Raw genomic sequence first — 72,089 nt, 5'->3', positions numbered from 1 at the left:
CAACAGTACGACAATTGGTTTGCTAATGGAGCTATGGTAAGCTACATGTAAATGCAGTAGGGCAAAATGTGTAAAGGCCTTTGATATTATAAATCTGAAAACTTCATGTCGGACCCACTCCAACACGGAGATTCGGGGAACCCCTTTCACACTAGCAAGAATCCAACACGGCTTCTACACGGGTCCGGCACTCTACAGGGGTAACATCCAACCCTGGTCAGGACCACCGATGAGAGGTTCTACTCAGGTAGAAATATGTCAGATCTACAGCCGATCCAAGTACACAGCATACATGTAGTAAGGGTGAATGGTACGCCTTGTCTACCTGAGTTACGGTGGACCTGTGATGATTTCAACACGGTTGGGGGAAATAATATCCAAAGCCCTGTGACTAACAGTGTATAAAAGATGGATTTTAAGTGTACATGGTATACGCTGCCTTTCAATGTACCGGGTACGTGTATACATGTACATCTACATTTTAAATTTTACTTTCACAAAAACAAAACTCCTATTATTTTGGGCATCTGCAACCTTCTGAAAAAAAATGTTTTATTTTAGGGTTGCTTTTCAGCACAGGGAGATCTACCCTGCAATATGATTGTCCTTGATCTCTACATACTGATAGGGGGGGGGGGGGGAACCAGACTACATGTATTTTCATCTATCCTGTTGTGTAGAGTCTATACTGCAAGCTCCCTACACAGCACATGATCCGAGGCCAGTAACAAGGCACTCATCTCTCTCTCAACACCTGGCTTCCATAATTTAACACAGCTACAGTATGTACATGTATGTATGTTCATCAAAGCAAACAACCAAAGAAAATTCACAATGTACACACAATCATTTGTTTCTGCTTTTTATTCTATGTATTTCATTTCATTCAATTTTGTAATTGTAATTTGTATCCATTGACGACAAATCTTGGCCAAATGTCACAGGTCACATCTTTTAAACGCTGTACAGAAAACATTACATCTACATTGTAGTCCAGGACTTTGTGTCAAGGTTGGTTGCTAATACCCGGGCATACATGAGAAAGCATGTAAAAGTATTTGTTGTCTATGCTACAGATAAAACCATTACCTGAACTGCATGTCAATACAAATATGGTCAACAAAAGTATACATTTATATGGCACACAGCAGACATTCTTCAAAAATAATTGTTTTTGCTCCTTATCACAAATCTCTTTAAGATGACGCTTTCATTGAAACGTCACAGATATTTGTGATAAACATCGCAAATATCTGTGAGGTTTCAACAAAAATGCAAAAGTTTGTGATATTTGCAATGACGTAAAAAAAAAAACGCGTGATCATTGTGATGTCCTTACAGGGTTATCATTTAGTGCCATTATTTTAAGTCTTAAAAACTGCACTGCATTGTACATGTAAGTCTGCAGGTTTTGCTCAAATATTAACTTTGAATTATTCATTTCCTTTTGTTTTGCTTCATCAAACATGTAACTTATTTCAGTTTATTAATTGAATTTAACCTAGCATAATTCTACTTCTTTCATTATTCCCCAGGGGGTATTGAGGATAATATATAAATGCATAGAGTGTGCCACAGCATCTTAATATGTACACTCAGCTTGCTAAAACCCGCTTGCCCATATAGTTAACATCCATGATGACACACTACTGGCAATAACCTATTTGCTAATAAATGCCAAATTGTGCGGCCAGTGTGAAACGGGAGCAACCGATTAGTGACAAATTGACATCCCCCAGTTGAGCCAGAAGAAACAGAACTGCACAAACCTGCCCGGGGCAAATCAAGAGGGCAAATATTGGGCTGTGATGATGGCTCAAGATACAGCGCGGAGGTTGCATACATACATGTAGTATGCGAATAATAACAGCATCAATGCACGGCTAAATTGATACTCTACCTACATGTACATCCTTATGATGACTCATAATGTAAGCTGTATGCATGGCCATACAATGTACTCTCTGCATATCATGTTACATGAACGGTGCAGTCTTTTTAAGTGTAGTAATCCTAAACCTGACTTTTTTTCGTGAAGCTTTTATTGAACAAACTTCACAGAAAAGAAGAAAAAGGGCCTTTTAACTTGTTTCAAAATGGTTCACATGGGTGGTTTTAAATGGTTGATAAAACACCGACTGGCTTTAAACACTTTTTTCCCGGCACCGCTGTATTCTGCACAACATCGCCATATAAGGAGATTTTTAGTACTACTTGTGCGAGGCTCATACATGTACCATTAACACAGCTAGAGGGGTGGTTCACAAAACATGAGGTAGAATTGTTGAACAAAATCATTCGAAATTTATAATTGTTTGACTTGTTTTGACTTTTAGACCGAAAGGTATTGGAATGTGCTTGGCCGGTATTAAACAAGTATGTTTAAACCTGGCAAGGGGCCTGGTCGCCGATAATGAATAAACGTACAATTGTTTAAAACCGGCAAAGCACATTATTATTCCCTTATAAAACAGCATCTTTGTACCAGTATAAAGACCATTGATAGAATTACACTGAATATTGTGAATACTGTTTTCTAATGATAACAGCAAGATTTTGATTGATTATTCTCAACTTCTCGAGTTACATTTGCATTGTGAATGAATAAAAGAACAGAGATCCCATGGAGACTTCGAGACATCTTGTAGTTCTTTACCAACAGCGCACTTTGTGTCTGAACATGAAACATGATGCCATTTATCTGGCCAACTGTCTGCCTTTGAGGCAAGCTTTGAGGGGTTACACAAATATGAGCAGATCTGTGGTTCAAAGGTTGCTAGCTCGAACCATTTACAGAGATGTGTGGCCTGGTTTTTAAAACAAAATGAGTGTTTCACACGATGAACAAAAAGTGAGGGCCCTGTGAAGTACATGGGCAACTCCAAGCAAACAGGGACATGGCCCCTTTTCATTTCATAAGTTATTGCTAATAGATGTAAGGACCTGGATATAAACCTTTTTAGTCAAATCTCCATCATTTTCTATGAAATATGTCACGTTTCTTCCTGGTGATGTTTGGCTTTTAAAAGGTACTACTTTATGTGCATTTTCATTTGTTTGCATATTTTTCTTGGAAAAAGCATTAGTCACAAACTTATTATGCAATTTAGTAAATAGTAGTATGACTTTATACCTTAAAAACAATATAAAAAAAAATCTGCCCATGACTTTTCTATAGACATGTACAGGTGCAAAGCTGTGGACGCTTAGCCATATGAAATGCGAGTGACGAAAAGACCTTATTATTATTATTATTATTTTAAACTAGTTAGTGATCATATTGCTGATAATTGATAATTTACTTCTCCCACCAATACCAAGTATAAAAGCATGGGCCTTTAAAACCAAAAACCCAGCACATTATAATAGAGAGCCCTTGAAATTTGAAATGCGAGTGACAAATGAAATGCGAGTGACAAATGAAATGCGACTGACGATATCACTTTAAGAATGCAGACAGAGAAGCTTTTAGATGGTAATATTGAGGGAAGTGCATAGTACATGCACTAAGCATGCATATATAAGGCAGGCATTATTTATGGTACCCATGATGCATTGTATCTCCATAGGAACAGTTCCAAGTTATATTTCTAAATGAATAGTCTGACCCTACAAGAATAAAACTTGTAAGTTAACTGTTGAAAGTCAATTTTGGTGAAATAATTCATGCTCCTGCTGCTAATGTAATTTACAACCAAATGATTCTCAGACTTAACTTCCGTTTTGAAAAAAATGAACTACAGTGGCTATATACGTGTAGCTAAGCAGTTGACCATTGTCAACCGAATGTTTCTCAGACTTTACTTTTCCTTTAGAAGGAAAAGTAAATTAAATCTTAAAAAAGAAAAGGAAATACACGTATGGATAACATCATAATAGCTGGGGTAAAAATACACTAAAAGAATGAATAATTAGCCTAAGCTATGGATAATGCCATGGGGGAAAAACACAGCAAGCAGTGTTACTGAGTATGAATGGCCATGTTGGCAGGTAACCACATGCGCAATATATGTATATTATATCGCTCAGCGTAAAAAAGCATTCATGGATATCAAACTTGTTTGAATACAGTTCCTATTAAAAGCGATTTTAGATTACTCAAAAAAATTGTGTGTTTCAAAAGATATTTTAGTCTCCTATTTAAGTTTCAGTTTTTACCCAATGACCGCCACAAAATTATTTCATAAATTTTCATCTTTGTACGAGTGCTACAAGTTCCACAATGTATTTTAGATTTTCGGAAGATTGTCGCTCAGCAGGCTTGCGAGTTGCGATGCGACTGCTGTTTCTTGTACAATTTCTCGACCAATAGTAGGCTATAATATAGCGTGCAGCCATACAGTATGGGCAATCAATTGTACAAGAAACAGCCATCGCATTGCAACTCGCGCACCTGAGCGACAAGATCGATTTGCATAAACGTGACGTCACAGCTTTGGGGTCATCGCTTTTTACATTCAAAATGGCTGCCATGAACAGGTGATTTTCGTGTGCATATGGGCTCCAGAAAGATGCCTAAATTTCTCCCCCAAAAATGGATATTAGGACACCTAAGCACTTCAGAGAAGAACAGCCGAGACATCATGGAATACAACTTTATGTAAGAAAATTTGCGCATTTATTGACAAACTCCTCAGTAGTGGGGTCACTGGGGAGAACCAGGCGTGTGGCCAGAGGTACAGTGCAGCAATATCGCGGCCACACTAGTGGGGCTAGCCTATTCGGTGGAGGGTTCGGAAAGTTCCAGCGCTCCACTCAGTAGAGCTAGGCCATACCTAGTCCGAGTAACTTGGACCCAACTTATTGCCTTTTTAACAATCGGACATAGTCTGGCGATAGTAGGGTCCAAGCTAATCCCTATATGCCGAGCAACACAATTAATAGGGAGTCGGGAACTAGGACAGATTTTATGGACGGAAACCAGTACAAGCTAGTTCCTGACTCCCATTTATTGTTTAAAATGCACTTGTACAAACGTAATCCAGTCTACTCATGACCATAATCGATGCATCACGGGCGCTCTGTAACGGAATCGCACTCGGGATACGGGGACCATCGAATGAACGCTTGGCATGAAGACCACATCGCAATTCATGTATACGAATCGAAATTCAACGTGCTCACGATCGCGAGGGGAGCTCTCGGAATTGAACAGGAAATTTCACTTTTCATCCGGATCGTAAGTAAACTTCAGTACAACCTTCTTATTTATCAATGTCTACTTGTACCTCAGGTGGCGTATCTAGTAATTTGTAGGCCATTTTGAGGGTGACATCTGATGTTTTTGTTGGGCAATGTTGGGTTTTTGGGTCAATGACAGAATTGTGTTGCTCGGCATATGAGGATTAGCTTGGACCTAGCTCTAGCTCTACTGAGTGGAGCGTTGAATTACGGGTACCCCTCCATACCAACGCTCCACCGATTCGCCATACTTTGGTAGAACCATCACAGTAGCATAGTCACAAACCCACGCGAGGACAAAAAGACCCCAAAAAAACGGTAAAGAGATTACAAATGAGAGAGACAGTTATCCTGGATTGATCTATACATTCTTGACATTCCATGAGACCCCTTATATTGTTCCCAAACATTTATCTACGACTGTTTTGTGTAATAATACGTGCTCCTTGGGTGTGTTCAAAGCCCATACTGTCGAATGTCGTTGATAAAGCGCGACTTGTTTTTCTTCGCGATCGAGCAACGACGGTGACGTCACGTCAGGCGCCCTCATTGACAAGCTAATTCAAGAACTGAGCCTCCATGCAAACACATTGAACTGTAAGTTTTCAGACTATTTTGCTGTTTTTTTCCAAAATGTTCGCTGTTTGGGAACAATATAAGGGGTCTCATGAAATGTCAAGAATGTATAGATCAATCCAGGATAACTGTCTCTCTCATTTGTAATCTCTTTACCGGTTTTTTGGGGTCTTTTTGTCCTCGCGTGGGTTTGTGACTATGCTACTGTGATGGTGCTACCAAAGTATGGCGAATCGGTGGAGCGTTGGTATGGAGGGGTACCCGTAATTCAACGCTCCACTCAGTAGAGCTAGCTTGGACCCTACTATCGCCAGACCATGTCCGAATGTTAAAAAGGCGATAAGTTGGGTCCAACTCCAAGTTACTCGGACTAGTTCTAGTATAGACCCGTGAACGTGGCTATATACATAGCCACGCTTCAGTCTATAGTAAAAACACTCTATTGTGATCCGCGGTTATTAAGATGGAGTGACCGTTCTAGCCGAATTTTGGCTACATTTGACAGAATATTTGCATACAAAAATGAGTTGTACAGAAAATCAGCAGAATATTTTTTTCGGCAGAATTATGAAGATGAAGGAAAATGAAAAAGATTAGAGAAATATGGCACATTTGGTTTGAAAAACACAATGGAACAGCAATACCGGTATATACTGGATGATTTGGCAGACTTTCAAAGTGGATTTAGCAGAATTTTATATGGTATTATTATTATTTACGGTCATCTTGCCATGTAAGACAGTTAGTCGGGTACCCACTGGTGATACTCCTGCCGTTTTGCGCATGCGGAACTCAGGGTACCAGAGTGTCAAAACTGTGTCATGCCTGTCTTTGATTTTCTGATCATTTTGAAAACATTCGTTGTGACAAAGTTGTGCCGTACTTTACATCAAATTTCTTGGCAATGACAGATCCAACACTCGCGGAAATTCACAGGAGGCCCAACAAGTAAGTCACAGTGATTGGCTATGGGCAAAATTATACATGGTTATATGTAGCGGATCAAAAGATAGAATGCGTTCACTTGTATTTACCCGAGGGAAGCGCGTGGCGTTGTATACAACGCCACGTTCACGGGTCTAGTTCTAGTACAGCCTACACATGCTACAGACAGGTAACGTTTCCTGAAATTGCAGAGTTTGGGGTAGCTCTACTGAGTGGAGCGTTGAATTACGGGTACCCCTCCATACAAACGCTCCACCGATTTGCCATACTTTGGTAGCACCTTTCCTACATGGTAGCACCATCACAGTAGCATAGTCACAAACCCACGCGAGGACAAAAAGACCCCAAAAAACCGGTAAAGAGAATACAAATGAGAGAGACAGTTTTCCTGGATTGATCTATACATTCTTGACATTCCATGAGACCCCTTATATTGTTCCCAAACAGCGAACATTTTGGAAAAAAACAGCAAAATAGTCTGAAAACTTACAGTTCAATGTGTTTGCATGGAGGCTCAGTTCTTGAATTAGCTTGTCAATGAGGGCGTCTGACGTGACGTCACCGTCGTTGCTCGATCGCGAAGAAAAACAAGTCGCGCTTTATCAACGACTGTTTCGTGTAATGATACGTGCTCCGATCCGCGCCGTACGACAGTATGGGCTTTGAACACACCCAGGGTGGAGACGTCATTAATTTGTTTAGAACGTGTACGTTTCAGCCGTCTCCACCTTGGGTGTGTTCAAAGCCCATACTGTCGTACGGCGCGGATCGGAGCACGTTCTTTCCTCTCTCACCGCACCGCACGCGGTCGCACGTGCGCCCGCGTGTGTGTGCACACACGTACTGTACACGAGATGAGCCGAGCAGCCAATCGTCTGCGGGGTTTTTTTTTTCGGGGTTGCGACATGAAACAGCCGTCAATCTGTCCAAGCGACTCAGACGCGTCCGGGGTTATTTTGTCAGGGTCAGGTTAAAATCTAATTTCTACACGTTCGTATGGGTCTTTACTGATGGGCAAATTTCGTCGAAATTACACAGCCTAAACAATCGGACGGGCAAATTTAGATTTCTAGGTGAGTACTCAACACCCATACGGAATTATGTATGTCGGATCGATTTCGCCAGGTTCGAAATGAAACAAGAACGTGGCGTTGTATACAACGCCACGTTCGATCACGGGTCTATATGGAGGGGTACCCGTAATTCAACGCTCCACTCAGTACTAGAGCTAAGTTTGGGGTAGCGACAAAACTTCTTTTTAAATAACAAAAAAAACGGATGTGTCCTCAACTACACAACCCCGAAGTTCCAGCGCTCGCGCCAGTAGAGCTAGGCAGGCTAGACCAACATCATTTTTGTACTTACGTTGCCATTGGTTTCTGCATCATTTTTCTTCGGATGGGTGGTGCAGACTTGTCCCTCGTCCCTTCGATTTTAGGCGGTCCTTTAGTTAGACTGTCCTGTTCTTTAAGATCAGTTTTATTTTTTACTTTGCTGTCCTCACTGATGAGTCTTTGAGTTTGAGGGTCCGGCAACGGCGAATCAGCTGACTGTGTCATCAGCTGTTCGCCTGCCGTGGATGCGGCTTCCATGACGGTACAACTACAAAATCAACAGCAGCACACGATTACTTCAGTGGAACAGGTCACAGGAAACTCGTCAACAGAGAAGAAAACAAAGACGCAAGATTTCCGTCAAATATTGTGTAGATGAGAGGTCCATGTATTTAGATTTACATTTAGTTAGTCTTCATACTTTCAATGCAAAGAATTACAGGAATTTTACTGTCACTACACGATTACGATTTAGCCCGACGTGTAAAAATAAAAACCAGCCGCCGGTTTGCGGCAGGGTGACCGTAAGGTCATGACTAAATTCTGCTAAATGCACTTCAAAAATCTGTCAGATGGATCAAAAATCTGCCAAATTCCCCAGAATTACTCGAAATACACTATAAACACTTTAAATCACAAGTAGATATTGTAATATTGCCTTAATGAATATTCATATTGCATTATAGACAATCTATAGCCACATAAAGATTATAGGAATTTACGTAAATGTCAGGCAAAACGCGGTTGTGTCAAGACGAAATCCAGTTCCCAGTGAACCTCAGCACCTACATCAGGCAACCTGTCCTATTTTGCAAGGGTTTGTTTGAAAAGATTGAAGGTTTTGTAAAACAAATGTACCATTTATTTGCAAATTTGCTGTTTTCCTGTCAAATAACCTTCTTGCAGAATTCTGCCAGAAATCTGCCAAAAAAATCCATTCTGTCAAATTTTCTGTCAAACTCGTTTTTTAACCAAATAAATCTGTCAAAGTTAGCCGAAAATCGGCTAAAACGGTCACCATGGTTTGCGGCAAAATTCCACTGGTTTCGAACCACTTGCAAGGATACCAGTGAATTTACATGATCGGAAACTCGGTGAGTCAAATGAGGGCGCTGTTTCATGTTACCTTCAACCCACGTGAGATCCGTGGTTCCACCATCTAGAGCTGTATAATTATACAGCCTGAGCAAAAAAAAAGCGGAAACCAACTCCGCAAAAATATATTTCATATTTAAAGAAAATATGTAGCACCAAACATAACAATGACTGGAAAGTCAATTTCATAAGCTACTTTTAGAAGAAAAATTACTGAAATTGCTTAATCCGTTCAAAGAATCACCATTTAAACGCAATGACCCTAAAACCTTGTTCGTCCAAAAAAAGCAGTTAATATTGTGTATTCTGACTGTTTGGAACAACAAAGACAATGACACAATAAACTTGTTTCAACAACTGTCAACAACTGTAGTACACAATATCTTCATTAATAACCCCGGTTAGGCAAACAATATGACTTATCAAATCCACTTTTGTTTTTAAAGACGGGCCTTCAAAATGACTTTATTGAATATTTTTAACTTTTAAACTGAGGTTTTATCTCCGGTGATGTTTGAAGACAATGTGACGACGATACTTGAAATCTCACTTTTGGACGTAACAGGTTTTAGGGTCATTGCGTTTAAATGGTGATATTCTTCGAAACGGATTGAGCACTTTCAGTATTTTTTTCATCTAAGTAGCTTATAAAATTGGCTTTCAAGTCAATATTAGGTTTAGTGCTACATATTTTTTTTAAATATGAAATATAATTGTTGGGGTTTGGGTTTCGCTTTTTTTTACTCACCCTGTACATCTCCATGGGTTCCACTAAAACAACGCAAAATCGGACTAAAAAAAACGCCGTCTTGTGACGCTCAGGAGTAAGGTGGCAATGTTTTTTTTCTTCAATTTTCTGTACAATTTAACCAGAGCTAGCTACGTCAATTTTTTTTATATTCCCCATCCCAAAACCTCCCCTAAAACGGTCGCCAATCTCTGGGCCCAGGTCTAAATGTAACCCCCCCCCCCCGCATCTATGCCAAATAGACCTACAAGGTTTTTTTTTTTCAAACAAAATCGTCCGAGTTTGAAGCCACAAGTCACAAATGCTTAACCATTTCTACAATCCCAATTATAGGCCGCAAGGACCTTTTACGCGCACCCGTGTACGCGCACCCTTATTTATGGTTAAATTTCCAATTATAAATGTCTTTTTTTTACAAAGTAGTTAACTGTTAACATTTTACAACGTTTTTCGGATTTTCATTTGTGTTTCCTTCATTGAATTATAATTTCGTTGGAATGTGAACCAGACGATGCCTCTGCTGTCCCCCGTCATTGCCTGCTCATAGTCCTGGTAAGGACCGTTCAGATGACTCAAGATGCAGGCGGAATGATACCACCAACCTCCTTGGTAGTCTAGCGCGCAGGACCCACTGTAGCCATCGTTGTCTTGGTCCAGTGTGGAGAATTTGCTTCCATTGTGATGAGACAAGGAGTCTCCTGGAGGAAAACAATCGTGTGGAGCGATAATATTATTGTGATGGAAGAAAATAGATGACGAAAAAAGGGTTCAAAATGAAGAGGCATTGTAATTGAGTAAAGAATATGATTGCGATGAAAACGTGTCAAAGCAGAAGACCATTCGGTGATTCAAATCCACCTTCCTGCCGCACCCTCTCCCGGATTGACCCCCCCCCCCCCCCATTGGTTATTCCCGACAACAGGCAATGACCATCGTGCACACTGCAATGCTTGATAGAAATAATGCCAGTTATAATGCTCTTGTCTTGTGACAGTGAGAACCATAACGCTCATTAATGTCACCAGTAAATTGGTAGGTATTATAAATTCAGAAATGTTGATGGTTCTCGGTCCATGTCTCGATTGGACTCTCATCAGCCTGTCTCTGGCAAGTACGGTCAAGTACATGTAAGCTAATGCACGTGCGTGCGGTGTGGGCAAAAACATTTTCGAGGGAACAAGGGAAGGGGAGTGAGATTTCCGTTTTGTCTTTTGCCCCCCCCCCCCCCATATTGTACAAATAATTACACGGCAAACAAAAGTTTCTGAATACCTTTTTGCAAAAGTTTTCTTTACACCACCAACAGTGGTTATAGAATCAGGAATGCATGGATAACATTCGAAATAGGTGTCAGGCCTAGAGGTTTCTTTGGATCATTGACTAGAGATGGATTTTGAATGTTTTCCACAATAATTCCGATTATGCATCCCAGACTAGTGTACACTTCTATAGGAGTCAGGCCCTCACGGTGGGAAGGACAGAAGGAGCATGAGAAGGAGTTGAGAGAGACTGATGACTGGATAGGAACCATCCAGTCATTCCTAACAAAGTCATTGCCGTCTAAGATGGCTTCTACGAATAAGGGCTGCAGCCCTTATTCGTAGAAGCCATCTTAGACGGCAATGACTTTGTTAAGCTGGGATAGCATGAGTCAATCTATTGTGCATTCATTGTTACTGAAGTAAAAAAAAACCACACACACACAAAGATACCCTCTAATTAAGATGGCCACTAGGCCTATACGTAGTAAGTCTATTGTCTGTCTATGGCATCTTCCTTTTTAAAAAGAGAATGTGTGGCTAGCCTTACTCGTAGATTCAAATTCTAGCCAGACTACAACATTGGTCTTCCTCTAGACTTTACATTCACCATGACTGAAGTTGCCAGATGCTGACCAGGCATACAACCACTCCAATTATCTTCCCCCTCCAATATCTATTACCTTTTCCCTTCCCATGATGCATGCATTCTACGCGTCCTTGACTTGAAAAACACCCCTCCAACCCCGAGCCCTATTTCAAGTTGCTTAACCTGGCCAGACTGACCCACCAGCGTAGCGCGGGGCGTGAGGAGGTGGGCGTTGGGGCGTGGAGGCTCCCGACATTTTCTTGTAACTTGTTTCAAAATGGTTCAATATGTTTTATATCTTTAATCTTAATGTTTCATTCACTTCCACTAAGTTCCATTGCGTTCCATTTCATTTGACTTGTTCTAAATTATGCTATGGAGAAGAATGGGCCGGGAAAGTGAAACGAGGCAGCTATATATATACGGCCCGGACACAAAGCCATTGATAGCGCCCTCTACCGCCGCGATGGTTGACCACGCTTGCCAGGGGCAGGGCGGCTGCATATTAAGGGGAATAAAATCCAAATGCAGTCTTGAAACAAGACCTTAATATTGATGACATACCTCCTCCACCGCCTGGCTCTTTTCCAGCCACTTCCAATTGGAACATGTTCCCAACCACACGGAATGCTCTGTACTTTGTATATGCCTGACTGCCGTCCCAAGCCAGTAGGTCCACGCGTAACTCCCAGCTGCCAGTCCCCGTTAGACGTCTCAAGTTCTCGTTGCCCAGCCAAAAGTCCCCAGACAAGTTTCCAAAACCGTTTCTGGAAATGTAAGTTGCGATGATACTCTTTCCTTAAACAGTGGCATACACATCAGAACGCGGGTGGGGATGGGGCGTCCGCTATACTATGCGCCCTTTCAGCTCCCCCCTAGTGTTTTTTCCCCCCCATCATTTAATCCGCCCCCTTCCAACCACACACACGAAAATTACCACCCCCCGCATTGCAAACCGGACCCTAGTACGCCACTGGTTGCTTTGAAGCGGTACCGTACCAAATTTGCCCAAGCATAGAGAGATTGACTGCTTTGTCTATAAAAAAAAAACCTCCCGTTTATTTATATATGTTTATGCAAGTTTTGAGATTAATATCAATTATAATTGTGCTTAAATATATTTCAGTACCTGTAAGTCTGCCAGTCACGATAAAAGTCCACAGACCCATTCACCCTTCGCTGAAACACCTGAAGGAAAATATCGAACACTTTTAATGGTGAACTTTTTCCCTCCTGCCTTAAAAAAAAAACCAGTTATGAATTTCGGCTTTTGACCCACAACATTTTGCTGAAAATAACATGACAACGATTGAATGTTAAAGTTGATCTACCCGTGCTCTTCGACACGTCATTTTTTTTCCACCAAATTTTCAATTTGTTTCATTTAAACGGAAAAACGTATTTTAACGGAAAAACGTATTTTTTGGTCTTTTCAGGACATTTTCAACTCTCTCAAAATTACAGTTTACTTTTGGTTTGCCTTTGCGCCCATTGAACGCACAGACATACATCCTGAGTGATTGTGGGCCTCAAAATATAAGTTGTAAAGTGATTTGTTCATAACTAAACGTGGGCTGGGGTTTTCGCTGTTCTTTGATGCATCATTCGAATGTGAATAACGTTAGTATTGCTACTTGCTAAAATCTACTTGCGGGTTTAATAACTTCAAGGTATACTCACGATCCAGCCTCCACCATCTGTATCCATATCACAGTACACTGTCAAACTAGGTTGGTTTCCACCCGGATAGATGATGTATAAACCACTCTCCAATGACCCATGTTGGAGGACATCTTGGCAATCGGTAATTTCACCGGGAATCTCGATGGGTGTTGGTTCTTCAACATTAAAAAATAAATACACAAATAAATAAATACATACAAGCGTTCGTGATGGAATGGTTTCAATTTGTGAGTGTTCTTGCTTTATAGTATGAAGAGAGGCGACAACGGGACGGATCCACCAGTTTCAGCCCGAAATGAAACGCCGGATGACAACAGAGGAGCTAGGGGCTATGTTAAACAAGATTGTCACTCTAAATCTCCCTGTAAAGACACTAATAATATGGAATACAGGGGCGTAGCACGGTCATATTTATTGGGGGGGGAGGGTAAACATTTCTTGAAAAGGGCACTTTCTCATCCGTGCTGAACTGTAGACAGGCTTTTTTTCTTCTCCGGACACGTCTTTGCCTTCGTAAAATCGGGGGCTGGTACCATCTGTCGATGGGGGCGCTGTTCAAAACCGACGATTATGCACACTACTAACAGACAATTATTATATGGTGGTTATTAATACCCCCCCCCCCCCCCCCCCCCCCCCCCCCCGCTGGCTACGCCTATGGAATATACTCTGTCGTAATCAAATACATATGTATACAGGCATGCAACTTTTCAGCTGATCAGCTGATTTCCTCTTTTTTGACCTCCCATGTGTGCCATTGAAAATAGAAAAACACTGTACAAAGTCTTGGGAAGATTTGAATTTCCTCTTTTTTGGGATTTCCCAGTTGCATGCCTGTGTATATATGCAAAGCGACCTTGCATTTCCGGTCGTTTGAAAGGATGTCTGTTATGTACTAAAAGTTGCCGCACAATTTCGAACAAGAGTAATGAAATAAACCCAATAGTGGGGAACAAATCAAACCATTCCGCCATCACCCTTTGAAAGGATAAACATATTCACGAAGAAGATTGGAAACACTGAATACCTTCCACACCGTCACAGCCAAACCACGCCTTCAGTTTGTCCGTATCCTGTGTAAATATCACCTGATCCAAGTAGCCGTCGGGTGTTTCCTGATCTTCCATATATATGTTGACGCCCCCTGGGCGTGTCTCTGTACAACTGCATGGATCAAGGGGCGTCACCCATTTGGCAACGCCTCCATTCAAAGCAGATTGGTGAATGTAGCAAATTTTGGCTCTTGCGGCTGAGGAATATACAATTTTAAATGAATTGGCAAATTTCGTACATCCATGGTTTATGTGCGCATGTGGTCACCTCAGTATATAGATATGTTCCTTTTTAGTTCCATGAGCTTTCCTATATTCTTATCAGGCTTCGCATAAAATTTCGGTTTGGGATATCAAATTAATAAGTTCCAATATTTTGATGAATCATCACGCTACTATTTCCTACAGTTTCAATTCATATCGATCGTGGCACAGTATTTCGGGCAATCCATTTTAATGTAATGTTTAGCAGGATGCCGTGCACATACAACATTAACATGTGATATTAATGGTATGAAAGTTATAAGAAAATAAAAGCAAAAGACACAAACAACAAATTTATGACAACTAGGAAAGAAAAAGAAAAACAAAGTGCGAAATTATATTATCAGCAGACCATATGCCTTCTACTGAAAATGTCATAATTAGGCAAGATGAAATTTTGTGACATAAGACGAATTCGTTTCTCAATAACATAGTTCAGCGTAGTCGATACGAAATCGAATACTCCTCCCCGAATATAGGTGTGCTCATGGTTTGAATTTGCTTCAAATAAAATTGAAATTACATGACGAAATTGAATGTATTGAAAGTGCACTAAACCAATTTTGCTGGACGAATTTGAATATTAAAAGGGTAAATTAGAAAAGAAAATGTTTTCAAACAGTGGGGAAACCTACGGAAAGCTATGTGTTTCACTCGGACATTATTATTAGGACTCTTTTTTTTTTCGAGTTTCACCACGAAAAATAGAATGAGACATAGAACCACAAATCTGCCCACAATGAGTATTGGAATTATTATTTTTCACATTTCGAATTATTAGCGCTGGAACATAATTCAGGCGAATCCTATGTGCTTTATGGGCGTAAAAGCAACCCCAAGTAAAGGCGTATTTTCAGAGAGTTAAAAACCTCCAACGAACGTTAATAAACAAGTAGTTTTCGGTTTAGCTAAAACACAAAGCCTACAAACTGAAAGTTCGTTAGGATAATAAAATCGAATATGTTGAAGAGCAGTGGTAGAGATTATCAAATAGCTATGCTGTATAGGAAAGACATCCGCACCTTGGCATTCAATTCAAACAAATTTACCCAAACCTTGGAAAGAATACTTGAGGTTTTGAAATAAAACGTAACGAAGTAACAGCAAGAATTGCCAATTGCAAGCGAATTTCAAACTTGGGAATCGAACTGATTTCCCGCCATGTCTCAAGTGAACAGAGATTTATGTCTCAACATCAAAGGACGGCCGATAATACTTACAGATATACGTTCCAAATGTGATGAGGACGAAACACACAGAGAGTCTGTGCTGAGTGTTCATCTCGATCTGACAAAAAAATTAATAAGCATAGATTTTACGGACAATACTTGAATGATCGTTGTAGTATATTGAATGTTGACTTTAAGCTTCATTCCATTCTGCCTGTAATTACTGATTGACCTGCATTAAAATTGACCGTTTATTAGATGTTCTATGCATAATATACAACGCGAATTATTTCTTAAAAACAATAACAACGACAACAACGACAATAACAACAACGGATATGACACAAATCCATCGCAAAGAAAAAAAACAAAATCGAAACTGTTACAGTAGTATCACGATTATCATATACTCCAATTACATTAAAAACATGATCTTGATGGTGTTTGTTTGACAGAAATTACTGCAAATGAAGTAGATGTTAAAGGAAACGGGTCCCAAATGACCCGCAACATATTTTTTTGCGAGGATCTAGCGTCGGCGCGGAAACACGTACCGCCATTATGTTTTATATCATTCTAAAGATTGGAAGCTTAACTTATCCCTGGTGAGTATTGGATTGGTTTTCAAAAAGGTTTTGAAATTATTCGTGTTCAAATAAAGGCATGTCAAAAACAAACTCACCCGATTGCAAGGAAAATCAATCATGCGCATTTTTTTTCTAATGTGGATATGCTTCATCATGTTCATGATGTGACGAAATCGTTGCCTTTTCTTTCTGTGATTCCTTTTCGATCCAAATAGACTATATACCTTAAATAAATTCATTATATTGTTCTTCGTTTCAAGTTCAATGTGTTTGTAATATAAATCAACTGTTTTTGTTTATTATTTCAACAGCACTCGAGTTTGCATTAATTTGATGTACCGCATCATCGATTTGCCTTAAAATCGGTTGAGTTTGTTTTCGACATGCCTTTTTTTGAACACCAATAATTTTAAAACTATTTTAAATATCAAACCAATGCTCGCCAGGGATAAAGTTAAGATTCCAAGCTTTACAATTATTTAAAAATAATGGCAGCACGTTTTTCCGCGCCGAAGCTAGAGCCTCGAAAAAAAAATTGCGGTATTTTGGGATGCACTGTATTAGGGAGCATGCATGGTGGTAGTATGATGGAGTATCCACCATGCCATGCACTGAATTTAATCATCGCACACAAATTCTCCCTCACGGGAGACGGCATTGCTGGCAAAATCTACTGCGATCTAACCATCATCCCCTTTAAACATTTTTATTAATCAGAAACGAAATAGATATGTCATTCGTGCAAAAATCTTACACGGACGAGGATCAGGACCCCTTTGGAGGCTCCGGTATGAGTATACATGACGTTGTCATGGTCCGTCATCTAAACCTACCAGTTTACATGAGCGCGTCTATGCATCGATTGAAACTACATGTACTCCCCAACCATAGACTTTCATTGCAGCATCATCAACGGCTAATCAAAATGACTTCACAGTCTTCACTTTCTTCACAACCGTTTCTTGTAAGAAATCAGTGTTTTAATATAATGTGTTGATTATACTGTAACATAAATTAAAACATGAAAAGACCCGTGAAAATGTTGTATAAAGAAAATCTAATTATGTATAAAGAAAATCTAATTACCTATTTCACCCCTGCTGGAGTTGCGTCAAAACAGAGCAGACGGTGTTGTAGATTTGGAAGGTCAACCAGGAATACGGCACCGGCAGTCGGACAGTGAAAGATATACGTCCGGCTCGTTTCACTCTATGCAAACAAGCCCTTGTGCCTGAGACAACACATTCACTAATGAGCAAACATGGATCTCTTAATTGAATTCAGAGGAAAAAAGTGAAGGAAAGAATTGACAGCAATAATGGTGGTGAGTGCGGGTTCCTGATCCTGTGCTGAAAAGGCTGTGTATAGGAGTTTTATTATTAACTTTTTGTTCCACTTGTAGGTGCTTTTATGCACGTACATTTGAGAAACAACATGTATTCAGTTTGAGGTGCACCATGAGAACGATAAAACAAAAGGAGATTAAAAATATCAAGCATTTCAGTTTTGATTCCTGTCACAAATCAAATTCCAAATTTACTGTAACATTTGAAACACAAACGGCTGTCCGATAATGCAAAATTTAGATGGTTTGTGTTCTAGGCCTATATAGAGTTTGAGCTCCATGAACAAGTTGTTCAAATGTTCGGGGCCGTATCATAAGTCCGACGCCTCATAAGTCCGACGCCTCATAAGCAGTGGCGTAGCCACGGGGGGCATGGGGGCCGCCCCCCCTTTCCAATTTGCTCATATTAATATGAAATATGATACTGCATGTTGTCTCGATAAGATCGTAACAGTTTGATTTCAAACACCGCATACAAAAACAAACGCTAATGTGTAACGCATATCCAGGCACCTGACTGTTCCTCATTTGCATACGTGTACAAAAATCTTGCACATGCAAATGATCCAATACCAGGGTGAGAGAGCAGGTAGTGGTGGGCGCGTACTGCTCGACACCCTGGGGACGAGGTTGGCCTGACCTAAGATTCATCACGAATAGTCGAGTTTGCCACTCGCGCGCGGACAGCAGGACGACGATTTGGCCACGCAGCCAGGGGGGGGGGGGGGGGGGGGGGAGGTGACACCCTAAGACCCCACCCCTAGCGACGCCGGTGTGATGAGGTCTAGCTTGTAGTGAATTGGTTGTTTGCTGACTTAGGCTGGTAACCTATAGTATGTTGGAACGACGCGACAAAAAGATGTTTCTTGCCTCACTGAATTCGCTTGCGCCGTACAATGCCAATTGTGAAGTTTTAAAAGTGTGTTACTGACTATGGGCCTTTGGTTGAGCCTATGGGCCTATGGGACATTGTGAATATTTTCGCCTCATCTATTTGAAACATGTTAGGTCTATATTTTATTCTATGGCGGGAGAAACTTCATTTTGTATATGTAACGGTGTTTTGTCTCCTGTTGACATTTTATCTTTTCTTGCTTTTCGTTCCTTTTTTCTGACTTAATTAAGGAAACTAAAGCGCCAGTAACACACAGTTGCTATTTTGGAAGAAATAATCTCAACCGCTTTTTATCATGTTAACCATGAACTAAAAAAAAGCAGGCCAAAGATTTCAGAAATGTTGGTTTGCCCCCCCCCCCGCCCCTCCCAAAACCTGGATTATATACTGTGCATTTTGGGCACTCGTTCAAAGTAAAAGATCTAAAAGAAAGCTCCCAAAATCCAAACACGTATGGGTGCCCAGCAGACAAGGAGTGTGTATGTGGTGGTGGTGGGGGGGGGGGGGGGGGTGCACTGGACCCGATGAACCCCTCTCCTGATCCTGGTAATGATAAATTGACCAAAGCTTTGCGCAGCTATAGGGTCGAGTATTGCTCCAATTATTTTCTATTTCTCTCTGTGTTATTTCGCCTTTGCTCAGTATCCTTAACACCGAATGTTGAACCGGTGATAATATGAAAAGTTGTTAAATTAAAAAAATGTAACAACTTTTTCAACGAGCATCACTCAGAATTTTCTAAACGCGGTTAAAATACATGTCATTGCAAAAATGTTAAAAAGGCCTGAATCTGGGGCTGAAAAACATTTCCAATGTATTTTGTTGGAAAATACTTTGAAAATGCACTCGACTCTCCATAGACTTTTTACACAACTCAGAAGTGGCGTCTGGATCCTATCTTTCTGCTTTGGACATTGTAAACCAAATACATGTAACATCAATGTTTTATTTAAAAAAAAAACATTTTGAACTGCACTGTAGGAGAATCCATGCAGCTATGAGCAGAAATTCTGGTAATCTTTACCTTTAGGACCCCGTTGCTATATAAGGTTAAAAGCAAGGGCGGATCCAGAACACAATTTTGGGGGGCCAAAAAAAATTTTGGTCCCCAAAAAGTGGTTCAAAAAATTACGGCGTGGGGTTCGGGGCCCGCTTAAGGGCCCCGAAATTATTTTTGGATTCTAGATGCTCTGTGGTGCGATCTGAGGCAATTTCTGACCACTTTAACCAATTTTTTTTTCGAGGAAAAGATGGTGGTGTACTCATTGCCTGCCTTTATTGCGATGTCACATAAAAATATAAAAAAATTGGTTTCGTTTTTGGGAGGGCCATGGCCCCCTTTGGCCCCCCCCCCCCCTGGATCCGCCCTTGGTTAAAAGACTCACCAAAACAACTGACTAAAGTCACTCAAAAAAGACATTCTGATATTTCTTGACACATTCGAACAGTTGGCAATGATACCTTCTTGAATATCAGCAGGTTTAATTTTGAAGAAAGGGGGCAGGGTTTTGATTTATGAGGGGTTAAAGACGACGATGACAAACAGAAAATATATTAAAAAAGCAAGATGGCGAACTGCAAAAAACGGTAGGAAAGTCACATTTTCTTTAAAAGTGCTTTCAAAATTACAACTAACATTAATTTATCTGAAGAAAAAGACTGCTTCAGCCTGCAAAAGTCACTTTGGTGCTGGATAGTCATCTGCAAAAGTCAGTTTTGAAAAGAACTCTTAAAAATTAGGGTGTCCTTAAAGATAAGGATTACCGAAATTCTGTTTAGGCCTTCATGTTTGGGCCAGCCCCATAAAAAAGTGGCTCAAAATTACTGGACTTCCGTATTGTGAGGAAGTCCATTGAACCATTGGTGCAGATCAGTAAATAGGCCCAAAATTGCATATGCCGGCCAAATCATGATTTGCATGCCCTCAAATTCTCCGGTATTAGAGCATTTTTAGGGCCGTGAACTTAAGGATTTGTAAAAAAGAACGATAAAAGCCACGCAGAGAACTGTGAGCTCGTATATATCAATGTGAAATGTGGATGAAATTAGGCCCTAACTGAAGTGGCACTGTTTTGCAATAGAGCGTTGGCGTCCGTTTTCAAAATGGCGATGGGCATCAGGCCTGCTTTTAGGGGTGATCATCTTTGGATGGAATTTTCTCGAAAAAGGCATTGGATACCCCCCCCCCCCAAAAGAAATTGCAAGGAAAATGAAAGATGATGAAACAAGCTTTAATTTGATGTGTGTCTCAAATATCTTGGAGCGTTCTCATCAGTATTTCTAATGATTTTGAGAAGTGCGCGTAATTAGGCTGTCACTGCATGAGGTCTATGGAAGCTTAATGGTCTGCACCATGTGTGCCTATTTGTTGGGCTAGTTTTGGGCACAAACATTTAAGAACAGGTGGCATTTTACCACCATGACCAAAAGTATTAGCAAACCCACTTGTTCGAAAATGTTCCGTAGGTTTAGGTTTGAAAGGCATGAATACGCTAGTTCACAACTTTGGGACACTCATTTAAAACTGCATCAATCAACTGTGCCAAAAGAATTATCTATAGTCATACCACCAGACTTCTGAAAGGCCAATCTTTAGAAAATCTTGGACATGTACCAGTCTATAGTCTAAGGCTTCAAATTAAAGTGAATTGGCTTTATTCGCAGGTGCAAAATGTTAAAGAAATTTTAAAAAAAATATTTAGACTTCAAACTTGGCTGTTGATCTTGTCATTGCCTCACGAAATATTTGGAGAATTGTGTCAGCTAAAAAGTGTGCAAAATTGGACTGAATTTGTTTTGCATGTTTTCCTTCACTCAAGGTCCCAGTCTGGCACCTAGTGCACATGCCGTGGTTCTTATGGCATGGGAGGCCAAGGGAGGAAGAGGTAATGATAGATGTAAGGTCTTCCAAGTGGAGCATTCATCTCCCACAGGTAAATGAGTAAATGTTGCTCTTTGCAAAACATCTCTGTTTTGATGCGCTTCCTTGTATTTGAATGGGCTTGCTGCATGGATTTTAACGTGGAGGTAGACCTTGGGGTATATCTTTGGAGTTTGAGATGGCAAGTTGGACATACAGTACTTGTTGATAAAATGGAAATGTATTGGAGGTTTGATGACAGGACGTGATGTCAGAAAATGTCGATATTGAATTTACAATGTATACTTGCTCCTTTTTTTGCCACAGGGAGCTTTTGAATGCTGCGAAGAGAGAAGACGCCGGTTTTCATCGAGTTTAGTTAAGTACCTGTAACCTTTTTTCGTGTGACGTCTATCGGGGAGGGAAGGGCTGGGGGTAGGGGGAGGTGAAACTTGTGTCACCTGCGGTGGAAGTTACCCCGCCTGGGTCTTTGGTATGAAATTGGGATCATATCTCCAGCTTGGGATGGAGATATGTCCTCTTTGCAGGTCTAAGCTCCAGGAAAACCGTTGTGAAAGTGTGTGTGGTGGGGTTGCCGGCTGTTTTGTTCCGTTCTGTTCATGTCTGTCTGTTTGTTTCGTCTCCATATTTGTCCGGGCCCACTGTGTTCACCCCTTGTTTCAGTTCCGTTCGTCTTCGTTGAGGGTTCAAAGATGCAGAGTTTTGACATTTCACTAACACTTTTTGTTTCTTCCCAGTTAACGTGGAGGTAGACCTTGGGGATATCTTTGGAGTTTGAGATGGCAAGTTGGACATCAGTACTTGTTGTAAAAATGGAAATATATTGGAGGTTTGTTGGCTGGACAATATCAGATAATTTTGACATGGGATATGGTTTTTATTCTATCTCTTTTCTTTCAGAGGGTCTTTTGAGATGCTTTCACATTGGTGAGGTTTATTGTGTACCCATCTGCTGAATGAGTAGTTTCGCTGTTTGTTTTGTTGTTATTCCGTTTTTTTACTCTTTTTCTCCACACAATCAAGGACTTGGTGGATGATTGACATAAGATGTGGGACCTGTGAACAGCATTCAACTTGACCCACTCATTCACTACTCTGGATTGAAGGTCATGTGCTTATTTTGAAATTCCAACTTCAGCACCTATTGGAGAGTCATTGGCAGCAATGGCTGTGAGGATATCCCTGTCTTCGTGTTGCAGTAGCCGGATATGTGTCACTTTTTGGGTTTCATTTGCTGCCTTCCTTGTGCAAGCCTTCCTTAAACTGAATGTCGACTTGTATGGAGCACTTCATGATCATCAGTCCTGTTCTTCCATACTCTGCTATGTTACATGCACGTAAGGTAGACCATGGCACAGAAGGTTCAACCGCGGCTGTGGCAGTCTGCATCATTCTGATCACCTGTTCTGGGCGCCTAAATGCTCACTGATGGATATAGAGAGTGATAATAACAAGGCTCATACAATCTCCTGAATTTGACAAAATTGATTCGTCGAGGTCTCATCTAGCCCAGCTACAGACACGCAAGCTAGTCTTCTTTATTTCCTGCAGAGAGAAACTGGCAGAACCTCACCAAGAGACTCGAGGTAAACAATACGGGAGAGAAGAGATTGGCAAGTCGGTCATCATCAAACGTAGGCTATACACAAAGTTTACGACTCTTCAACGGGAACCACGCAAGACTCAATCACCCCCATCACCCACTGGCACCCACACCGCATCAGAGAAGCCATCAAAATCAACTGCCACAGTCAAATCGTACAAGACATGCTAAGTTTAGTTGTTCATTAAAAGTTTATTTATGGGCTAGATTACCGATGACTACACAGTTATTTTGTGTGATACAGTTGCTCAAAATAACTTGGTATAGTCGGGTGATGTATGGGTGGCATTTTGACCGACTGGTTCAAAGCATATTTAGGAAGGGGTGAATCCTTAACGTTGGTTTGAAATGGTTTCTTATTTGCATAAATCCCAGGTGGCCACCGTGCCATATATTTATGCATTTTTTGGTACCCTTTTTTAAAGTACATTTTGGGGATTCTCTTTACATATCCTTACTTACAAAACATTTTCTAAATCATATAAGTGACTGTATGAATAATTATTTCTGAGAGATCCGAAATGGCTACCACTATACCATCAAGTCATCAAGTAGTCTTGCCAAACTTCAGTATTCAGAAGCTTTACATTCACAAAGTGACTTACTGGCACACTGACCCTATTAAAACTATGTGGAAGATGTTTCAACAATGATAGCATGTCATTATAAAACATATTATGCACTAGCCATTTTTGGGAAATATGAAAATTATTCACCCTTCCCAAAAGATTTTCTGGGGTTAGAAGAATATATCAGTATATGAAAAGGTTGCTTGCGAGCAGTTGGTCAGGATCACATCAAAGATTGGATCTAAGCATTCTAACTAGAAGGTTTGTGTACATGTTCTGTAATACAGTCATGTAGGTTTCTTTCGGTTAGGTTACTTGACCATAGAGGAAGGAATAATATAACTCAAAGTATGCTCTGATCTCATTCCAGAAAATCGTCGCGCTCAGTTCTTAGTTTCAATTTCAAATATCCACAAGTACATCTTATTAAAGTGTTGTATGATTACACTTGTAGATGAAGCGATTGGGGTTGTATTGAAAAAGCAAATTTGAAGTGCTTTGTCATTTAAATACAGCCACTGACATCCTTAATACTGTTGATTTCTCTGCGTTTTCTTGTCACTCGTTTTGGGACTCGATCAAGGAGAGGAATGTTCCGAAGTTAGGCCGATTTAGAATGATATACATTTGAATTGTAGGCATACGGCGCCGTAAATGAATTCAACTGGTGGATTTTTAAAAAGGAATTTAAAAATGTGTTTGACGATGTTCATGAACGAAATTTAACATTTAAATTGTCTAGGGAATTTGCATGATATAAGTGTTAAATTAACTGGGAAATGTTATATGCCTCTTAGTGAGAAACCTATTTCAATTGTGGTTACATGTGGTATAATTCCTTCAAATTTTGTTTAACTTTAGATCTTGTAATTGATGAAGTTGTATTGAAACAAGAGAAAACAAACAACCCAATGAACTAAACAATTGGTACTTACAATTGTTTATATGTTTTCTTTGTGGCTTTGATTAGGTTAAATGTAGCTGCATGTCCTTGATGTTCAAAGTGGATACCACTTTTCGTCCTGTGGTCAGTTCAACATACATGTATATGTATCACAAAAGGTATTGTTCCTTTACCCTGTGTTCATATTCTTTCTGTCATTATGGCTCTCTTTCTGTCAAGCATCTTACTTGAAGAACAAGTGCAATCCCACTACGTAACGCTCAATTTGTCAAACTACAGCTCGTAAGGCAAACTTTATATACTGTTGAGGATGTTCTGTATAATTGAAAGTATCTGTTACTTTTGCATGTGTTTAAAACGGACATAATTACTTTAAACTATAAATGGAACGAAAGAAATCAAACACCAAAGTAAGCATTTTGGTCTCATTCCATGTTCTTTACGTATTTCTTCGCACAAAGCATTATTTGTACAAACTGAATGCTTAATTTTGTCTTGTAAGTTTATGAAACTGAATATTGTATGTACATTATTTTTTTTTTTATTAAACCAACCTTGGTATTGAAAATCTGAGTAGGCCCTTGGATTTCATGTACATTTTTGTAATATCATATTGTCATGTGTATAAATGACGTTGGTGTCATTTGTAAAACGTTGCTCTTAAGGCAAACTTACTGTGTTGAGGATATTCTTTAGTTGTGTCTAAATTATGTTACTTGTGCATGACTTGTATATCTACGAATGAGTAAACATTGTGTTCTTGTGTTGTGTTGTTAACATTTTTTAATTTCGCATTATGGCTTTGTTTTGGTTGGATATGTATCTTTAGATTAAAAACAGAATGTAAAAGCGAATTCGTACATCTAATTAATTCAATGGGGAATGGAGATTGACATTCTAATGTTAATTTTGTTTTTGAGATATGGTAACAATAATAAAGAATGAATGATTGAATGAATCTACACTTGAGATGGCTACTTTTGCTTATGTAAGTTTTATGTTAATTTAATTGATGGACTTGGGATACTCAAACTCAAACACATGTTGGGGTTCAAGAGCCCCTTATTTGTTCTATTGTATTTCATTTTGTTGGTGGTGGAAAATACTTGATTAAATTAGGATAGAATATTAAAAAAATAAATATATTAATAAAAAAAAACCCAGAAAAGTATTATAGTTGCCATGGTTTTGTTTTCGGGGAATATTTAGAGAGAAAGAGAAGTAAAGTGGCCAAATGTATAAGGGGAAGATTCATCCCTAGCCGGTAAATTGGCTGTTACATTAATCATGGAGCTAATGCGTACAACTGTTACATAGACCTGAGACAACATGGCACCATGCTTTGTTTACATGTGCGCTTTCTTTTAGGAGCTTGTGACTCTCCTCAATTTGCTAAAATAAGAACGAGCACACATAAACAAAGCGTGACGTCATTAGGTTACAGGGCTATTGCCCTGGGCAAAATGGGAATGTTGTTAATTTGATGTACTTTTTATAGGTAAGGGGTGTGGAATTTACATTCCCACATTGCGCTACCGACAGCTACATTATCGATCCTGATATAGGGATGAATCATTTTAAATGCGTAAGCCTACATTAATTAGGTTTCTTGTTTGGGGGGCACAAACAAACAGATGCGCTTTGCCAGCAGACTGGCTACAGGTCCGTACATATGTACTGATTGTGGGGCGGGAACCAGCCTACCCCGCGACAAAACTAATAATAATTCAACAACTAAACATGGGCCGATTATTTTTCAGTCGACGTCCTATTGAAAATTGAATAACCCATGTAAAACAGCAATTTAGAAAAGCAATCTATTTGTTTGGGATGATACTGGAAAATCAGCGCGGGGAATGAAGCCTTTACCCTAAGACGAAAACAACAAACATGTTTAGCGTCCCCGCCCACTTCCTTTTTGGAGGCCACCTCTCTCTTTGATGTATCATTCAAAAGTAGCAATTAAAAGGGCAAAATAGCAATGAATGATAATAAGAAGGAACATAAAAGACGCTTGGACATTATATCTTTAATTAACGTTACACATTCAAGAGTTTTGGTTTCCCACTTCCATCTTTTGACAGACCCGACATTCTTCAGTTTCCCGTGCTTCCGGAGGTTCCGGATGCAACTATTGATGAGAGAAAGGGGCGTGTTTGTGTTCCTTGCGATCATCAGCAAGTTCTGAAAGAATTTTGGGTAGTAAATCTTTTCCCGTATGGATCTCCTTTGAACTGAGTATTCAGTGTTTATACGTCGGTGGAGGGCAAAAGCTAATATTAAAATATCATTATTACCCCGACCCAAATTCCATCTCAAGAATAGTTGAATTGATATATAAAAGATTCCAAAAAGAGAATCCTTCTCTAACTTGCTGGTTATTTTTCTAGCAATAGGGCCTACAAAATAATGTATTCGCTTTTGAATGAGACTTCCACCGCCAAAAAAAAAGTGGATCTATGTGCACCCCCCCCAAAAAAAAAAACTTGAAAAAAACTCACATTATTTTTTGTCAGCTATGTGGTTGCAGACGTCCAAAAGAAAATAAAGGATTTTAGGTTGGAATAAAACAAAAGTTGACAATCGAATTAAGTTTTGCCCTTCACCGACGTTTAAACACTGCATACTCAGTGTGCTACCTCCCGAGTGAAAGTTGGAAAAAATAACCCGGGGGGACTCGAACCCACGGCCTCCTACTTTCTTGTGCAGATGTCTTACCACTCGACCACCGAACTAACAATTGGCTGGTTCGAATCTGATGTACATAGCAGCGGGTACCGCATAAACGTCGGTGAAGGACAAAACTTGATTTGATTTAAATCACCCCGACGCAAAATTCCATCTCATACTAGTTTATGCGATACCCGCTGCTATGTACATCAGATTCGAACCAGCCAACCGATCCCGTTAGCTCGGTGGTCGAGTGGTAAGACATCTGCATTAGAAAGCAGGAGGTCGTGGGCTCGAGTCCCACCCGAGTGATTTTTTCCAACTTTCACTCGGGAGGTAACACACTCTGAGTTATACAGTGTTTAAACGTCAGTGAAGGGCAAAGCTTAATTTGATTTAAATCACCCCGACGCAAAATTCCAATAAAGTTGAAAAGTCATGAACAGAAAAAAAGGGATTTTGTCGAAGAGCAACAGACGCAACGCACCGTACATCCGCCAGTTGGAAAACTGCAAGTGAAAAGGAATCTGAGTGAAATCAATGCCTGATGTTACAATGTTCAACTCCCGATGACAACTCCCGATGAGCGATTTTCAAACATAGGGGCCTACCGATGTCCTTGCATTATATGAATTTCGAACAAAGATTTTAGGGGTGATCCTACAGGACTCATCCTGTTCTCACACTGAGCAGCGCCCCCTATCGGCTTTCAAACTGTTATTTCTCCTGTCTTGTACAGCCCAGGATTTAGAAAGTCTCTCTTTCCAGTGAAATTCAGCAGTAATTTATTTGAAAGCGATTTTACACAATATGAATAATAAAACTGCCGTCAAAAATTACCGTATCGCCCAATTTTACAATTGATGCATATCAACTAGAAATCTAGTCAGACGATTAATAAAACACTTGTTTGAACAGGAACAGCGCGCGCAGGCCACTGACTTTAATTGGATTACCACGGTATGACCAGAGGCGTAGCCAGCTTTTTTTTTTAAGGGGGGGGGGGTATTTTTAATGTTGAACAAGTGCCCTTTTTATAAGAAAATATATCAACTATCGGCTGTTAGTAACGAATTTCGCGCGTGGGCCTCCCCGAAAAAGTGTGCATGGTCGTCCGCGCTGAGTTATTATGGTACCGTAACCCCCACTCCTCTCCCCCTATGAGATTTTACGGAGGCCAGGTGTCCAGAGAAAAAAACTGTCTTAAAATTTGTGTCTATCAAACACAAAAGGTCTTATTTTTTCCTTTGTGGACGTCTGCAACGCTATGAAAAAAAGGTTTTTTGTTTTGGGTACAATAAGCTCGGCATTTATTGCCTTCCCAAATTCTGAGCGGGTGCACACGGGGTGGCACATGCCTGGGGGGGGGGGGGAAGACGTACTCCCCCCCCCCCCGCCCGCCGCCCCTGTTCCCAATAATGTGCCTAGCTGCCGCCCCACCCTCCCTTTTCTCAGTGACGGCGGTCAACCTGGATACGCTATCGGTATCGGTGGTGACTGCTTTATGTTCCGACACCCCTATGTTCCGACAACCTAGATTGTTTTACTCCCGGTTAGGGTTAGGGTTAGGGTTAGGGTTAGGAATAGGAATATGTGCAGTCGGAACATAGGGGTGTCGGAACATAGAGGTGTAACCGGTATCGGTTTGTAGCTCTCCAGATCGAAGACCCATAGGCCCGGGAGGAACCCCTCCATCTCGACAAGCTATCATAGGCAAGGATCCTCCATCCGAATTGTGAAACAAACAAATAATTAAAAAGATGTTTATTTACTTCACTGAGGGCCGCAATAACTTTTCTTTCATTGTCCTTCGAAGTTCCATGCGATTAATTTGCACAGTGAGGAACATGTTGATTGTCATCTACTTTACGTGACCTCCGTCTTGAGGACATCGACACGACACATCCATTGTGCATGTGCCGCGCAGTTACATGCAGTCACGTACGTACATGTACATGTACATGTACGTTACGTACGTTACGTACAGTACGTACTAGTAGTATATTGCGCCTACCACGTACAGTGCATGCACTAGTGCAGTGCAGTATGTACAGTTATACATCCGGGAATTCGGGGTTACAACGACAAAATGGCGGCATCAAATGCACTCACGGATCGGGAACTTCGAGCAGAGTTGAAGCGTTTGGGCTTCAGTGCTGGCCCTGTGACAGACTCCACCCGTCAAGTTTACTTGAAGAAGTTAGAGAAACTCCAAGCTGAGGCGAGATTGAAAACAACCACGCCAAAACCGCCCACACCAGGTCGCAAGTTGCTTGGGTTCAGCTCTGACGAAAGTGATGTCGAGTCATCAGCGGCAGCGGGTAGCCGACGTCGCTCCATGCCCAGCCAAAGCAAATCTTTACGGCGAAGAAGCACTAAGGCAAAGCCACAGACATCGTATAACGGGACAGCAGACGAACACGTTGATTTACTCTCAAAGCAGCCTTCCTTGATTAGTTCACGGTTAAATGCTAGTACCAAATCGAAGAGATATTCCACTGGTACGTTACCGAGTGCGAGATCATCACTCGCCCGTTCAGACACGGGGAACAAGTCGAGGGCAGCAGGAGACATATCTGGAGGTCGCCGTCAGCAGGCAGATCGAGTCGCCATTACTGAGTCCTTACTAATGCCTAAGAATGACGATTTTTCAGACTCTGATGTGGATGGAAATGATCAAAATGATGACGAGGAAGATATGGAAATTGACACAGACAACACGAATCACGCTACAGGAAGAAGAAATACTTCAAACAGTAAAGAAAGTTATGAGTCTGCACACACAACAAACCCTTTGATGAACCAAACATACACAAAAGATCATGGAGCAAGCAGTTTATCAGTAACTGGTAGGCCATCTTCTGGTCTGTGGTGGTCCACAACAAAACCCTCTCCACGGCGAAGTCTCCCCACATCAACACCACGGACCAGCACTCCTCGTAAATCTCACAATCGTCTTCGTCTGTCAGATGCATATGATGATGAAGTGGATGCAAGTAAATTAAGTGCCACCCAAAACAACAGTAATGCTCTTGCCCCAGCCTCAAGAAATAATCTCAACTCTCAACAAATTCCCATCCACGATCACAGTACACCAAGTTCAAGCAAATCTAACAACATGTCTAACAAAACTACTTCCAAAACACCAGGTTTTACATTTCTGAATTCAAAATCAAACCATACATCTGGAACTCATTCATTGGCAGCTCAGCCAGGCAGCTCACAATCAGCTAGCAAGTCGCCAAGTTCCAGTTTCCCAGAAGAGGAAGAAAATCTGTATGAGGAGTTTGCAACTGAGGACCATTCTGCCTCCAGCCTTGGGGCCAGGATTGGCCACTATGTTCCAATGATTCTGCTGTCATGTGCCTTTCTTTTCTTCATTGTGTTAGCAACAGTGTACATGAATGTTGGCAATGGAAATCTTGCAGGTGAGTATAGCGTGGCATGTCTGTATTCCAGTTAACAGTTTAACAATTGAAACAAATTGTATTTTTAACTCTCTACAAACTTTTCCTGCCAATTTAACAGGAAAACTAAACATCTAGTGGTAAGGAATTCAACTTTTCCTAGTTTTTGCTCAGGAAAGTAGCTTTCAAAGCGAATATGAAGTGACAAAAACAGTCTAGATTTCAAATTCAGGAAATACAACTATTCAGGAATTTTTGGATGCAATGGTGTGTGGCTCACAAGACAGAGGAAGTCTAGTATTTGAGTCGCATTTTTATGGGCTTGCCTACCCTATCTATGCTGCACACCCAAGTGGCAGATGCTACTGTATCTTTTTAACTGAATTCCAGTACATATCCATGTATTCATATGGTATACATGTGGTACAGTGACCTCCTACAGGCTACAGTTGAGGCCAACACTACAGACTGCCTTAAAGCATCCATTGTGATACACATCTAGCCCAGGTTGGACGAAGTCTTCATTGCATTACGACTAACGTCCAGGATGAGAATTCTCTACATAAGACCACCCAAAATTTGGACCAGATTTTTGTTACGTTTTACCTCGTTACAGAAGCTTATTTCACGCCTACATTTTCTATGTGTCCTTCTCTATTGATCCAGGGGTTCAGGAATTCCATATGTGATGCTGACCGACATTAATCAGGAAAATAAACTCTAAAGCAACGTTAAACTTGTACGTGTTTGTAGTCTCTTTTCATCAGTTTTAATCCCGAGTCGTATGTCATGTACGTGCGCACGAAAGCGGGCACGCACGCTAGCGCCCTCATTTGTTTAGTTTTGGTTGGAACAGTGACGTCACTCCAGCCAACCGATGTCACGAAAAAGCTCAACCAATGACCAAAGCCGAAACATGTTTCTGGTAACTGGCGCGAAAACACGCTCGGTCATTGGATTAGCGACTGCGCCTTCAAGTAAGTGCGTGTGCGTATGAGGGTGGTTACTAAGCAAATCGCGCGTGCGCACTGCATATTCACGCTGCATAGTCTGGCTCCCAGGCCAGATGTGATATGAGCGATGAGAATAATTGTCATGTCTAGGGAACCAGACTACACGCTGCACGGACGTACACGCTGACTAGAATAGACTCGGCGATGAGCAACTGATGAAAAGAGTGTACAAATACGTACAAGTTTAACGTTGCTTTAGAGTTTATTTTCCTGATTAAGGTCGGTCAGCATCGCATATGGAATTCCTGAACCCAGCGGCCCAATAGATAAGGACACATAGAATACTACGGCGTAAAAATTGGCTTCTCCAACAAAGTAAAAATATTGAAAATATTGGTCATAAATTTTTCCCCCGGTTTTGAGCACTTTATACCCTGGACTCCCTCCGTAACGTAGGGAGGAAAGGGAGTCCACCTGGGCTAATACACTACAATGTACATGTACATTTCGGCTGAAGATTTCTTGTTTGGTGGGGTGCATCAGCATTGTGGGTGGCTTATTTGACTTATAATGTTTTGATTCTGAGTGAGTGTAGAGACAACCTCATCAATGTTGATATGTCACATTCATATTTTTGCTCTCTAATACATACACATAGTGAAGAGAGAGTTTTCTAAGGCATGCACTGCATGTGAGGACCAACTCCTAAGATCTGCCAGGAAAGGATGACTTTACTTCAGTACTCCTTTCCAACACAATCTGAATCTGCAGTACATGTACATGTACATGTGTCATTGGCAAAACACGGACCCCTCCCACAGACCCCTCCCACCCCTAGAGTGACCATTTTTAAACCTGACCAGTAAAGTTCCAGCCACAATCATCGCATCAAGGCTGTCTGCTAGACGCATGTACAATAGCTGAACTGCATTTATCATACATGTTTGAGGAGACCAGACGTACATTTGTAGAGCCTCATGGAGCCAAGTGATTCTCACAGTTTCCTTGTTTAGGTAGTGTGGTTTATACATGTACAAAAGTGAATTCAGATACACTATTTATGCTTACAGTTGAAAGTATTTTGTCGATTTTTGTCCTGAAAATTGATATCTGATTATTGGTTGATGTTGGAACAAGGTGTACATCTGGGACTCATGGTTCACATGTGTACCAGTTACATCCTGTGAACTGTTTGGAAGAACGTGATTTAATTTTGGATTTAAGCGTCTGTTTGCATTTTAAATTCACCTATAAAACTTTGATCTATGGTAAACCCAGAAAGTAAAGGTCAGGCAAACTTTACCTTCGGGAGTCAAAGATGTTTACCAAGATGTGGTCTATGAGATTAGGCCAGAAAAGTGCTGTGATTCTGGTTAAGCTACATTTTTAACAAAGTAAATGGGTATCTCGTCCTTAGCAGTTTGAGACAGTGAACCTGATGATATCATCGTGATGTCACAGTAATACATTGTTTGCACAGCTCAAGATCAGGGGTGATGTTTGTCTGTAGTTTCAAGGATGTGTAAAAAAACATTGTGAAGAATTAATGTCCAACATGCTGGAAAAATGTCAAACATTGATGGGGATCAGCCTGATCACCCCCAAAATAATGGTAATCACAGGAGGTTTTTCTTGTCGGGGAGACTCCATGCATCCATTCTGACTCAGCATCGCTTGCAAAAGGAGAGAAAGTCATGCCACTAGTACTTCAAGAAAGTCCACACCATCAACTTCCTTCCTGGATTTCACAGCTGTCATGTCAGCCAATTGGCCAGCTTGGCCAAAGTTATCGATGAAAGATATCAATGGGCCCCGTTGCAGTAATGAAGGATCTGTTGTTGAGTCTATTTTAAGTTTGACATACACGTGTACTTACATGTATGCCTACTGCCTAGCTTGCTACGTGTGTATGTACACTTTTTCAAAGTTCCTAAAGATAACATTGACTATAGTGATGTCAATTATAGTAACTACTTGTACTTTACATCTTTTGTGATTATATAGTTGAAATTGTGTGGCAGTTGTATTACCAGTGAGCTTGTTCAGTCATTTTCAGTTTACATCAGCAACATGACAAATGTGATGATGCTTTTTTAAAACACAATTTTACAATTGAAACACGATTTCTTGAAATGGAAAACGGACACATTGAAACAAACATAGGGAATAATTGTCCTTCGTGCTGGACGTTCATCAGGTGTAACTGGGAATAATAAATGTACACGTGCATGTATACCATGTATAATTGCGAATTTCTAATGTAAATGTAAAAAAATGTATGTTCAATTCATTTTGCCTGGCTTGATTTCTGTTGTGTCTTAGGTGTTTCCAATTATAACCGTGTCACCAACGTCCTCACAATTCAGCAAATAATATTTCACGTTTTTGTCATGTATGTGTATACTGTAGCCCAGGTGGACTCCCTTTCCCCCCTACATTACGGAGGGAGTCCAGGGTATTAAGTGCTCAAAACCGGGCGAAAAAATGTATGACCGATAATTTCAATATTTTTACCTTGTAGCCAATTTTTAAAGCAACTCTAAAGCAACGTTAAACTTGTACGTGTTTGTAGACTCTTTTCATCAGTTTCTCACCGCAGAGTCTATTCTAGTCGTACATGACGTACGTCCGTGCAGCGTGTAGTCTGGTTCCCTAGACATGACAATTATTCTCGGCGCTCATATCACGTCTGGTCTGGGAGCCAGACTATGCAGCGTGAATATGCAGTGCGCACGCGAGATTTGCTTAGTAACCACCCTCATACGCACGCGCACTTACTTGAAGGCGCGGTCGCTAATCCCATGACCGAGCGTGTTTTTGCGCCAGTTACCAGAAACATGTTTCGGCTTTGGTCATTGGTTGAGCGTTTTCGTGACGTCAGTCGGCTGGAGTGACGTCACTGTTCCAACCAAAACTAAACAAATGAGGGCACTAGCGTGCGTGCGCGCTTTCGTGCGCACGTACATGACGTACGACTCGGGAATAAAACTGATGAAAAGAGACTACAAACACGTACAAGTTTAACGTTGCTTTAGAGTTTATTTCCTGATTAATGTCGGTCAGCATCACATATGGAATTCCTGAACCCCTGGATCAATAGAGAAGGACACATAGAAAATGTAGGCGTGAAATAAGCTTCTGTAACGAGGTAAAACGTAACAAAAATCTGGTCCAAATTTTGGGTGGTCTTATGTAGAGAATTCTCATCCTGGACGTCAGTCGTAATGCAATGAAGACTTCGTCCAACCTGGGCTTGTGTATACTGTATCATGTACACGCACATACACACGTGTTAAATGCACTCATACAGTATACATTCACAGTATAGCATGAACTGGCTGGCACCCTACTTTGGAATGCAGAGGGTTTGAACCAGCCATATGTTTATCATTTCCAGTTGATCATGATGCCTAGATGCTTGTATTAATAGTAACATGTGAGCAGGTCTGTAAGTCAGGATAAGCTAGTCTGTAGGCTTTCCTGGCTTGGCCCAACATCCTTACTATTAACGAGCATATTCTCACATGTGAACATGTACATGTGTCTACGCATGTACATTGTACGTGTACACACATTACACGTACACGTGTGTTTTGTTGGGAGGTGTACACTTTACATATGAACGTTTATTACGAACATGTAAAGTATTGTTTGACATATCTGAGACTGCACCTGCTAAACCCTAACCTTCCCTTAAAAATCCTCCAAAATATATGCAAGATGGAAGATTTTGCAGGATTGAGGCTATAGGGCACATAGGTGCAGCTGATTTTGGAGGATGCACTGTCAAGGTCTTACAATGTAGGTTGGACCTTGTGTTTTTATGCTCAGCTGTGCATAAATTTCGGCCTAGATTACCGTAATTTCCTGCGGATAAGACGCGTCTTATCTGACTTTCTAGACCACAAAAACATCGCTGCGCCTTATCTACAGGTGCGCCTTATCTGGTGTCGCTTGAGTTCAAAGTGACGGTCTTTGTGTGAAGAATTCTTTCAATGCCGCAATCAATAATGCGGTCAACCGAGGCTCAACTCTCCAGACATTGTGACCGTATTTTCATTCCAACAATGCCGCGATGTGTTGATCCCCCATGATCGTGCTTTCATTCCAACAATGCCACAATGCGTTGATCCCCCTAGTGATCGTGCTTTCATTCCAACAATGCCGTCATACAAACGTTAATCTTTGTGGCCGTTTTTTCATTCCGAAAATGCTGCAATCAGAATTACTTAAACGTTTGGAAATCGCATTCACTCAAGTTCTATTGTGTGAACGTTGAGGGTGTTTATTGTAGAGGATATCTGCGAAGTCTGCTTTAGACTTAAGATAATATGAAGTACTAATGTCAACATGACAATCGGCATCATTTTGAAACCGAAGTCAACAAGGTTCCTCCATTCACCGCGTTTTGGTGTTGCTCAAAGGTGTGCGGTTGGTTTTTTCTGCAAGCCTGAAAATCAAGATGAAAACAGTGCGAGTCGGTAAAAGCGGCTCAGGAAAGCGTACTTCCGGCCCGAGCGCCATGTTATGCATACAGAGACCGCACGAACCTCAGTGCACGTGTGGCCGAACATTTTGTAGAAACACGCTGCGGTGTATCATCAAGTCCGAGCGGTAAAATCTCGTTAAAATATATATTTCAACGGACAAATACATACACAGAGAAGAGAGATCACGTTCTGAGAATTAATTTGCGGAAATTCTCTTTCTCCACCGATGTATGTTATTTTCTACGATCCAAATTCGTCCTGATACGCTACTGTAGTCATGCACGGAACATCATGGTCCGGTACCGTACGTAGGCCGTAGTCACTGGTTCCTGGCCCACATCATAGCTTCGATTCTGTAAGCATGCGATGGGAACCAACGAATACTGATGGCACTGCTGCCGCACGGAACATCGTACAGCGGCATGGCTTCGACGACGTGCATCACAAATGCGTCAGAATTACAGGCCTTTTCGTCAAGATTTAGCGTGTCAAGATGAAATAATATCGTGTAAACGATTATGTTGTGCATGCAAATGGCGTGTGTAATATTACTGTGCGTATCGGCGGCTGAAAATGTGATCGGCAATTTGTTTTCTGTGTACGGTGAGTAATTATTTATACTGACACTGTGACAGCTCGGTTACTTCTCCCACGCGGTCTGGGTAAATTTTCCCGTGTCGAAAGTCCAAGTGCGGACAGTGGTCACATTTGACCATTTCTCATTTTACTATCGTCTCGGTAAAACCTTCCAAAAAAAAAGTCCAGTGCGGACACGGCTTAATTCATCCTCCGAATAGTGTGATCGTTCTAAGGCAACACAATGGCCCCTTTGTGGCGATGTACCGACACCGGGTGACGCCTGGTGTTCTTCTGTGTGCGGTCAAACATGCGTCTTATGCGGCGGTGCGTCTTATCTGTTGGCGTTTGAATTTTTTTGGGGTGATTTTAGGGACCTGCGCCTTATCCGCCGCGCGCCTTATCCGCAGGAAATTACGGTATACTGGCACTTGATTTCATCTGCACTGCTCCAGGATGTCACTGGCTCTGCCTCAAAATAGTGACAGTGATTGTCGGAGGATTTTGCAGGATTGAGGTAGTGGTCACCCCTCCATGGACCATATTAAAAAAATAACAGATGATTTTGTATGGTATTTTTACATGGCGGCAGTTGGAATGTTTTGCAGGACTGGTTACATCCTAGCAAAAACGCCTAGGGAGTTAGGGTTATGTAAAGTTTTATAATGTTACAAACTGCCCTCCCCCCCAAGTCTGAGTCTATTTGGGGATTAGTCTATAGATACGGGCACCAGACTGTGATACAGCCCAAAAACGTTGGAGTCTGAGTATCACTCATTGTCCAACAGAGCCGGTTACGGAAGTCCAATAGAGCCGGCCCTCTCCCGTAACCAACATCTGCTATGTGTGAGCATGATTGCAAATTGTATGCGACCCTGCGCGTCAGCCAATTGGAGTTGACTTTAGAAATTGTGACGTCATTGCGATCAGAAATGTGGACTATGGTGTTCTGGTAAATTTGGCTGTCATGTTTTTGTAATACCACAATGGGTTAAGACCCAAATCACCCGATAGATGGTGCCCGCTGAATGGTCAGAATCTCGAGGTCAAGACCAGGCTTGTTTTGCATAATTAATCGCCTTATCAGAACACATACATTTTTGTACATGTGTAATACCCCCTTCCTGTGCAAGGGGATGTTCCATAGACAAAATGGGGACGGGATTGGAAAAAAAACAAAAAACGAATCAGATTGCGTGCACACGGTACAGGTGATAACTATTTTCCTAGACCCACAATTTAAAAACATTGATAATTTTGAATGGCTCATAATATTTATTCATACTTGTGATTAGTATTCCTACACAGTCTGAATTTGATCCTGAATTTCATTTTGTTGGAGCAATTTTTTGCAAAGATCTGCTTTGGGAGTTTTGTGGAGTGCCTCAATATTGGTACGCCACAAAACCACATTGTCATCACCTTCCCCCATTCAGTTGCCTCTGGGCACTCTGTGGTTTGCAGTACAATTGCAGATAGGGATCAGAGTACATGCATACATGTACTGCATACTGCTCTGAATGCCTATTGATGTACATGTATACATGTAGTCTCAGTACAATCATAGAGAAAGGACACATGATACAATCATACATGTGTGCTAATGATACCAGTTGTCTGCATTTTTGAGGGTATACCGGGATGTACAATGCACTTCACCTACATGAACCTACATGTACTTTGTAGTTTTATTGAAAATTAGATTTAAAGGTGATTTTGGAAAATTTATCACATTAATGTGTATCAAACATGTACATGTATGCTACATATTTTGTGTTTTAACTTCTCCCATTTGTGTTTTAGCATCTTCTGCTTTTAACATTTGTACTTTTATAATCTTCTGCTTTCAAAATCTTCTGCTAAGTTCCAAATTATAACTTTCTTGGTTAATGTTTAATAATTTGTTTACCTTAGTTCAGTGAACCACCTGGTCACAAAATTTCAAGAACAGATCATTAAATCTCATATTATTTTTCTGCTTTTTACAGATATAAAGTACATCAGTGACAATAGCAGAAGTGACACGAATCTGGTAAGACTTATTATTCAGCTCATGTATAGGTGGACACTGTATCCTTGTTAATTTAAGGGCAAAGCACATCTAACTACTTACCTGTACGCTTTGTACAGGGCGTCTAAAAAAATGTAGCAGTAAATCCATAACTATTAAAAATACTAGCACTCTCTTTTTGCAAAACTTACATTGTATCTGTAGAGTCTGAAGGTATGTTAATACTCTACACAATGGTCTTTATCCCATCTCATTTGGACACCCCAGTCCAGAGACTCAGAACTCAGATTTGTTTGGGGCGGCTTGCCCGATTTACCAAGAATGGATTTTGGTTTGTGTTGTTGATAGCATTAATGTCTTTTGGGTGAGCTTGCCAGCGCCATGCATCGCGTGCTACAGCTACATGGACATTGTACCAGTACATGTAGCTAGAAACCGTCTGCAGGTACCGCTAGATGAACATAATCCAAATCCAGTCTTGGGCCAAAACTAACCAAGAAGGTGAAGAAAGTGGCCTAAACAGATTTTGACGGTCTTTACAAGATTTTCCGTAACTTTTTAACAAAATGTCCAAATCACACAGAACAAAAATTCTGTCAAGTGTAAAGAAGGTAAAGAAACACTATATCATCTGGGGTGCTGTGGTCCAATGGTTAAGGTGTTCGACTCTTGTGACCGTGGGAACATGGTGCTTGTGCTCTTGAGCAAGGCAATTTACCATTATTGCTTCGTTCTTCGTATGGGACGTAAAGCCGTTGGTCCTGTGTGTTGTGTAATGCACGTTAAAGAACCCAGTAACACTTACCGCTAAGAGAAGGGGTTTGCCCTAGTGTTTCTGGCAGTGGCTGCAATATGCGCCGCAGTACCTTGTAAACCTTTATAGGGTGCTACATGTACATGTACACATGTACATTATTATTATTATTATTATTATTATTATTAAATATTATTATTATCAGTCCTTCTGATTTGAAAATCACAGGCGTGTGGAAAAAGGCACACCTGGATTTTTCTAGGTGTGTGTTTTTTCTAGGTGTGTGGTTTTTAGGTGTGTGATCTGTGGTCCAGGGAAATTCAGGCGTGCAATTATTCACACTTCTCGGGAAGCTTTTAGGTGTGCGATGGTGTTGGGGTGTGATCGCACGCCTCAAATCAGGAGGACTGTATTATTATCTCATGGTAAGTTTTTTACAAAAGTTTCCTCATGAATAAAAATATTAATCAAATTAATTCCATCTTATAATAGTAAAAATGTTGTTTGACTGCTACATTTTTGGGAGACACCCTGTACATACACACGTACATGTACAGCCTCTGCCTTTACAAGTTCATTCTGAGGCATATGTTTTGAAGTGAAGTTCATCCATTTCAGTGAGTGTACAGAGATGAAACTTTTTGATTTAATCGAAAATCAGACTTTTTGAATTTTCCAACGAAATTTCTGATTTTCTTACTATGTGTCCCACAAAATTTGATTTTGTAACAATTTTTTCACAAAATGTCATTTTATTTCAATCATAATTTAGAAGAAAAGTTGATGGAAAGTCGATGGACATAGCACATCAAAATCATCACGAACGTAGTTTTAATCTCTTTCACCAGTCGTTATTGGAGTGTTTCAACGGTAGAAACACAGGCCATAACACTGATATTTGGCATGAAGTACATGTACATGCATACATGTGTGTCGCGGCCCAGATTTTGGACACATATTTTTGTTCGGCCTATTTTCCGATTTGTTTTGCCATATGCCAGTTTCATCTCTGAGTGTAAGAGAAAAGCGGTGTTCTTTTACCAAGATATTTTAACATGCAGCCATGCCTCAAATTTGAGACATACATAGTAACATTGTAACCCTTAGGTTTATGCCATTACAGGCAAAGTTGGGCTGTCAACAAAAAGTGATGTAAGAAGAATTTTTTTTCTTTACCATAAAATGTACGTAGATGTATACACAAGTCAGTGGTCTAATGCTGTGTGTACAGTTAAGTGTATGTCTGCCAATCTGCTTTGTTCTTTCACATGTGTCAACCTGTGTTCATGTGTCATCTTAAACATTGTGCTGACTTGTCATGAAACTATTAAGATAATTTAATATAATATGTTGTTGTTTCTTTCTTTTTCCAGTTCCCATCAGAAGAAACTCGGCATGTTCAGGCTATGAGGATCGTGCAGTCTTTGTATGACAAGTTATCGGAGGTAGCAGGTCAGTGGCTATTGTACTCTCCTTTATCCTTGTTTTTGTTCATGTATTTTTTTCCACATAGTTTCTTTACCTAGAGTTCTGCCATCACTCTACATGTATAATTATTTCAGCTTTTAAAGACATTGCATGATTTCAAGATGAGCTACATGCATGAGTACATGTATGTAAATTTATGTTAAAGTTATATGCTCTTGGAAAGCACTTTATGCCATTGAACCCCGTAATCAATTGCTTTCAAAATAGTCCTTTGGAGTAGTCATTCCTAAGTGTAGGGATCACAACGGTCCACTGCACATGCGTTGTGTGCATGTTTGGTTAGAACCGCACACAATTGCAAATTGCCATTTTGACAAATCCCATTTCTGTTTCTAGTACAAGGCAATTAAAAAAATGCAAGTTGCACCCTAGTCAGGTTCAACCTTGATGTAATGTACAAAGAGAAAGACCACTTGGAGGGACATTTTAATACATCGCTTACGACACTTAATGCTCACACGAAGACATCATGGTTTTATGCACATTCATGATAAAATAAGTCATGTCTACTTTATGGCATACATAAGCAGACCAGTACATGTACATGCACACTGTGTGTACCTCCCATCCAAGGCTCTCAATGTGGTCATGTACTACATGTATTATACTGTTAAAGGGAATATACATCATTTGCTTTTGCTGTAATTTTCAGAAATGGTTGGAATTGGGGGGTTGGAAATATAAAGCAAATATAGTTACACTGACTTTTTGGAGGTTTTGGGTTCGAAAATGCTATAAAAACCAAGAAAAACGATCATTTTCCTGTAGTCTGGTTCCCTGACTCCATATAAGAAGAAACAGAGCAGTTTACATACATTGGGGAATTGTAAGGTTAGGGAACCAGTCTAGCTGGCTCGTACCCGTTCATAGGTTTGTAATTGATTGTAAACAAGTGCGATGGTCAATTGGTGCCAGTATTTGAAAAAAAAGCCAGTTGTTTCCAACGCTGATCGGCCGATCAGCGTTGGAAATTGATACAAAAATAACACTTTTCTTGAAAATGACAGTATACCAGGTGCCATAATTTTACAGGATGCTTTAGACTGTCATTTACCAACATCCTATTAAGGTATTTCCCAAAAACTTGGTAGTTTTATTTTTCGATGTTTGCAAATGTTGTATATTCCCTTTAATGCAGAGAGCCCATAACATGTGCAAGTTGACCTTAAAGCCAGCAAGATTTTGCAGAATACATGACTTCTACATATTTTGCAGATTACAATATTGTACTGGGTAAAGACTAACACAGGAGCCTGTGACTAGACTACTCTTTGTTGGTACCAAGATATCCACGTACATTGCACATTGTAAACAGTGAATGTAAACTTGCCAGACTATACTGTAATTCTAACCACAGAGTCCCACACCCATTAAACTATTACTCATTCATGTTTATAAATTACAGGAAAATACGAGTGTGGATCACAAGATGTCACAAGCAGAAACATGTCATTTGCAGAGGTGCAGGCTTTCCTGAAGTATGAATTTGTAAGTCAATATTTGTAGTTGTTTCCAAAGGTGTTTAGATTAAACTCTAAATACCAGCCTGTGTGATACATAACATTTCATGCATGGGGGAATAAAACCCTTGGTCTTTTGCTATTGTTTAGTATTGATTGTTTTCTCTGGACGATTTTAATACAATGGAGAAAGATCAGACCACAATGAATTCTTCACAATATGTACTTAATCGTAAATCTACCTCATTGTGAGTTGTTCACAATATACTTAAAGCTACAGTCCATCATTTGCAGCTATCCAAAAAGTAACTGACGTAATTATTGTTGAAAAACATACTTGGTTGAATGAAAGTAAGGCGACTAAACTCCCTATGAAAGCGGCAAGTTGTCATTTTGAAGACATCAACGAAAGAAGGCCTTTCCAATGGTGCGTGTTAAGACGCACCGGTGGAAATTTCTGTTAGTAGTTCGTGTTTTTTATTCGGCGAAGCGCGCGCAAGCCTTGACACGACGCACTTGCGCGCGCGGTTGCTATAATTCGTTGGATCATTGGGCGACATCGCGTAACTGCAATCGGCTCATTAAGAACGTGTCTCGGATGCTGAATTCAGGCCCAATTCAAAACATGATTCAGCAACTTTTGATTTGAAATCGAGATCCTAGAATGCTGTTTTTCTCGAAATATACAGCTGAAGCTGAGCTGAAACTTCATCAAGTTAGTTGTTCAGCACCCTTCTTTAGATTTTGAGCAAGTTTGTTGCTTCAAACAAGCAAAATGCACAAATAAGAAACGATGGACTATACCGTTAAATAACACCATTTAGTAACAATATTTTTTTTGATACAGAACAATACTAAATGATGTTGTCGATATTCCAAAAAACGATGCCTTGGTATGGAATTTCATTACTGCCATTTTCCCTCTGAAATGTGGCCAGATGTGTATAAATGCCCTTTAAAATTAAAGGTGACAGAAACATCTTGGTCAGATCTGCAGTATGGATAATTATTTAAATTCCTTGTGGTCACAGTGTCCAGATAAGGTGAACATTGTGATTACTAGTCATCCAGCAGGGCTGTTGAAGTTCTGCCCATGCTGTCCATTTGCAGTTTCCCTAGCACAATGTGTGTTAGTTTGTTTTGATTACATGATAGTCTGCCCAAAGAACTACCTGATAATACCAAATACTGTGATGTACGGGTCTCTCAAAATCCAAAACCACACAAACCTAGCTTTACATGCTAGTAGCTTAACAGTTTGGGTTTTTGATTTCAGATTTTAGAAAGTCCTGCTAAGCTCTGAAATCTGTTTCCTTTGCAGAAAGAGGATATTGATGCCAAAAAGGACTGGTTATCATACCATCTGAAGAATGCCCTACAGAAGATAATCAACAATTCTCACTGGGGTCTGAGGTAAGTCTGAGGGTACTGCAAGTCAGCCCTCAGTGGTTCAGTTCAGTGCATGCACTTGGTCGCTCTACCACACCACGTCTACCACGCACAGTGACACAGTGCAGCTTGGAATATAGATTGTGTTGCCATTGTAAGGACTGAAATATATGACTATAAATTCCTTTCATTTAATAAGGTACTTTCAACCTCAAAGGTTTTTTTTTTAGGCCATTTTTTAAAATAACTTGGATTACAGAATTGCGGCTGAAAAAAGGTGGATTTTAAAAATTTCACAAAAACAACTGCCGAAAAAATGTCACCTTTGATGACCTATCCCCCCTCCCCCAAGAAAAAAAATATCGCCTTCTGATTAGTCAACAGAAGCTTTTGAACACACAGTCTCGGCATAGAGCTGAAAAGATAGAAATGGATAATCGTACGTACATACACCTTGCTACCCGCTCGTTGCTCGATCGTATGTGCTACGTTTTTGTGCAGCGCAGTGCACTAGGTATACTTGTTCATGCCACCAAAAATATGCTAGGCAGAATGCTAGCGGAACAGAAGGAATCCAGCTGCGCTACCGGCCAGGCTGCCAATGTCATCCACCAATCAATGCACACATGCTTTCCATCTTTGGTATCAAAATATTTAAGACGAAATACCATGCAAACATCGTTTGGAACGATTTAAAAATTCAAGTTTGTTGCCCAGTCTGAGAACTTGATTTCTCCTTCCTTGTGTACACTTTTTTTTTTTTTACATTATTTTGTAGTTTTAATGTTCGCATTTATTATAGAACAAGCTGATTTACCCGATCATAGATCGGGTAGGGCGTATTTGTGTTGGGGTTGAAAGTGTGGGGAGTTAAATGTAAATGGGGGATTTAGTTGAGAAGACATGTAGCTATAGAAAAGCAATTTACGGTGACGCGATCTGAGGCAATTTCTGACCACGTACGATAGTAAAACAAAAGATCATCTTTTAAACATCATTTTCGAGTTTGGAGTCATTGAATCAGCTGTTCTGAGCAAAAGAATATTATAGTAGGCAACAATTTTTATTCGGGGAAGAAAAAGTGGGGGTAGGGAACCAAACGATATTGCCCGCTTTAAAATGTTGGGGTGGGGGTCCCCCATCCACCACCGATTGACGCTGCGCCCATGATAATTATGTACCATGACATGTATAACTGTCTGTCAATTTTCCTGTTGGTCTGTTAAATTGCATTTTGTGAGGCAGTCGCGTTTGTTAATGTGGGAAAACTGAGTTGAAAGACTTACCGTATAGTACACAGGCGAAGGCTGATTGTACTGTTTTGACAATAAATCATAATGGAATAAAACGTGAAGGTGGCATTTGCAATAAAAATGTTGAGTGTGTTACCATAAAATTACATAGTCTGAATCATGGAGGAAGGTCATTATGAAGGTACAGTATTGGACTCTCCAACAAACGTAAACTTGAACTTCTTACAATTTGCGAGACCTGCGAGGAAAAAGTCGATTTAACTATTTTATTCAGGTTGGCATGGTTCAACCATAATATAAGCAAGGCCAAACAGCCAACAACCGCCAATATTATTATTTATGCACTCTTCGTTATTCCAACCCAACATAGTTCAAAGATCACAATATTTGAAGCAATGCATCGATCCCTCGTTGATTTACCCGATCATACTATCGGGTAGGGCGTAGAGTTGGGGATGAAAATTTGGGGAGATGAATGTAATTGGGGGATTTAGTTGAGAAGACGTGCAGTTATAGAAAAGCAATTTCTGTGGTGCGATCTGAGGCAATTTCTGACCACTAAAACAATTTTTTTTAGCAAAAGATCATCTTTTAAACATCATTTTTGAGTTTGGTGTCCTTAAAATGAGCTATTCTGAGTAATAGAATCATTATACATGTAGTAGCTACAATTTTTATTCGGGGAAGAAAAGTGGGGGGGGGGGGGGAGGGGACCCAAAAAGTCTCCACCGCTTTAAAATGGGGGGGGGGGGGGGTGGAGGGGTTCCCCGTCCCCCACCGATTGACGCCCATGATAATTATGTACCATGGCAACAGTCTGTAAATGTTCCCGTTGGTCTGTTAAATTGGCATTTTGTGAGGCAGTGGCATTTGTGAGAAAACGTAGTTGAAAGGCTTGCCGTAGTACACAGGCGAAGGCTGATTAAGAAGGTCATAATTAAGTTTCAGTATATTGGACTCTTCAACAAACGAAACTTGAACGTCTTACAATTTGCGAGACTGTCTGCGAGGAACTTGTCGAGTCAACTGTTATTCAACTTGGGTCAACCATCTTTATAAGAGCAAATTTTACTCGGCCTCCGAGAAATGTTTGCTCCTGAAACGATCTGAGACCGCGGTCTTTCGCGACGCCAAAATCGCTTCACGTCCGTGGAAAAATGTGGAGGGTGTCTTCCGCCGGATCGGACACATTTTCGTTGATTTTTTGTGTGACTGCGTTTAAGATCGCGATGTTTGAAGCAATGCATCGATCCTTCGTTGATCCCAGACAGGCCCCCGAAATTATAACGCAACACTGTGGCGGGCAGCGAACTCACAACGCTCAGCCTTGGTGGCGTGGAAGCATGGAGCTGTATTAACACACGATGGAAGCAACAGAGCACTATACACGTCACTCACATGCTTGTGCTTCAAATCATGCAAATAGCGAGCACCATAGACCCAACCTCGTTTCCAGGGTGTGGAGCAGGCTGCAGTACGCGTTGCCATCGACAGTTTTGGATAGCCCGGAAATACTACGCAGTGTAGACTTTCGATTGGTCAGACCGCGCAAGGCATACTTAATGTGAAGTCCTTCTGAGTATTCGTTGCACTCGGCGCAGGGGCGGCAAGCGAAGCATATGAAAGAATAGGGGCACTCGGTGGCCACGCACCATGGAGAAAAAATATTTTACCAAGGTCACCCCACACCACAATTTGGGGAACGCTTTTGCAGAACAGCTGAGTAGAACACGTAAACGAAACCCCTACGTTGACCTCGCTGACCTCGCACAGTCTAGACTCGCAGAAAAGCCAGCACAGGGGGCGGCCAGGCAGTCAACGTGAAAGCGCACACGACGGCAAATTCCTGCGCAAAATGCAGTCACGAAAAATCGACGAAAAGGATCGCCGGTCCGTACGGGAAAATCAGGACGACCCGAAGTGTCCGACCCGGCGGAAGACACCCTCCGTATTTTTCCACGGACGTGGAGCGATTTTGGCGCAGCGGGAGCCCGCGGTCTCGGATCCTTTCATGAGCAAACATCGTCTCGGAGGCCGAGTTAAACTCTCTCTTATATATATAGATGGTGGGTTGCATGTACAATGTATGCACTTGATCTGGCAACTGGCCATTCAACACGGCATTTTATGCTGTTAACTGCTCGCTTATTCCACCATGCGGTGCAAGCAGTACAGACTGAAAATTTGCCTCTTTTTTCAGCTCAATATCATTGTTACTTTATAATTTTAATGGGAAAATGTTGATAAGTTGAGTGCAGTAAAATTGAATGACAACATTTTGTAAGAGTACTTTTGGGTCTGTATACCAGGTCAGAATACTGAGAGCACCGTTATGGGTGCGTTGAAAAGGGCGCCCCCACATGCTTGAATTTTTAATTATTTTTATCCTCGGAAACCTCGGAAATCTACAATCTAAGTAAATACAAAAAAAATATTTGGCATTATTAGAATATAATTATGATAATTTTATGGTGCCAAGTTTTTTATTTTGGTTAGGCAAATATAAATATAAGGCACTAAAACTACGTTTCCGAGCATGCCAAATTGAGCAATTGAGTTTGGTACGGTTCAGAAGTGCTTTGTTTGGCAAATTTTGGTTTGTTTCAATGGTTTGGCTCTGGCATCAGGGTGAAGGGATATTGGCATACTTCTCAAAGAGTTAAAACTGCTTGGAATAAATGTGGAATGCAGATTAGAATACATGTAAATACATTGGAGAACTTTTTGAGTATAACACTGTTACTTGACATGAAATCAGAGCTTCACACTATCATGCAATTGCTCTCCATAAAAGTTTCATGTTCCAATCCAGCTTTCATCCCCAAGTCGTATCACTTGCAGACGTTTGAAACTGAGTGAATGCTATTTGATTTGCAGGCTATATGATGAGAGTGGTAAGGAACTACATGTGGCAGATTCTGCTGACCAGGTTGTAGATGCTGTGAAGTTGGAGAAGCAGACTGTATGGTTAGAATCAGAACATGTCAACATGTCATGGCTGTGTAGGGTCCAACGCTCAGCCGTCTTGGTTCTCTTCAGACTGTTTCTGTTTTGTATTGGTAAGAAAGATCCCAGAAAAAAAAGGTAGTGGTTGCCTTTTGTCAGAGTTGTATGACTCATGACTCAGACTCATACTCAAGTCTTACTCGAGTCCCATTTTCTAGGACTCTGTGGGCCTCATCTGACCAGAGTTGTTGATTCGAGTGGCTGAGTCGGACTCTGACTCAGATTTAAAAACATTAGTTGTGACTTGACCTGATTTGAAAAAAAAAATCACTTGCAACTTGACTTGAATTTATTTTTAAATTCTCCCTACATGATGCACGCTTAATAAACCCCATTGCGCACACCTACACGTAGACTGGTTCCTGTCGCTACTGCTGTCGACTTAAGAATACAGGTGTCATGTGAATTATAACATACATGTAATACCGGTATGTTCAGATGAACTTGAAAATTGATGAAAGATTTTGATGAAATTGATGAAAGATTTTGGGACTTGGCTGGTGAAACTTTGACTTGTGACTTGACTTGACTTGTAAAAGATATGGCTTGGTTACAACACTGCACCTGACGATCCATCAATACTTTGTTCATGGTTCACTCAAGTTGCTATAAAAAAAACCAGACAGATTTCATAAATACTGAATTTATCCGAATTGTTGTTTTGTTGTGTTTATGTGTACAGTGGTGCTGTGTCTGTTGTTGTTGTACAAGTACATTATGTATAGAATCAGACGAGAGAAGGAGGACAAGAGGCAGGTTCATCAGCTAGTAGATGCCATCACAGGTTAGTACTTGCCTTGCACATATCCACTATTGCCTTCTGTTTCTTGAAGGGTAGAGGAAGGGATGAACAATTAGCATGATTTGCTGCTTATATATTCTGATGTCCTGTGAAGGGTTGGTTGTCCAGTGTTTTACTTTTATTTATTTAACTTCTTTTATGTTGCAATTATCTAACCCAATTCACCATTTATACGTGTACATTAGTTGCCTTTCCTTTTTTTGTTTTCCAATTTGCATTCCACACTTCCATCAAAAAATAATATACTTTCATGTGTTCTTAATTACTAGAAGAATATTAAAATTGTTGGGGTTTTTCCTGAAGTTAGATTTATTTTTTATTTTTTCTTCCATGGTTTCGTAAATTTTTGCATGAAAAGTACATGTGTATTTACAAATTGTATGGCACCTGTGTTGAACATGGTACGTGTACTGCACAATACATGTATGTGTTGTTAATTGAGAAGTGTCTGCCCTATTTGGTGGGACCACAAAGACCTCCCTTAAGCACTTCCTGTACAGGAATGTTGTGGAAGCCCAGCCCAGACAGCCCCTTCCTATTGGGCTGGTCCTCATGCTGTTTATCATGGCTGAAAAGTACAAGAAGAAAACAGTTCACAATTCAGGCCCAAATATCCCACCATTCAGTGCATGATGATGATAATAGAAGAAAATATAGATTTCTTTGGTTCCACATTTTAAATTCTTAAGCAGCCTCTTTGTCACTTTCACTTTCAATAGCACTGCAGCTTGGCATATGGCCCATATTGTTGGACCAATTGATGTTTTCTTTCCAAATACATCCACATCTGATAGATAGTATCTGTAAAAAAGTTCTCTGACTATCAAATATTCTTAAAGGTTCCATATAGCTTGAATAAATTAAATATTTTGGTATAGTTTACGTGTAAATGTCAATTGTATAATAATGTGATTTTGAAAGTTCGGAAAAAAATGTAGTGTTTTCTATTGATGCTGATATTTTGGCAGAGATGCTGGCAAGTCACCACAAGGCCTGCAGTAAAGACAAGAGCTTGTCACCATACCTTGCCATACCACACGTCAGAGACACCCTGATACCACTCAAGCACAGGTACATTCAAATGGTCAACGTTCTTGACTGCTAAACGATTAAATAGCAAATATGGGTCAAATATCATCCATGTTATGCACAAACTGGAAAGACAAAAGTAGGAAATGGGATAATGAACTAACAGAAAAAAAGGAAATAATAGTGCGGTAGATCAGTTTTAAACGTCTGGTTTAAAACCTGTTAGTGGCCTGGTCTTTTATATTGACCAGGCCCCTATCATGACTTCCCTTTCATAAATACGATTTTGGTCAAAAACTGCAAAACTTGACAATATTGTTAGACTATTTTACGTTGTATTGCTATCCATATGCGGGACATTTCTATGATGTGGTCATGTGATTGCTGTTTCCCACCACAAAGACAAAATGACACCCTGAAAGAAACATCTTACTTTCTTATCTTTATTTTATTTTTGGGTAAAAATATTAAACAGAACCAGCCAATTTTTTACTTTTTTATCTTGATGCTATAACTTATAAGTTTAGCAAACCATCCAGTGCATAGTCCTTTTGTGTGTAACCTAAGTACAGAATCGTAGAAAAGTGTCACATGTTCATACATAGTGCCTACTCGTACCAACTGTGCATGGTAAGTACAGTTCAGTAATACACTGGAGTTTTGGAGCAAGGTTGTTCTAGCCCATCAGCCTCAGTCCAAAATGTTTGCCACTGATATTAAATGAGGGGAATAATCGTTGTAGCAATTTTTGGCAACATATACACCTCCAGAGTTTGAAAATATGTGATAGCATTGCAGCGCTGGCAGCTTTTTTTCTCCAAATGTCCATCAAAATGCTTGTTACCACTCTAGGGGCGGTATACCTTGTGCATGCGCACTATAATCATTCATGCCCTGATTTGATACTGACCAAACCCCCAGGCTGATGGCATATTCTGCACGGTTTTCACTAGGCCGGAGCAACGCAGTGTTTAGGCTGGTAATAATAAGCCTGTGTATGTGTGTTTGTATTTGTGATTTCCTGTAGTGCATGTACAATATAATACAAATATTGAGTGGCTCAGAGTGAAGTGGGAGGAACATTATCACGTGATGTGAGTTCCACCAATCAAATGACAAGGATCTGTATGTTGGTTATATAAACCTGGAATACGTGTAGAGGTAGCTGCAGCATGCTGTCCGATGTACATGCACATGTGATGTGAGAGAGAGAGAGCAGTCAATATTTTTACTGTAAATTTTAAGCATTGGACTCGTATGTAAGCTATGTTTTGTTTCTACATTTAATAAAAACAAATTAAATAAAAATGTAATAAAATAAATTGCTTTATCAAAAACAAATGTTTCTTAAACTCCAAGATCACAAAATTGAAGAATGAATTATGCTCCTTCGTTATTAAATACAAAGACGAAAGCAGAAATTTGTTGTCCTGATTCAGGGGCCAACATTATTACTGGCCTGTTGAAACGCTTCTCAGCCAGTGTTTAAAACAATGCTTTAAAACCACCCACGTTATTTTTCATACGGCGTAACATTACATCAACACTTTAAACCACTTCATTTACACTTGATGTAAATGCAGTGAAGAATAGAGCTGTGTCCCTTTTCCTGATGGGAAAACCTGATTCGTGCAACATGCAATCTTAAAACAAGGTTGCTACAGCAGGGTGCAAAGACAAAGTCTTTTCAGTTTTTAAAGCATCAGATTTGGGTTTATTTTAATGATTTTGTTTTAGATTACAGCAAGTAAAGCAGTATATTCATAGGCTGGCTTACTCATATAAAAGCAATCAACTCCCACGTCTTTATTATGTCTGATGTCTGCGTGATATTGTTGGATATAATTTAGCCTTGACATTTATGACAAAGCATACTTTTTTTCTGGATGTACTACCGGTAGTACATCTAGCAGTTTTTATTGAAGACAAGACAGTGACAAAGTCCAGTGAGATTTATGCGTCACTTTGTAATACCGTCATAACATGGTCAAAAGCATTTGAAACCAAAACGGTTCAACTGTTCAATTAATAAGAATGTTAAGTAGGAATCTACATCAGTTACATGTATAAAGTCATGCTTTTTGCACGTTAAATACATTTAAATGTAGTGCATGTACAGATGTATGTTCCTTGTGTCAACATTATTAACTGACATACATGTAGCAAGTACTCTGCTAAGGAAACACATGCCTTTTGATTTGTCATGACCATCTAAAAAACCCTTCAAATATCACGTTTTTGGTCCTCAAAGAAAGATTTGTCTTTCAGATATTGTTGACTAGAGCAAATATGATACATGTCTAAGAAATTACGTTTGATGTCGGGGAATCCCTTGCCTAGGGTATCTGCCATGTGTAGATTGTCAGACAGGATGTCAGGACTAGCTCACTAATCTGACATGACAACACCTGTCACTAACCAATGCACCAGTCTGACAGCAGACAATCTCAATCAACTTGAAGGATTCGCTTGATCCTTAAACAAAACCAGTGGTCCCATAGGAGAAAAACACCATACAGATAGGCTACAGAATGACAAAGCACTTCAGTCCAAGTTCAATCAATTCTAGACGTTTGTGCTATTCTGGTGTGTGACCAGTCATCAGTTCTTAGTCTCGGTCCTGATCTGGCAGCTGATGAGATGTCCCAGTAGATTAATCTTGGGATCTTACTGTCCCTGTCTTGCTCTAGAGACAATACGTTTCCATCTCTCAATATGGGCCCATTGATTTTACCTGAGGTACCAGTATCAAACCTGTCCCTTTTTGGTCTTAATACATCTCCAAAATACCTGTTGCCCATGCTTATTCATATGGGTTAATGCATATTTTAATTTGTGTCATGCACTCCTTAGAACCGATCATGTGAACCAATACACTTATACGTGAAGCACTTGATGTGCTCTCATAAGTGGGCCAAACTAGTACATACATTGTACATGTAACCTCCATGGCCACACGGTGCCATGTACAGTTTCTGCATAGAGTCCGTGGGATTGTAGGGATACACATTTATTTCAATAATGTGGAAATTATTCAACCATTTTAATAGTGTAGGTTCCCACGCACAAATGTATTTAGCTTATTGAATATATATATATACAGACTGCACGCGTGAGAGATTATCAAGTCGTACAAGTGAACATTGTCCTAAAAAGTACATTGAGACCTGTCATTTGCAACTTCCAAATTCTCATGTAAAAACAACTGTCGCAACAGATGGTTTACAGACAACAGGTACATGCACATGTACTCAAAAGGGTCCTACTCTTTGCCTTTGCTAAACTTTAATGTCATGGATAAACCATCAGTTTCCTGTGTTGTAAGCCTAGAAGACTAATCACTGTAAGTATCCGCTCCTTTGCCTTTCATCAAGTCCTACGGCATGTTCTCTATCTTGTGCCTATTTCCCTTCTCTGCCACCTGATCAGTTTTAGTATAGAGTGGGGTAAAAAGGGAAGCCAGCCTGGCAATCTTGGAGAGGGAGCTGCAATAGGCACCAGAGAAATTGATCATGACAGGTGGATTCAGTGCAAGCGTACATGACTGAGCCTTGTCTAAACAAAGTCTCAAACTGTTGAATGCTTCTATCATACATTGTATGTTGTCGTTGCTTTCTTGCAAGAAGGGATTTTGTTTTAATAGTGGAACTGAGTGAAGAGAAAGTTTCCAAAGATTACAGAAAACGTTGATAAAATGTTTCATATAAGTAATGCATTTGAGGTACCAAATCGGGTGGTATTATTGGTGGATACATTTACATTGCCTGGTCATAAGATTAAGTCATTTGTGTGCACTTGACATTTGTTTTGCTGCCCTGGTCGGCATTAGGACCGAGTTATGGGGACTTTCTGCTGTCCCCATAGAGTCTGCGGTCCCCATAATAAATATTGCTCTAAGTGTGTGGTCCCCACAACTACGAAACAAGATTGTGTACAAGCATTACATTCACTGTGTGGACTTCCGAACAAAAGATGGCCACATAAACCAGGTAGTAGCCACATTGTGTGGACTTGCCCACGTCCACACAATGTTTCCCCCTCTCGGGAAAACAGATTAAGAGGCATTTTGGGTTAGGTTTATTGGTGGCAAAATGAAGAGAAACACAAAAGGGAATCATAGGGGGGGGGGGGAAATGGGTTGAATGAGTTTTCACAGTTTGAGAAAAATGATTTTTTTTCACTGGTTTTTCTTAACTACACGAAAACAAAGGAATGTCCACACTAGGTACTGTATGTAAAACAAACGTGTGTGGGTGTGTGTATTTCAGCAGAGACTACAGTGTGGGGAAGTTTTCTATTCAGGAAAATTTGAAGTTGTAGGGACTTAAGACTGTCCCACAGTGTCTTTGGTCCTCTAATAAAGCAGAAAAAAAAAATCAGTTTTGCCAACCGACCCTCCTTTTATAGCCTGACCCTACACTTTTTATCGTCAGGTTAAAAGTATGTTAAAAGTATGTTAACGTGTTTCATGGTGTAAGTTCTTGCTGTCCATATTTGTTCATTTGCTTAGTACTTACAATCGCTATATTTGTAAGGAAACTTCCTTTGTGTTATGAACATTATCAGCTAGTTCTCTTCACAGTGGTGAAAGCACATGTAGCATTCATGCAGAAATGTTTGAAAAAAGGAGGTTTAAATTTTTGAAGACCGGTTTTGAATATCAGGTTTCCATTTATGGAAACCAAATAGTGGAATTCAAACCCAAAAGCTGAATTTAAATCCCACCACTACGAGTACATGTACTGGTAATAGGAAGCAGTTGTATTATCGCACATCTGGTTAATAGTTTGCACAACTACAGGACAAGTACAATATATGTGTGAACATGCACATCAATGAGAAATATCCAAATATTGAAAGTAAGGTTTAATTCAGGCATTGTAAACAGGTCATCCATGTTTGTAGTAAATCAAACAACAGGACTTCTAAAATGGGTCACAAATGTTATACAATGTATGTAGTAAAGACAAATGAAAGAGGATGTCCAATCAAATACAGGCAAAACCCTGCCAATCCCTGTGGCTTGAAACCATGGTGTGTGTCTGTGGGGAGGAGGTAGGGTATTGAAGATAAGGAGTTGGGTGTTCATGGGTGATTGATGAACTGCCAGCATGTACATGATTGGGTTAGGAAAGTGGAGGAAAGGGCTCAAAACCAACAAGCCAAATGTTTGGCTGTTAGTACTGCCTTTATCTTAACGCTCCTTCTGAGATAAATATTTCGAGGAAGGTTCTTACTTTGAAGAGGTCCCTAGAGGAAGTCTGGCCTATGTGTCATCTAATACTTTGTCTAAAAACCAATTACATGTTGACGCCAGAAATCTAAAAACAAATTAGTTTAATTCGTTTCCACATTTCAACGGGCAAAGGAAATGAGATAAGACATGTGGAGGGTGCACAGTTCTTGTTAACTTTTACGATTTATGATTGAGTTAAATACTTGGAACTATTGAAATAAAAAATTAATAGTAAAAGCATTCAGAATGATGGGCCAAAGAATCCAATGGAATGAAATGAATAGTAAGCAGCGTAATTTCAAATGTTTTCCAAAATTCTTAACCCAAATTGAAGTTAAACGTTATATGCATTATTACATAAACATGAATTTTGAAATTTAGTTTCAAAATTGTAAGTTTCAAAATCTCATATGCATTAGACAGCTAAACTTGCATTTGAATTCTCAAAAATTTGAGGTTTGATTTAGAGTCTGTGTCCCTATTACAGTTGGGTCTGAATCCAAGTTGCAAGTTAAGCACACATTATGAGTATGAGCCAAGCCATGAGTCAGTGCTGCCAAGTATGAAACAAATTATTATTATTTCTTTTACTTGTAACAATTCCATCCAATGTTCAAGTCATAGAGTCTCTGATTTACCCCCAAAAGGACACAAGTCAGACTTAGGTATGAGTTCAATCATGATTGACTGTACATGTACAAAAGGCCTGCAACATTCAGTACACAGTTTACAGTGGTGGACACATTAAGAAGGCATTTGTATACAAAGGTCTGCAACTTTTTCTTCTTTTTTTTTAACTTAAATAATACATTGTGTATGTTTTCTCTTTGTTTAAGCACCTTGAGGTGGATTTTTGTATGATTGTCTGCGCTTTATAAATTTCTCCATTATTATATTATTATTATTTGAAATGTTCCTTGCTTTAATGAGAAACATAAGGAGTGTTCACTGTGCAGTAGCTGTAGAGGGTGCCAAGTGGTAGTGTTGTAGTCAAGTACATGTAACTTGAGTCCATTCCAAGTCCAACTCTTAATTCATTTGGTTGATGTCCAAACGCAATCACAAGTTATTTGATTCAAGTCCGAGTCACAAAGTATTTTCTTTAAACAAATGAAATAAAAAAAGAATTAATTGTTCAAAAGCACCATGCACACAAACTGCAAACTGGGGCTAGAGACAGACTTGAGTCTGAATCCTGTACTTGGAGTGCTTCAACACTGCTAAATGGCCTACTTTAATTGCGGTCATTGACTGTACGTACAGGTTCACCATGTGAATGGCATGCAGTGTGTGTGCATTAACCTGCTGCATAAACCTGCAAGGTGGTTGTGTAACAAAAAAACAAAGCTGAAGTATGCCCATTTATTGTATTTTCTGTTGATAAGTGAAAATTATGTGCCGAGCTCATAGACATATGCAAGATCCAATGTAGTGCTTTTTTTACTTTCACAAAGCCAGTTTATTGCAATTTGTCAGAAAATACAATTTGTTAAAGACGGGAGACCATGCATACATTATAGCTTCATATTGAAAGGTGTCAAGAGCTTTGGATTGACAATGTACTACTTGCAGTGGTTGGACCGGGCTTATTTGCAAGGTGAAAAATGTATTTCTGGTGACACAGTAAAAGTAATCAATTATTAAGTTTTGGTTACAGATACGAAAAGCAGAGGTTATTAATTTACATGAAGAATGCACTTAATTTTGTCTTTGACGTGAAACAGAAAGGAGAGGCAACATTTGTGGGAGCGTGCTGTGCATTTCATCAACACCAATGAGTCTAGAGTGCGTGTGGAGACACAGCAAGTATCTGGTGAGGAGTTCCCTGTCTGGAGATGGATGTTACCCTCACCAGTCATCTCATCGTTCACACCCATGACAGAATTGGTGAGTCAACTCACGGCTTGTGTCTTACACAAAGTAGGCTTGAAATTGGTATGTTATTCCATCACTGTGGTAGTGCAAAGAATTAAGTCATTAAGTGCATTTTCACTCGTGAATTCAGTGGGATGCTGGTGCTTCATGGCAAATGCCATGGTAATGCAAAATACTTGTATAATTTGTTTTTTAATCAAACACAATTGTAAGCAATGGCATTGTCAGACAATGTTCATTATAATGTCTGTTGTGCCGATCATATGGTTCACTGCTTCTAGTGGAATTGTAATTTTCAAAAGAGGATGGATTACTGGTGGAGATAGGTATTTGTGCGGCATTAAATGCTTAGAAGTCTATTCCAAAGTTGAACTGTAGAATGTAGAAAACTTGCAACATACTAATGGACTGATAGCTGTACAATGAAAATCCCATACTATGAAAATCGTGCGCTGCATGTATGAAGATTGACAATCAGTATTATGTCTGCACTAGCAAGCTTGAGAATGTGGATTCAAGTCCATCCTGAGTAAGCTTGTGAATTCATATCTCACAAGCTCTCAGACAGCACTGAGTATAGTGGTAACAATTATGTGGGTACAGGCCAAGCCAAATATGAAATATTTACATCTCCCTGATTCCAAATATCTCAACATATAGGTATAGTTGCATATATTCATTTTTTTCCAATTTCATTTTGTTGCACAGGAGTTGAACCCTAACAGAGTGAAAGTATGGCAAGGAACGGGTAAGTCAAACAGTTCAGAGGTCATTCTCACTTTGGGTGGGTATGAAGGAAAGTGGTGATTTTAATTCAGGACGAGACTCCCCAAGAATCTTGCGGCTTGGCTGTGTCAAGATGCAGGTTTGTCTTGTTTTGTCTGTGTGTCCTTCCTCACACACCCACTTACAAGACATATTGCCAGACATAAATGGGTTGTTGCTGTTACAGCTTATTGTCAAGGAGGTTAGACAAGAGTATGGATGAATTTATACATAGATGAAATCAAAACCAACTTATGATCGGATTTTTTTTTGTATATCATATTCATTATGATAGATACGATAGATATACGGCACAGAGGGGCTGATTTAAAAAATGAATGTTAATCGTCATGCCCTGGGATGCTATCTGTTAGTGATTTTCTTCGCAATAGATTAGTTGGTACCTATGTAATGATCTTAACCTATAATCTTGCCTCACAAAGATTCAGGAGTGTGCTCCTGTCAGCAGTGTGTGGTTTTATAAATAGCCAGCATCCACCTACATGTATGATGTATGTGTAGGTACTGCTGACGGATACATAGTCTCATTGTATGAACACTGACCTCCAACAAGCTATACAATAGTCACTGAGTAGACTCCCTTCCCAAGCTGTCTGGTGTATTACCAGTAGTCTACCTGAGGTGAAGTGGACAGGGATTTCCTGATTGAGTTAGCATCCTTCTGATTAAAGCCAGGCTTAAGGGAAGCTTTGTATTGATTCACCTTCTATGGTCCACCTGTTGTGAATATACATACTCTGGCTTGTAGCAGATATAGGGTAGTGGTTTAAGACCTGGCACAGGTGTATCAAGCCAAAGTTTATGAATGGAGGTTTTAAAGAAAGTAACTGCTTGCATGTAGGCTATGAGCTGTCAGTCCACCTGAAGCTACCGGACATTGTCTAATTAGATTATTGGGGCCAGATGTATTGAGTCTTGTATTGTGTCTACTGTATGGGTATTGGATGTTCAACATGCTGTACGCATCAACTATTCATTGGAATTGGGCTCTCTCACTGACCCAGGTTATTCGGCCTGCATCCGCTTACCGGAAAGTCAGCGTCACTATTGTAGTAGGCAAAGATCCTATAGCACGAAGCGAAGTGGGTAGTAGGCAAGCCTTCCAAGCTGTGATGGATGGCAAAGACTGAGAAATATGTGGAGCCAACACCTAGTGCTGGGTCCGCACTATAATGACAACCGTATGTCTGTGGTTATTTTACGTGAAAATAAACCCTACTGTCTAGTTTACAATGCACGACATGGTTGCTAACCTACTGCAACGGAGGCCTATCATGCGGAAACCGGAGGGTCACTTTGAAGTCATACGGTCAGACCCTGTAGATCTGTGAGTTAGTTTCCCATGCCAAGTCTTTCAAATTAACAGAGCTGCATATTCAGACTAGTTGGAAAATGTGGGTATTGAAAACACAGAGAACTGCTGTACCATTATGCTCACTGGATAATTCACAAGCACGGAATGCCTAATTACATGCTTCCATTTGTGTGTATTGTGTTTTAGTGTTTAAGTTAACATTAAAAACCAGGAAATTCTTGAATAACTTCCTTGTATAACACAACTTTTTGCATTCGCCATACCACAAATTGATTGGCTAGAAATCGGGAAGTTGATTCTTAAGTCGTCCAGTAGCAAATTTGGCCAAACATGGCTAACTGCAGTTTGACTAGCCTTGATCAAACATATGCACTAGTTGACAATGGTCAAGTCAACTTTTCAGGACCAGCCTACATGTACATGGGCTGGTCACAATGTGCAATGTACAGCAGGGATCCAGGACTGTACTTTATCGGGAGGATGTACACGTATTTGTTTGTTACTTAATACTATTGCATGCTTAAATTATACATTCACCTGTATGTTGATTTGGACATGTATGTTGATTTGGAGATGGTATATTTTACTTTTACCCTAACTCCCTAGCATCTTTTACTAGGAATTGGACCAAGTCTGTCAAAATCCATCAATCAGGTTTTCCTGGTAGTTGAATATATTAGTGTATTATGATAATTACGCTCCGGTTAGCGGTTGTTGCGTTGGCATTTGTGCATAATGTACATCGTACAGTGGGATGGGATGTACCGCGCCGTACGTTGGGCCGTAGCCGGTAAATCGGGAAGGGCTGCACGCCGGGGTACGGTGTATGAGATGACCCGCGTGTGTACGTACGAACACAACAACATAACCCAAAGACGTGTATTATTTTTGCCGCGACTAGACGTATGTTGAATGGTGTTTGTATGCACAGATCCTCTACACAATATCCGTGATGTATGATTGTCATGACGGGACATGCTGAGGTAAAATACAAACATGACAAAAGGGCACGCTGGCCAAGTTGGCCGCGACATGTGTATTTTTTGAAGGGCCATTGCGGCCAAGTTGGAAGGGCATGCGGCCATTGGCCGCGGTGGCCGTGGTAAAGATCGAGGCCTGCATTAGGCCCAAGTCCATCATAGTCCATCAATATTTAGTCACGCCAGGCCTTCTGGACCAAGTCCCCCCAAATCCACCAAAATAGGGGATGGATTTTGATGAAGTTGGGGTGGTTAGGGTTAATGTTTACTTCTAAATACTTTATGTTGACTTAACTCATTGTATATCAAGTTAAGTGTGTTGTGATCTGTACCTCACTACTCAACCCATCTGAATCCTACTGACTTCCTCTGTCTTTCCTATAATCCTTTTGTTTGTCACAGCCTTTGACAACCTGGATACAGCCATCAAGGTGCCCCGGTTCACCCCAACACCATGCCTCAAGATCAGGAACATGTTTGATCCTACACTGTGAGTCATTTCTATATCACTGTTACTCTGATGAAAGAGATGCTTTGATGCAGTTAGGACAATTTTATCCCGTCTGTGAGCCCCAAAATAACACGATTTGTGAATCATGTATGACTTTTAACTTTCAAGACCAAGACCTACCCCTCCCAGACCCAGACCTTAAAATCCCCAGACCCAGACCAAACTGTGAAACACGGAGAGTAATATTTTTGTTTAACCCTAACTCCCTAGGCCTTTTTTTGCTAGGATTTAGCCTCAATCCTGCAAAATCTTTCAATTCGGGCGATTCACAATGCAGTGCGCCACCAAGAGTTTGCCATGGAAAGTCTATTTTTCAAGTTTACGGTCGACAAAACATGAACAATTTGAATGAGTGTCAGTAGACAACTTGAGCTAATTTGTTATAGATTGGGGCATTAGCATTCTGCCACCTGACAAAAAACACCATATTGATAAAAAAACAAAAGGGCAAACAGATACTTGAATCATATGCTTACGAAATTACTGACCGGAAAAACTATCAATTTCAAATGTCCCGCGCTGCGAATTTGTCGACCTTCTCCCACAATGCACTGGGATAAATGAACTCTCTGTGGCAAACTCTTTGTGGCGCACTGCATTGTGAATCACCCGAATTGGCCTCATGGAAAAATAGTATATAGCCTCAATCCTGCCAATCCCTTCATTATTTCTTGAATATGGTCCATGGAGGGGTGACCACTGCCTGAATCCTGCAAAATCCTGCAGCAGTGACTGTTAATATGTTGAGGCTTGACCAGGGACAGCCCAAAGCAGTACGGAGGATTTCAAGCATTGTCCAGGCCTATATTTATGCACGGCTGAGCAAAAACAACACAAGGTCCGGCCCAAGACCTTGACAAAGTGCATCCTACGAATTCAGTAATGCACTTTTGCCATATAACCTCAATCCTCCAAATTCTTCCACTTTGGCAAAGAGGATTTTGAAGGATTTAGGGCGGTTAGAGTTAATTTAGTACTTTTGTAATCTCACTTTTTTTCCAATGTATGAAAAGTATAATATTTTGTACAGACATTTAATATCGAAGTATGTCATTGTAGGTATGCACAACACCAAAACAAATGCGAGGTCATACGAGGATGCCTTCCCCTTCATTTATTAATCAGCTTGTGCAGAGCAGGTGAAACTGAAATGATTGTAAATATTAAGCATATGGAATGAATAACATTAGACGAATTACACACCTTAAAGACGCTTACAGAACATAAGGAAGTTTAAATGCTCTGACAATAAGTACACAAGACTGCTAATACATTCATATAGGTTCAGAGAATATTTAATATAGGCACCAGACACCCGAAAATGAACAATTGTTTTATACAGGTACAATATATTCTTAAATTATACACACACTCCAATTTGTAACTTACAAATCTTATGCCTGGCTGCCTTCCATCAAATACTGTGTTGACAGCGGCATTCTGATGACCTGCTGATGAAGACAGACTCGAGTTGTAATTTCCCGCACTAAAGTATTGAGTAAATTAATCACGTGATTAAAGCATGCTGTGATATTATTGCAAGAGTAAAGCACTATCCGCTCCGTTCACAAGTACCCCCTCACCGGCAAAGAAAGTACAGTTGGGGGGTGACCGACCGACACCATCTTGCCTGACTGCAATTTTGCCGAAATGGGCAGCCGTACCACTGCGTGTAAATAGTACAAATCCCCTGGTGTACGTGCGTCACACACAAGGAACGGTGCACGTCAACCATTTAAATGTCCCGCCCATGGGACGTCATTGCTAGGTAAAAGGGCGCCCTCTTTCGTTGGCGCACGTAGCCCATACCCAACAATCCATGCAAATTAAGCCTTGTCGGCCCCTTCGCTATCGACTCGGGAATAACTCATAAACACACATACATGCATACGGATGGGATTTGTAGATACTTTCTCATAAAAAGAATATCTATAGCTTCTTTGCACCGAAATGTGAGTGGTTTTTTTTTCATTGTTCTGAATTGTTGTGAAATAATACACCCATACATGTTTATAGCCAAGAAAATAACAACTGGTACAGGCTGTGTCCAAAAACGATGACAGTATTTAGCCAAATAAATAAATTTGTCTGTGTGTAGATCTTCTTGGACTGATTTATTGAGTCAAACCATGGCAATTTTTATAATCATGTTTCATAATACAAGATCATCAGGTTCTTTATTAATTTTGTGGCCTCAGTTATACTAATGCTCATGTCAAGTACAGACATCCAGCATTGTAATCCAGAAATGTAATACATTGCCCTATCTCTTTGAAGTTCATGAGTCTAGAAAACTGAATGGTATCACATGTCACATAGCAACTGGTAGAAACAAGTGTGCAAATGAAAGACATCTTGCCTGTATACCTACATTAAATGATGTATACCAGCCTTGGCACTGGCAACTAGAACAGATACATGTACCTGAAATGATATCAAACATTTCATGTCCTGGCTTGTAGGGGGGGGGGGGGGAAGTCCAAGGTTTATTAGAACTATACCACAAGAAGCTGACACTCCTTTTGATTGTTGTTGTGGTGGGGGGGGGGGTTACAATTTTGCTCATAAAAAGAATTTAAGCCCAAAGACAGTACACAATAGCCTATACAGTTGATTCTCATTATTATGAGCTTGGTTAGGATGAGATCATGAGCATACAGTTATACTTTTTGTCTCACTAACTCTTGTAAATGAAATGAACTAAATCTCATCTAGTCAATGGCCAAAATAAATCTCTAAGACTTCCCGCTAAAACAGTTTTTCTTTTATTTTATCCATCCCAATTCAAATGATTTTTTCTTTATTTCATAACAAATTTCATTACTACATTATTGTATGTATTTTATTAATTATACATCTCACTTTAAAGGTTATACACAACATTTGCAAACATCGAAAAACAAAACTACCAAATGTTTATGAAATACCTTACTAGGATGTTGGTAAATGACATTCTAAAGCATCCTGTAAAATTGTGGCACCTGGTGTGAAGTCATTTTCAAGGAAAGTGTTTTTTTTTTTAAATTAATTTCCAGCGGTGGTCGGCCGACCACCGCTGGAAAAACCTAACTATTTCTCAACTACTGCTCCAAATTTACCATTTTTCAGTCCAAATTTTGTTTGCTGTTGGTTACATGTTCATGAACGGGTGCAGGCCAGCTAGACTGGTTCCCTTACCTTACAATTTTCCGGCATCTATAAATTTATCAATTTCATCTTTAGTAGAGTCAGGGAACCAGACTACTTGAACGTTTTTGTTTTTCTTGGTAAAAGCCAATGATGTACATTCCCTTTAATACGATATGACAAATCTTTTAAAAAGCAATACACACTTTACCTTTTCAAGAAAACACCCACTTAACATGTACATACAACATGTACATATACATTATTTCGCACAGACGATCCATGATTGGTGACAGTGATTTGGGAAAAATGACCAACCGCATAAGACAAGGTTCCACATACTTCCAATATCACCCCAACGCAAATCACCCCAATGCATCTTATGAATAGTTCTAGATTAGAATTATAAGGACATTTTTCAGTCTGGAGAGCCTCATATTAACAGGAGTTAATGTTATCCAGCCAGGATCAATCCCTCTTAGATGAAAGCTGTACATTATGGAAATGATGGTCATTAATGTGTTGTTCATTTTGTTGTGTTTTTGTTTGTTCAGGGAATCAGATGGCGATTGGCATGTGGCAATAGAAGATGCCATACTGGAACGATGTGGTGACAATGGGGGCATTGTTCACGTTGCTGTGGACAGAACTTCAAGAGAGGTAGGTTGGTTTGTTTTTGGCAGCTGGGTTAAATAAAAATCAAGATAAATGGCATGCAAACAATTTTAATAAGGTTATAAAGCAACAAGACACTCAGTCAAGAGGCACAGTGAAGCAGACAGGAATGCTTCCAAATTGACTCTGTCCGGTTGGTATTGCCACATCTGTGGTATTGTTTACTACGGCGTAAATGCTATCCTGGACTTCTTATTCAAAAAGTATGTTGTATAGTATAGTACATTGAGGACGGTTGCAAGTAGTACACAAGGGAGTGCTTTCAATCTGTCTCAAGCTTTGCTCTCACTCACGCAATGAGGGTGGTCACATTACAAATTATCATTAGACAATTTGTGACGTGCATTCAAAATCTGCTGCAAATACCTACTGAATTGATCTGAGATGCACAAATCACAATAGGTAGAGGTCGTGACATTTCAATCCCAGTGGAAACTTTCTCGTATCTTTCTAAAAAGGCATTTGAGAAAGATTAGGCTAGAATGGAAACATCAGGCCTTCCAACCACAGGGGTGCTGTGGTCCAATGGTTACGGTGTTCGACTCGTGTGCTGTGGTACACGGGTTCGAATCCTGACCGTGGGAACATGGTGCTTGTGCTTTTGAGCAAGGCAATTTACCACTATTGCTTCGTCCTTCGGATGGGACGTATAGCCGTAGATCCCGTGTGTTGTGTAATGCACATTAAAGAACCCAGTAACTCTTGTCGCTAAGAGCCCCGCTGTTTCTGGCAGTGGCCGCAGCACCTTGTAAACCCTGGTGCCACATAAATGGGTCTCATATCTCTCATGTACTTCATTCATCTAACACTAGACATAACTCCCAGTGCCTTGAGTACCTCAGTACTCCGTTGCGCTAATGCCTGAATAGGTTTCTGCAACGTAGCCATACAGATACAGAACCTAATATACTTCATTTCAGTGAGGTCCTTGCTTTTTTGGGTCGCCTAAACAAAGTTTTGGGGGACACAGTTCAAAATTCTGTATCCCTGTTTGACCGTATCCCTGTATCACTGTATGTATGTTAAAGTTTAGGTTAAGTTTTTATATTGAAATATATTGAACTGTTCCCAGGATGTACAACATGATAATGTGTTTTTCTCCATTTATTCAAAGGGATGTGTATATGTTAAATGTGCCACACCAGAAAGTGCAGGCTGTGCATACAGAGCATTACAAGGAAGTTGGTTTGATGGTAAGTAGATTTCTCAACATTTTGTGCATTACTGTTTGTAAGTTCGTTCACTTTGGTGTTTTTTTTTCAGTATCATCCTTAAAAGTACTCAAGTCTTTTTATTATTTCAGCCCTTAAGTTGCAAAATGTATATTTCCCCAACATATTTTCCTGTTCATTTGTCAAGCTGGATCTCAGTACGTTTTCTATTTCTTTACGTGAGCTATCATATTGTTGCAAGTCTTTGGCTATTCAGCCTCAAGTGAGTACATGTAATTATATGTTTTCTTTATAATTCATTCATACATACCTGTTACAGTTTGCCCATTCCTACTGGTCGAGAGCCCGTCACATGGGTGGTTTTAAACCACGGAAAAAATCCAAGTCAGCGATATTTAAAACCGGCCGCAAGCACCCGCGCTCCCCGCCACTACACACTACACTGGCTTGAGAGCGCGAGCATGCTCAAGAGCCACTGATTTGATCTCCATGTAAGGAGAGGTGTCCACACGCGCACCACAGAAAAGTCTCAGACATGGGATAAAAATGAAAGAACAAAACACGTGAAAAGTTCGCCAATTTTTTTGACTTTATGGTTTAAACCACAACAGTTTTTATGAATGGGGATAATAGTGTGAAGGAAACAGGTATAAACATAATGTTTCAAACAGGTTAGGGGCCTGGTTGTCGATAATAGCCCTCGTCTTCGGCTCGGGCCATTATCAGCAGCCAGTCCCCTAACCGGTTATAAACCACACATTTATAACTGCTCCATCACACTATTATCCCCTTAATATCTGATCCATTTCTGTTTTTCAGGTAAACTTGTAACAGTGAAGTACCTCAGATTAGATCGTTATCATCAGCGGTTCCCATTCGCCACTAGCTACAACACACCAATTCGGCCTTCCAACAATCTGAAGAAATCCCTGTCCCATTCAAACCAGTCCCCTGGACTGGAGGCTTCATAGAGTCAAAGGTCACCAAGGTCAAAGGTCATCCAAGGTCATCTTTTGGACAGGCCAGTCATTAATATTGCTTGAGTGGAAGTCTATACTCCCTCTTACATTTAATCTTTGAGGTCACAGGTCACTTGTCCTTTGTTCTTAGAATTTTTCGAATAGTCAGACTGCATCTGTATATTCAGTTCCATCGATCAAATACCTTCCCTTATGGTATGTATCCATCATTTATTAGAGTTGTTCTACCAGAAGGTATATCCCCTATGGGGTCTCTTGGCAGCATCTTCACCTGATGCTGATTTCAAAGATTGTATTCTTATGTCACCTGACAGGCTACAAAGTGGACCTAGCTCTATAATGGATGGCCCTCACTGACACCTGACTACAATCATAAAGTATGTCTAAAGCCTGGTTCATACTCTGTGCGAAAGCGAACGCGAATTTGTGACGTCATGGCAAGAACATATTTCAACTCGGGTGAATTTTGCAGCGAATGTTTCATGACGTCAAATTCGATTCGCTTTCGCATGAAGTATGAACCGGCCTTAAGTCCTACAACTTGTCAGTTGATGTTTATGTACATGGCTTGATTCTTTAAAGAGGAAGTTGGACTGAACTTGGCGACTTGTGACTTGTGACAGGATTGTGATATCAAGAGTTAATGTTTGGTGTAAAAATATCAAGTGTTTTGTCTGACTCGTAAGCACTGAGGATGTTGTCAAAGGGTTGAGGTTGCTGTCAGGCCAACAGAGATAGTGGATTGTACGGTGCTGGTCATTTGCGCAGTGAATAAATACTGAGCAGAATTAATATCTTTGAAAGTACTTGTAATCATCAAGAAAGTGAAATAAAATATCTAAAGGCATTTCAGTGTCACATGTATAGTTTGCCAGCAGACACTGGCATTGCCAGTAAACTGGGTAATTTTGAATAGGGGAACAGCCTCACTACAGTGGGCACTCTGAGTGAATTAAAAAGGGATGTTTATAATCGTAAACCACTTGCATTTTGGCTTGATATTTGGTTTACATTCACCATTTACATTTGAAGGATGATACTTCCACAGGATGCATATGTTTAGCGTTACAAAGAGTGCAGCAAAATGGCTGGTTCCCAGACCCACTGTAATATGCTAGACTTCTGAGAAGAGAGCACTCAGCAGAAACCAGTCTAGAAGTGCGAATGATTACCGAGCGCATGCACTCATACTATATCCACATTGACAGAATGATGCTGTCATGTATGTGGAGCACAGTGGAGGTTCTTTTGCGCAGCCTGTAACTTTGCACAAACCAATATCAATCAGATCAACTGGCACCCGCTGGTTTGAAATATAAACGTGCATTGTTTTATTTCAAGTGTAGGCAGTTATTTCTGCAGCGAAAGAGTTTACAAGTTTTGTCAAGACGAGGGCATGCTTGAAGTTCTGCAGGAGTGTACTCGTGGGTTTAATTGTCAGATTGGTATTTTTTCAAATTTGTTCACTTCTGTAAATTTCCGTTTGAATTGATGGTCTGACTGATTAAGAAAATAGTTGTGTAAATGTTTGTATATAGTTTTTTGTATCTTTAAACTAAATCTACTCTCTTTGTGGACTGTAAGTTGCTCATTAATGTAGTCAGATCCTTTTTTTTTCCAAGTCACAAGTATACTGAAAAAAAAAAGTGGTTCCCATGTAGTGGTAAACAAGTTTTGGCACCAAAGCTGTGTTGAACAATTACCTGGAAGTGCTAGGAATATGAGAGGTCAGACTTGTATTTTGGTGTAAGTCCAAGTGCTTGTGAAAATATGTGAACATTTTCAGCATGCCTTCTTATTCAAGCACTGAGATCCTAACCCAAGCACTTGGACCAAACTTCCTACTACGCTGTGATACATTTCAGTATACTTGTCACACTTGGATTAGAACACTACTAAGACTACCGTGTTTGTACTAGACCATGTTCCCATCATGTAACATTGGCTTCAATTGGCAAACTGGAGGAGGGATATATGTTGTTCTCGTCTTTACACATTCTTATATAGGTGAGCGCGAAAATCCGAGAGCATCTTACATTGTCTTGTCTAGTTGCCAGACCTATTTTCTTTATACTAAAATGGTTCTTGAGTCTGGGTTGTTGAATGGTAGCTCATCACAGACAGTGAAAACTGGTGTGCAAATGAGTACATGTTTCCCCGGCTGAGGTGATCCTGCCCCACCTATACCCAGATCATGAATATGTATGAATTAATCAGATCTGACCAGTTGCTAATACTTGGTGGTATTTACACGGATATTGTGATGTGTCATATCTGGCAGATGCTGCAGGGCAAATTGACTGTTTCCATTGTAAATGTAAACATTCAGTCATCTTACATGTTTAAGTGATTAACATTATAATGTCAAAGGCAGTGTTTGTATTTCCCAGTGAAAGTAAGTATTAAGCAATTTGTGGTAAAGGGTGACATCGTCCATGTTCATGGACCATAGTATGACTTTCTCGTGTTGTGATGCTTGATAGATTGGGCCCTGGAACTGAATTCTTTGGAAGAAGTTAAGCCACTGTAAAGTTTATATGCATCTCATTGGAGATTAATATTAATGATTTCCCTCTACCAGATTATTTTTTTGTTTTTATAATTGCGCTTTGTCACATTCAATCATTGAAATGTTAAGTAAGCATAACGTGTTTTTTTTCCGAGAGTACAATTCAGTTTGTTAGAAAGTTCTCTATGTAATAATTTTTCTGCATCCCATCAGATGGGACATTGTTTGTGCAAGACTTTCGTAATATTTGAGATTTGGATATAAAGCAAAAAGCACTGACCAATCAAGCTCAAGGGGAGCTCTAAATTGTAATCAAGACAATTACCATTGTGTTTACATGACAAAGATCTTTATGTTTAATGAGTATGAAGCATCTTTCCTGTTAGAGTGTACTGTGTACACAACTTGATTCATTAATTGTAAACTTCGCACGACAAAAGAAAATCAAGTGTGCACAACTTTATATTGATTAAAATCATGTATGTTAAATATCTCCTCCTGTAAGAAGCTTTTCTCTGGTGTTCTGTATTAGTGTCACCATTTTGTTTGTAGGGTATCAATTCCTGTTCTTGTGAATTTGAGGATAGTGTGTTGTATTAAGCTTTATGCACATGTTATTGCCGAGACACTAGTCACACTTTCGATGGTTCATTTTGGACGTTTCTTTTGAATTGAAATTTCTAAATATTTTGTCTTTGTATTCCCTTGCTGAATTATTTGGTGGCTTTGCCTAAACATTTCCTAGTTATGTAAAATCATTCTGTATATAAAGCGTGGCAACAGCAACTGTCTACTTGATAATGGATCGATTAACGGTAGACATTTGCTGTTAAATTTTGTATAAATAACAATGTAAAAAAATATAATGGTCTAAACCCTTTTCATCCTACCGTCTGAAAGGATCTTAACAAGTCTCATGGTAAGCTTGTAGAAGTATTCTATCGAGCAACTTGATTTATTTGGAGCAATTTTTTTCTATTTCACCATTTCATCATGCACTTATGTTCTCTTCAAGCAGTAAGATATTTTTTTGTGTGTTTCAAACTATTAATGGTACTGTGTTTATATTTACTACTAATAAAAGATACCGTTTAGTATTAATGAGTGTTTTCACTGAATCTGTGCATGTTTTTCAGCCCTCAACCCCAGGCTTGAGGGATGGTGTTATGCAGCATTCTATCAGTACAGCCAGTTGGTTTCCAAGTCGAGAAAGGCTGATATAGGCAGGAGGTCAAAGGTCACAGGACCATAATTTAAAAAATGGATATAACAAAAACAATTCTCAAAAAAATTTACATTATAAAGAGTGGAAGTGTATCAAATATGGGGGGTTTTTTATAAGAAGGATGTTTTGGGTTTTGTTTTTTTTAAAGAAGGCCCTTGTTTTCCCAAGATGGCGGACCGATTCTTCCATACCTGTCCAACATTGTTTCAGCCAGCAGTGTTTCCACTTCGATGGAAATTTCCCTATTTTAGAAAATTTAGACACCTTAAGGAAATTTCTGAGGGAATGAAAAATTTAAGGAAATTTTCAGGAAATTCCATAAATTCAAGGAAGATTTTGAGCGTTCATGAAATGTAAGAAAATAAAAGAAATTGCTTTAATATAAATAAAATGCGTTCTTCAGCAACCTTAGACTATGTTTGGGACCCCTACGGAACTGACTGCGGCTCTGCTTTCGGTTACCGCTCGATAGTCCGAAGGTCCGTTAGTCCGAAGGCTGCGTAGTCCGAAACCACCTGAAGATCGCACCAACTGTTCGGAATAACAAACCTTATTTCACTTTCAGATAAATGAACCCCCAGGTATAGGAAATCTGTGTGTTTGGACCATCGAACGTTCGGATTATGAACTTTCGGACCATCGGACTAAGATCGGGCGGACCCCAGGCATGCTGTGATCCCTTCATGCTTGTGTAGGGCGGGCCGCGTCCACCACGATATTGCCGACAGAGAAGTAGCCGAAGCCACATTCTCGAGCCCGTGTCGTGATACCCTAGGCCCAAACTGACTTCTAAAACTAACTACTAATGACAACGTAATAATACTTGTTTCCATGGTGTATTTCAGTTCAACTTTTTTTAGGCCAATGCGCGTCGGCAAAATGAAAAAGTTTTTGTTTCAATACAAGATGATGTTTCAAAACCGCCAAACTCACTGGTTTGACTGGAATTCTGCTGCTGCACAATTTTAACGTGTTTTTAGAAGGGGTTATGATCGAGAACAAGATTTATGTGGCCTCTCTGGACTCCCATATATTTGCACTAAGTTTAGTCGGGCACCATTTGCAGTCATCAGCCGACATTTGAAGCCAAAAAAAAAAAAAAAAACAGGTAAAAAAAAAAAAAAAAGCCGCGTCGCCGCACCACTTTTGGGGCAAGCTCCATACCAGAAACCGGAGACTTTTTTTTTTGGCCTTAAGGAAAATCTCAGGAATATTAGACAAAATGCTAAGATATCTGACGAAATTTAAGGAAATAAAATGTGCTTTTTCTGAATTTTTAGGAAATTCAATATTGGAAAGTGGATTACAGGAAGCACTGGCCCATACCCCATAGGGGTGCACTAAACTAATTCAAGTGAGAATTTCTATGCGAGCTCATTAGCATAAAAAGTGACCCCAACAACTTCTTTTGAAAACGGAGACCGTTTGGCTTTTAAAAACGGTGGAATTGTGTAAATATACCCAAGGTTCAACTCCCTGGTTTTTGGGCTTCCATCTGGCAGGCTTGATAAAATTACGGACGAAAAATGGGTCCTATCTGCCTTAGAAAGTGGAAGGATGCCACTTGTAAAATGGCTACATGCAGGCTTGGGAACTATCACTTTTTGGGAGGTGATTTTGTTTGGGTGTGAATATTTAAATATTTTTTTGTTTGAAAAAAAACCCAGTAATGTCTCTTTGCATGTTATTTGGCCCCGAACTTTGTTGATTTTCCACTGTTTTCAATAGGGCT

General features: G+C 40.1%; 2 protein-coding genes across 2 annotated transcripts; one reads left to right on the top strand and one right to left on the bottom strand.

Annotated features, from left to right (window-relative positions):
- Window positions 1–10,131: 10,131 nt before the first annotated feature.
- On the bottom strand, window positions 10,132–16,455 carry LOC119731887 (ficolin-2-like). The gene is made up of 7 exons (XM_038205171.1): window positions 16,450–16,455; window positions 15,947–16,013; window positions 14,438–14,659; window positions 13,408–13,565; window positions 12,857–12,915; window positions 12,292–12,494; window positions 10,132–10,577 (listed from the first exon to the last, which is right to left on the bottom strand). The coding sequence occupies exons 1-7, from the start codon at window positions 16,453–16,455 to the stop codon at window positions 10,318–10,320; spliced, it is 975 nt and encodes a 324-aa protein (XP_038061099.1). The 3' UTR covers window positions 10,132–10,317.
- Window positions 16,456–29,396: 12,941 nt separating this feature from the next.
- On the top strand, window positions 29,397–70,237 carry LOC119731523 (inner nuclear membrane protein Man1-like). The gene is made up of 14 exons (XM_038204696.1): window positions 29,397–30,777; window positions 38,764–38,807; window positions 40,914–40,992; window positions 42,434–42,516; window positions 43,810–43,901; window positions 48,008–48,189; window positions 48,819–48,920; window positions 49,907–50,009; window positions 56,928–57,090; window positions 57,787–57,826; window positions 60,562–60,649; window positions 64,351–64,456; window positions 65,586–65,664; window positions 66,463–70,237. The coding sequence occupies exons 1-14, from the start codon at window positions 29,439–29,441 to the stop codon at window positions 66,612–66,614; spliced, it is 2,652 nt and encodes an 883-aa protein (XP_038060624.1). The 5' UTR covers window positions 29,397–29,438; the 3' UTR covers window positions 66,615–70,237.
- Window positions 70,238–72,089: the final 1,852 nt, after the last annotated feature.

This window comes from Patiria miniata, unplaced genomic scaffold (assembly GCF_015706575.1).
Source record: "Patiria miniata isolate m_02_andy unplaced genomic scaffold, ASM1570657v1 HiC_scaffold_24, whole genome shotgun sequence".
In the NCBI taxonomy this organism is placed as follows: domain Eukaryota; kingdom Metazoa; phylum Echinodermata; class Asteroidea; order Valvatida; family Asterinidae; genus Patiria; species Patiria miniata.
This window is presented reverse-complemented; position numbering and strand designations above follow the sequence as displayed.

Excerpts from the sequence above, each read along its gene's own strand:
- LOC119731523 (XM_038204696.1), top strand. The coding sequence starts at position 29,439 with ATGGCGGCATCAAATGCACTCACGGATCGGGAACTTCGAGCAGAGTTG. Across the intron at positions 50,010-56,927 it reads CTGATACCACTCAAGCACAG|AAAGGAGAGGCAACATTTGT; the intron begins GTACATTCAAAT and ends GACGTGAAACAG. Across the intron at positions 57,827-60,561 it reads GAAAGTATGGCAAGGAACGG|CCTTTGACAACCTGGATACA; the intron begins GTAAGTCAAACA and ends TGTTTGTCACAG.
- LOC119731887 (XM_038205171.1), bottom strand. Across the intron at positions 14,660-15,946 it reads CACATTTGGAACGTATATCT|CCGCAAGAGCCAAAATTTGC; the intron begins GTAAGTATTATC and ends TATATTCCTCAG. Across the intron at positions 10,578-12,291 it reads AGAGCCAGGCGGTGGAGGAG|GAGACTCCTTGTCTCATCAC; the intron begins GTATGTCATCAA and ends GTTTTCCTCCAG.